This window comes from Melanotaenia boesemani, chromosome 12 (assembly GCF_017639745.1).
Source record: "Melanotaenia boesemani isolate fMelBoe1 chromosome 12, fMelBoe1.pri, whole genome shotgun sequence".
Classification (NCBI taxonomy): domain Eukaryota; kingdom Metazoa; phylum Chordata; class Actinopteri; order Atheriniformes; family Melanotaeniidae; genus Melanotaenia; species Melanotaenia boesemani.
Genome location: NC_055693.1, coordinates 33,189,213 through 33,261,301, shown reverse-complemented (window position 1 = coordinate 33,261,301; position 72,089 = coordinate 33,189,213). Strand labels below are relative to the sequence as shown.

The window sequence follows — 72,089 nt, the reverse complement described above, 5'->3', positions numbered from 1 at the left end:
GAAAACTGAAGGACACAATCAAACAATGACAGACAAATGCCCAAATTCAGGTCTAAACTTCCCAGTTGGTGAAAATCTTTGCGCTTGTAAAGTTGTTGACTCTGCTTGTGAACAGTCGGTGTAAACACACAGAAAACATCCATGATCCTAAAACTAGCCAGCATTATGTTAGAAATTTTAAATCTTTTTCCTTGTCATAAATCGGTATCTGCATATCCATAAAGAGCTAAAATAGCCTTTTAGTGATACGCTAACATGACCTACTATGACCAGAGTCTAGATCATACACATTCAGAAGCACAAAGCTACGGTGATGTCACCTCAAGTTAGTTTGAATGAAATAAGTTTCATGCGAACTCCACAGTACTGGATCCAATAAACCAGCAGGAGAGCATTCAGTTAAGCGTTGAGTAGCTCAGCCAGTGGCACATCACTGGCCTCATGTCCCTGGTGGGTTTCATCTACATTATAAGTGCTTGACAAGAACGGTCTAAATCAGTGGTTCCCAACCTGGGGTCCCCTAAAGAGCACAAGGGGTCCCTGCTGCTTTGAACATTAAGAGCTATTGTGATTAATGACGACACATTGCTCTTAGTTTAAGAAAAAAAGTAAGTTATTTGTTAATTTATTAACTTAATTTAACTTTGGCTTTATTGAAGGACAGGACTCAGCTAGAATACATTCCTTATGGTGAGAATTTCACGTTTTGAAAACATAAAACATGGTTTCAGGACGAAGTGAGGCCGCAGGTTCATGGTTTTTTAGTATATCCATAAAGGGGAGTCCCCAAGGAAAATATGTTGGGAACCACTGGTATAAACTTTGCCACTGAACATCCTTGTGGGATTTATATGTGTTTTGTTCCAGTTGTGAAACTTGTGAATCAGCTCTGAGGAGCATCGTCATCCACTGTGTCATCACTGCTGTTACACACCATCATATGACCAGTTCCGTCACTATGTGTTGTTTTGTTGATGGCAGATCTTTTAAAAGAATTGATCATACTTTCTTACACATAGCTTATAAAAATGTAAACACAAGCAGTGTGAAGGTATTTAGAAACTGAAAAGAGGGGAAAAAACAGTGTTTGTGCAGCATGCCTGAACCTAAACACCTTGTATGGTTTAATAAATTGTTTTAAACTGTTTTTAGTCTTTTTATATCTGTATTGTTCAATTCTTAACATCACACAATGTCCTCCCATATTAAAATAAAAGTTCTGTCTTCATAAAAGCAAATCCTCTATTTCTGCTGCAGTTCAACCTCTGCACGTGCATTGTTAAAGGGGAACCATAGAAGTTTATTCTCATGATTTAATGCAGGGTGTGAACTAATATCTTTGAGTTGATTAACATGTTTAGCTTATGCTAAATGTTAATCATGTTGCAGCATAGGTCATTATCAGAAGGAAGCTCACTGTTATGTCTGCCTTGACAACAGTCTGCTGGTGAAAATACCAGGACATCAGCAGCAACTGTCTGATGAGCTCACAAGAACTGGAAACCAAGGTTTATTCCTCATTGTCACCACTAATCAAATTAACAGTCTACAAGGCACCTATTGGCTAAATAAGTAGTGCAGAAGCAGCTACTCTTGGTCTCTATAAACATCAAAATCTGCCTGAAACCATTCATCCTAATGAAACAAAAATGCACTAATGTGCAGCTCAGGGAAGGTGATTCACATCAGCAAGTCAGCTAGCTACCACTTCCTTTGGTCAGATGGAACAAGACGAACAAAAATGCAAAAATAAACCAAATGAAATAGAAGAAGAATGTTAAAATAATAAGATTTGGGCGACATGATGACAGGAATAAACAGATAACTGAAGGGAGAGGAGGACTGAGAGGGGACAGAAGTCGGAGGGTAAAATAAACATTACAAAGAGAAACCAAAGGCTAAGCAAAGGTCTGATTTATTGGTAAGAGAATGCTCAAATATACGTCTCCTAGACAGGGAGATGGAAAGAGTAGAGCAGGGCATAAAGAAAAACGATTTGTACACGTTTTTCTGTGGTTTATATACAGGAACAGTTGAGAGGAAGAGAAGCAGTCTCAGAGCAACACTGGCAAAACAATCTAATTTCCCAATATGTAACCAGTCAGAATCATTAAGCTTTTATATGTTTTCAACTTCTGATTTATTTGTAACTATTATAAATTGATTTTGAGCTGTGGACAATAGACACAGCTAGCATAGCACTGGGTAAAATGTCTTCTACTGGGAATCATTGCTCAGCTTGAATTTATAATCTATGAGTTGCATCTTTGCAGGTCTTCCAGAAAAATGCTGGCTGGAGGATGTTGACTGAGCAAACAATATTAGCTCAGTCAACATCCTCCAGTTTGGATGGGGTTGAAAAAGGCCACGATGGAGGAGAGTTAAACAGGGTTTGAAGGGGAGGTGCTGGGTCATTAGGGACCTGCGATGGGTTGCTTTACTTAGACGATTTGCATGCATAGCAATCATAATTATTTAATGTCTTTTCAAGGGCTAACGACACATCAGATCGTATATGTTATTACTAGCACCCCCACCTCCAACATAAAAATACAAGCAGCAGTAAAACCTGGAGAGGTGACTGGAAGTGATGAAACAGGAGACAATAAAGATGAATTATTTAAGTTGAAAGTGGACATATGAGGTGGAAACTGAAGTATATATCTCATTGTGAGAAGGAAAAGGACAGATGGAGTAACTGTTGGCCTTTGGTTGGATAAACATTGTGGTCGTGGACTTTAGGAGGACCAGGTCAACAGTAATTAGTCTATCACAGTTGTAAGTCTATCAACATGTGACATGATGGTCAGGATGCTTTATTAATCTGATGGCCATACATCTTCTCTGCTGTTGCATGCTGGGAAAGCATAGTGGGGGTAGAGGATGTCACCTGATTGAATGAACTGATCTGTAAGAGAGGGGCTGGAAGTAGACTGATGAAGGTGTGAGGGGAAGATGTTGTGCAAGAACATCTCCCACCTGCTCCATGCTGATCAGCCACCTGTCATCCACGTAGGACATGATTCCTCCCAGAGGACATCAGGCTACAGATCCTCCATCGCTCATTCATTATTTCAGTAATGATAATAATAATAATCATTTTTACTTCAATAATTCAACTGGGAAATAGTCTCTACATTTTACCCATCTATAGATTTATTACAGCATTGTGCTGCCATGTTTCACCACCCAGTTGAGGGTCTTGCTCAGGGAGCCACTGTTCAACCCATCTATCCATCCGTCCATCCATCCATCCATCCGTCCGTCCGTCCATCTGTCCATCCATCCATCCATCCATTAGTCCGTCCGTCCATCCATCCATCCGTCTGTCCATCTGTCCATCCATCCATCCATCCATTAGTCCATCCATCCATCCATCCGTCCGTCCATCCATCCGTCCATCCATTAGTCCGTCCATCCATCCATCCGTCCGTCCGTCCATCTGTCCATCCATCCATCCATCCATTAGTCCATCCATCCGTTAGTCCATCCGTCCATCCATCCGTCCGTCCGTCCATCCGTCCATCCATCCATCCATTAGTCCGTCCGTCCATCCATCCGTCCGTCCATCCATCCATCCGTCCATCCATCTGTCCGTCCGTCCATCTGTCCATCCATCCGTCTGTCCATCCATCCTTCCATCCATCCATCCATTCATCCATCCATCCATCCATCCGTCCATCCATCCGTTAGTCCATCCGTCCATCCATCCGTTCGTCCATCCATCCGTCCGTACATCCATCCGTTAGTCCGTCCATCCATCCATCCATCCATCCGTTCATCCATCCATCCGTCCGTCCGTTCGTCCGTCCATCCATCCATCCATCCATCCATCCATCTGTTCGTCCATTGGTCCTTCCGTCCATCAACAGTTCAATAATTAAATAAAATAGTAAATAGTACTTACTAAAATCCAGTTATAGTTGGTACGTCACATCCATTGGTGTATGCTGAGGAAACATTTCCCATCAAACAGTTAGACCACAAGCAGCTGCCTGAAGTCATGAGACATATACATAATATGCAGCTTCCCAGAAATGGTGAGTCATTATGATGATGTTGCCTAACATGATGTTGGTCCTTCATGTGACAGCAGAACAGCTTCAGCCTGCTGAGGTTGACACTGCTAACCCTCCCATGATCTCCTCTGAGGAGTGGATCCATTAAACTGGAACTTACAAGTTGGGGCAGTTGAGCATCAGACTTGTTTCACTTCCCTCTAACACCTTGTTTCCCGATCATGATTAATTCCTGACTGCAGACTCCCACCACTGCTGCAGAGCATCAAAGACCTCCAAAAGAAATTAACCTAAGAGGAGATCTTGCTTCTTTCAACATGCGGTCTGGTTGTCTGAGCTCCTTTCCCTTTTTAATGGTTTTTGTATGTGAATGTTGCCTGATTGTAAACCTTTGATAAACATGAAGAAGTCTGCTCATACTTTCATTTCTTCCTACAGATACTGAAAATGTATAACTTTATTTTGTTATTGTTTTAATCATATTCTGCTCCAAACGAGTTCAGCTAGCTTTGTCTACAACTGTCTGTCTGTGTCTCTGAGCCAGTCTGAGTTAAGTCACTGTTTTCCCACATCATGATTAACACTCACAGCAGATTAACACTCATAAGATAGCAGTAATCAGAAACATCAGAAACATTTTTCTTTACAGAACTCCCACACGACCTGTCCTTAAGACATTCTCCCACACAATGAAGAAGAAAGCCTGTGTTCACATGCACAAATATGGATGTCTGTACGTGCACTGAACAACGACTTCTTTCTAACTTCACTCCACAAAACACAGAAACATGGCTCCGGCCTGGATTTTTGTCCTTGACAAGGAATTCACCAGGCAATCCAAAACAAAAGAATATAAGTTTGCATGTGAGCATGCTCAGGGGTGTGTTTGTAGAGCTGTATAACACACACACACACGGATCAGGTTTGTGGGGACATGTCATGAACAGCTGATCATTTTTCAGTCTGAAGGAGCCTGTAGGAGACAATGTTTTGGGAAAGCACCCTCTTAGGAGAATAATAGGGATTCTGGAAGTGTCCTAATGCTGTGAGTATTTATAGTGAGCTGTTAGTTGTAGTTGGTGAAAATCGTCTGAGATGAGGGGAAAATGCTGAGAGAAACAACCATCTAATGGCTTCAATTCATAATGCACGCACATACATACACAAAAATACATACACAAATAATGAAATAGAGGACCACACACACACACACACACACACACACAGCTGATCATAGAGCATTTTGTGTATGACAGAGCAGCACACAGGTGTGCTCACAGACTGCACTCAGCAAAATAAAAATCTCATTATGCTCATGAACCTGAAGGTATGAGAGCAGTCTCTCATCTCAACTCATGGCCCAGAATATTAAAAGGATTTCTGCTTCTCCTCCATTCCCCTCCCTCTCCCCCTCTGCATACATATGACTGCATCTCTTCATTTCCACTCTGGCTTGCCTTTGGGATCAAACACACTCATGGTACCCCAGGGGCCCTCGCTGGAAATGAATTGCAATCGCTGCCCTTTTTTTCCCACAGTCTTTTCTTATTATTTCACTCATGCCTTTTTCTTTTTACTCTGCTTTCTACTGCTGCTGGAGGTTTGAGTTTTAATGTGTGTGTGCACAAATTTAAGCTGAGTGAAATGTGTGTTAGCCAACAAACTATACCAAGTCAGTGAGTGTGTATTGACCAGGTCAGCATGTAGTAGCTGACACTGTGGGAGGCTGCAGTATATTTATAATCTTTTTTTTTTAAACTCTCCACACTTCAGTCCTCAGATATTTCTATAAGACAGAATACCACTAAGAGTTTAGACATGGGTGCATTTCTTCTTTCTCAGCAGATATCCCTGGCTTAGAATGATGCTGTTTGTTGACCCCTCTTTCCTGTCCTCTCCACCCCCAACCAGTCCAGAAAGATGGTCGTCCTTCCTGGTTCTGGTTCTGATGGAGGTTTTCCTTCCTGGTTCTGGTTCTGGTGGAGGTTTTCCTCTTGGTTCTGATGGAGGTTTTCCTTCCTAGTTCTGGTTCTGGTGGATGTTTTCCTCTTGGTTCTGGTTCTGATGGAGGTTTTCCCTCCTGGTTCTGGTTCTGGTGGAGGTTTTCCTCTTGGTTCTGGTTCTGATGGAGGTTATCCCTCCTGGTTCTGATGGAGGTTTTCCTTCCTGGCTCTGGTTCTGATGGAGGTTTTCCTCTTGGTTCTGATGGAGGTTATCCCTCCTGGTTCTGATGGAGGTTTTCCTTCCTGGTTCTGGTTCTGGTGGAGGTTTTCCTCTTGGTTCTGGTTCTGATGGAGGTTATCCCTCCTGGTTCTGATGGAGGTTTTCCTTCCTGGTTCTGGTTCTGGTGGAGGTTTTCCTCTTGGTTCTGATGGAGGTTTTCCTTCCTGGTTCTGGTGGAGGTTATCCCTCCTGGTTCTGATGGAGGTTTTCCTTCCTGGTTCTGGTTCTGGTGGAGGTTTTCCTTCCTGGTTCTGGTTCTGGTGGAGGTTTTCCTCTTGGTTCTGATGGAGGTTTTCCTTCCTGGTTCTGGTTCTGATGGAGGTTTTCCCTCCTGGTTCTGGTTCTGGTGGAGGTTTTCCTCTTGGTTCTGGTTCTGATGGAGGTTTTCCCTCCTGGTTCTGGTGGAGGTTTTCCTCTCCACTGTTTCTTCGTGCAGCTCAGGATGTTGGATTGAATCAAAGAGAAGCCTATTTTTGCTTTTTGTTAAAAAAAACATTTGTTACTGCACTTTAAAATCTAACCAGTTAATTTTACTAAATAAAAAAACAAACTCCATGCCTCAAAAAAAGAAGTTGAGCGAGTGATTTATTGAACTGAAATGATGTGAGTTTGTAGAAGTTAAATTAATCTGATAAATCTGAGTTTGCTGTATGTTCATGAGGTTATAGAAGAAAACTGATAAGATAAATTCCACAGAAATTAGAAGGGTATAGTTTGATGGTTGGAAAATGGACATTATATAGAGTTTATTTCTCATTTTTTACCTGTTATTAATCATTAGAAACCTTGTCGAGTAATTTGAATTACTCATCAACCAAATAAATAACATAGAATACTGTGTAATTGAAACTATTGGTAAGCAACTATTTATTTAAAATAAAAGTTAAAAGCTTCATACAATTACCTCCAATTTGCTGTTAATAGAATCATGGTGGGAAACCCTGTGGTACTTATCTTATTTACATCAATTCACCTGAAGTAAATCTTTTTCACTCTAAATTTCATCTGACAACTAGATTAAAATTAAGTTATATCCACTAAATATAATCAGTTAATCAGTTTCAAAAAGGTCTCAAGAACTCTGGAGCCAGATCTGTTACAGATTGTTAACCTATTTTTTACTTCGGGTGTCTTCCCAGAACTTCTAAAAACAGCTGTAATCAAACCTCTGCTAAAAAAGAGACAATCTAGACAAGTCACAAATGAGCAACTACAGACCGATCTCAAATCTTCCTTTTCTAAGTAAGATAATAGAAAAAGTCGTTTTTCATCAACTGAACGACTTTTTAACACAAACAACTGCTATGATGTCTTCCAGTCAGGTTTTAGACAGCACCTCAGCACCGAGATGCTCTGACCAAAGTCATTAATGACATATGTTTGAATACAGACGATGGAAAAATGTCAGCCTTAGTCTTACTGGACCTCAGTGCTGCATTTGATAAAGTCGACCACAATATATTATTATTACATGTCTGAACTTTCTCCAGTTAAACAAAAACCAAACTGAGGTGATTGTATTTGGAGCCAAAGAGAAAGGATTAAAGGTCACCACAGAGCTTCAGTCTATACAACTAAAAACCACCAACCAGGCCAGAAATCTGGGTGTATTGATGGACTCAGACCTTAACTTTGAGAAACACATGAAAGGAATTACAAAGTCAGCTTACTATCACCTTAAGAACATATCAAGGGTAAAAGATGTGATGTCTCAGCAGGACCTGGAAAAACTAGTCCATGTGTTCATCTTTAGTCGGCTTGATTATTTTAACAGTGTTTTTACAGGTTCTACCTAAAAAATCAATTAGACACCTGCAGCTGATCCAGAACTCTGCTGCTCCAGTCCTCACTAAGACCAAGAAAGTGGATCACATCAGTCCAGCTCTGAGGTCTTTACACTGGCTGCCTGTTGGCCAGAGGATAGACTTTAAAGTTCTGCTGCTGGTCTATAAAGCTCTGAATGGTTTAGGACCAAAATACATCAGTGACCTCTTGACCCAGTATGAACCTACCAGAACCCTCAGGTCATCTGGATCCAGTTTCTTATCAGTTCCCAGAGTCAGAACCAGACATGGAGAAGCTGCATTCAGCCTCTATGCTCCACATGTCTGGAACAAACTCCCAGAAAGCCTCAGATCAGCTGAAACACTCAGTTTATTTAAATCCAGGTTGAAGACCCACCTGTTCTCTGCTGCTTGGAATTAGTTTTTATTTCGAAGTCCAGATCTGCATCTGGTTCTTTTAAGCTGAAATCTTAACTTTATTTCTTTATCGGAGCTTTTTCTTGCTGTTTTTATGTAATCATTTTTATCTTTTTTAATCTTTGTTTTTTCTAATGCACTTGTATTTTTTTTCTTCCCCTAAACCTTGCTGTAATGTTTTTATGTTTTATGTAAAGCACTTTGAATTGTCTTTATACAAATAAATTTGCCTTGCCTTGCTTTAAAACCAGTGTTACATTTTACAGTTCACACTTCCTGTCCAAAGATCAATCATCTGGATTTAACTAAGTAAACAAGTACACTATATTGCCATAAGCATTGGCTCACCTGCTTTGACTGTCGTATGAACATCCTATTCTTAATCAAATGGGTTCAATACGACATTGGCCCTTTGCAGCTATAACAGCTTCAATGCTTCTGGGAAGGCTTTTCACAAGGTTAAGGAGTGTGTTTATAGGAATTTTGACCATTCCTTCAGAAACGCATTTGTGAGGTCAAACATTAATGTTGGACGAGAAAGCCTGGCTCTCAGTCTCCGTTCTAATTCAAATTCTATTTCCCAAAGGTGTTCTAACAGGTTGCGGTCAGGACTCTGTGCAGGGCAATCAAGTTCATCCACACCAAACTCCTCATCCATGTGTTTATGGACCTTGCTTTGTGCACTGGTGCACAATCATGTTGGAACAGAAAAGGGCCATTCCCAAACTGTTCCCACAAAGTGAATTGTCCATTGTCTTGGTGTGCTGAAGCATTCAGATTTTCTTTCACTGGAACTAAGTGGCCATGACCAGCTCCTGAAAAACAACCCCAAACCATTATCCCCCCTCCACCAAACTTTACACTTGGCATAATGTAGTCAGACAAGCACCGTTCTCCTGGCAGGCACTATACCTAGATCAGGGGTAGCCAACGTTGGTCCTCGAGGGCACCAATCCGGCAGGTTTTCCAGATTTCCCTGCTCCAGCACACCTGACTCAAATTAAATGGATCCAACAGCCTATAAGGATCTCCACAATGACTCGTTAGTTTAAGTCAGGTGTGTTGGGGCACGGAAATCTGGAAAACCTGCCGGATTGGTGCCCTCGAGGACCAACGTTGGCTACCCCTGACCTAGATGCTTCCGATCAGATCTCCACATGGCGAAATGTGATTTGTCACTCCAGAGAATGCGTCTCCACTGATCCAGTTGCATTGCAGCTGCCTGACCGTGGAAACCCAATTCACAAAGCTGTCAAGGTGCAGCAGAGGTGAGGATCCAAATGGAGGACTGAGAGGTAGGAGGTAGACGAAATTCAAGAATAAATGTTTTAATCCAAACACAAGAAACGCAGGAACCTCATGACAGGAAAATACAACAAGGATCTGACAAACACTGACTTAAACCAAGGGGTATATACCAGGAACACAATTATCGAGATGCAGTTACCAATTTGTCATGTGGTCTGATGAGTCCACATTTAGCCTGTTCCAGAGTGATTGGAGCAACAGAAGAGAGTCAGATGAAGTGATGCAGCCATTTTCCCTCATGTCTACTGTACAAGCCTGTCGAGGCAGTCTACGATCTGGGGTTGCTGCAGTTGGTCAGGTCTAGGTTCAGGTCCAGGTTCAGCAACATTATGTGTTCAAAGAATGAGGTCAGCTAACTACATAATATACTAATTGAGCTAGTTATTCCATCTTCCCTTCTGGCATAGCCATACTCTAAGACGACAGCACCAGGATTCATGGGGCTCAGATTGTGAAAGAGTGGTTCAGGGAACAGGAGACATAAATTTAGCACGACAAAATGGATTGGCCACCATAGAGTCCTGACCAGAACCCCATTTAGAATCTTTGGGATGTGCTGGATCATGGAGAAAAATAATGCAACTCTGGACAGAAATAAATGTGATATTGCTGAAGCTAACAGAAACTCCACTAGAATCAAAACTGAAGGACCAACCAAATATTAGAGTGTGAGACATTATTTTGGACAGGGAGAGTGTGATTACAGGTATTATAAATTGGACTAATGTTTATGGATTTGGTTTAATTTGATTATAATTGGAATACAGTGAATTGGAATAAACTGCCAGGTAACACCAGATCAAAAAGTCAGATTTAGTCACTTTTGCCTGCAGTGTGAACGGAGCTTTTATCCTACACAGTGTGTGAAGTGTTTGGTAAATAGGGTGTTGGTAAACGCCAACTTTGTGTGAATTATGTTTCTGAACAGCTGTGGAAAAAAAACAAGCCTGCTCAGTGAACAATGTTAGTACCTTTAGCTGCTCTTACACCAAATTCAGGGTGAAGTGGTTAGCACAGGTTACAGGGAGATGTTGACTGGAGCTTCTCCATGTTGTGGTGGTGGTCAGTTCACTGCTGCCGTTGGTCTCTTATGCTGGAATTATACCGGGTGCATGTGTAACCCCTGTGAAATTTAGGTTGTCTTTAATGATATATTTTTGTTTCTTTTCTTGAGGAAAGGAATTGTATAATGTGTATGTTCTACTATTCTGTCCTGTTTAAGATGGTTGACAGTTATAAACTGTTTTAGGTTATTACATGTTATTCTATACAATGTAAAAACATTTTTCTTTTTTTTTTATTGCAGTGTATCAGTACTGCTCAATTTACAGCATGTGACTGGGTGTTGAACTGTTGTGTCAGTAAGACTGTTTCTAATTGACTGGTGCAGTAGTTGGAGGCAAAAATAAAAAAAAAAAAGAGAGGGAGAAGGAGAGAGGTGGAGACCAGCATGTGTGTCTTGGACTGCTGCAGCACAGCAGGAGGAGAAAAGAGGAAAAGAGCCGATTGGACATGAGTACAGGGAACTGACAAGTCGTTAAGTTCTACAGATTACTGTGTCATGACTTGCCGTTACAAACGTCAAAGAAGGACTTTGTCATCTTGCTAGTTAGCAGGCTAAGCTAACGGGATCGGCTAGCCACAGAGGACATTCTGCAGCAGCCCAGATAGCACTCCAGGTGACCAGGAAAAGCCTGGAAGCTCCTCTGGCAACGAGGGAAGACAGCAACGTTTTCACAGCGACCAGACGTCGAAAATCACCAAGTTCTTCACAGGTGAAACAGTACACGCTGACATTGACTCATCTAAGAGCGCAAGTACTCCAACTTCTTTTTTTTCTCTCTCTCTCGCTCTCTTTAAATTTTGAGTAAAAGGGCGTAGAACAGGGCTTCAACTCGTTTTACTTTAGCGAATCATCCGCTGGTCAGTAAATGAATACATGGGCCCACATTTTGAGATTTAAGAAGAAGTGAATAATTGCTGGGTTACATTTGAGTTGAATTCATAAAGACTGGACAAGCTGAACAATTTATTATTTACTTTATTGTTATTTTCAACTAAACTGCCTTTTTGTTTGTGTTAAACAAATTTAAGACTATTTGAGTACAACACCTTTGTGATTTATGCTAACAAGGGGTGAATATATTTTAAAACAAAAGGAAAAAAACTTGAACTTGGGGCGCTAACCTGGCAAACGGTTAACAGAAGTGCTACAGATGTGCGTCACATTACAGCTGCGCCACTGTTTTGTTTTGACATGTGTGTTACACCAGGAGCGTGTCAGGTGTGGAGCGCCCACGAGTGTAGTCCACCGCAAGATCACAAAATGACAGGAGAAGTGAAGAATCTTGTGATTTTCCACTTCCAGGATAAACATCTTGTTGTCTATGATGACAAAAAAATTAATTAATTAATTAATAAATAAAAAAACACACTGAGACCCCCTGACCGGTTAAACACGTAATGTTTTCACGGTTCAGCAGCACAAATCTGCACAGGGGCTTTTATTTTGAAAAATACCATCAGCTTTTACACTGCTTCTGTGTCTGATTTCCTGTCTGCCCCTATCTGAACTGTGGAATTGACACATGCTGGGTGCATGAAGCGTCAAAAATAGACTCAGTGTGAATTTAGCGGAGCACTGCGACAACGTGCTTCTGGGACCCTTCTGATACGTGCTGTGGCACACCCAGTATAAAGCAAACCATTGACTAAAATGGCCGCGAATAGCAGCAGAGGTCGCGGTGCAGCTGTAAAGTGCCACACACGCACCCGGTTTAATTCCGCCTTTATCCTTGAATGGTGGCTAATGACTAGTACCTGCTAGCGCCTGGGAAACAACTACAGTCTACCTGGAACAGGAAATGGTCTGAACACCTCTGGCTGCTGTTGCTTGCTTGCATGGCCCTGATGGTGGCTCACGAGTAGTGCCTTTTTGCTCGACCTGAGAAGTCTGGCCATACTGCTGTCCCCTAGTGGCTTCTTCTTGTGCCTTATACTACCTTCTCAATTCATCCATTCCTCACATGCTAATTAGCTGCTCTGCAACAGGCAGCAGTTGTTCATGCACACTGTACCTGGGGCTCAGTGCCTGCAGAATTTCACCAGACATTTGGAATCATGGCTGGATAGCGGCCAGGCATCTGAAAAAAAGTCATGTCAGCAAGAATTTGATAAATAGGTTTCTTGCTGCATAGAAATACTAAAACATGCATAAACATTAAAGTTTAAGGTGAAAATAAATTGTTTTAACATTGCAGATAAGCCCAAAAAATTGGAAAACTAAGACATTAGCCCTTAAACATTCCTCCCTCCATACTCTGAGTCCTTCTGTTCTTCCTTTCTTCTTTTTCTTCTTTCTTCTTGTTGATCTCTCTATTTTTGTTTTGCTCTCACACAAAGTCACACTTCTGTTTTGCTAGAGGATGCTTGATGGCAAAGTTTGAAGTAGGATCAGAGCAGTAGGTGGAGGCAGAACACCCCTCAGCTCTACAGTGTTTCCACAGCCATCACAACCCATTTACTGGACACACACACACACATATGCAGAATGCAGACACACACATTCATGCACACGCATAAAAGTACATGCACACAAGAAAAAAAAAAACTGAACTTATTACATATTATTACTTTATTCTAAACTTGGAGCATTTGTGGAGGTCTGACTGCATCATCACATGTAGATCACATGTTGTGTTTGTGCATATTCTGTTATTGCTACCAGTTTACAGAGTATATGTAGAAGATGGTCTGGGTGTTCATGCCGGACTTATGATGAATGAATGAATGAATGCATTTGGCAGTTTAAATGAGGAAAGACCCAGGACACGCTGGAGGAAGTACATCTCTCAGCTGTCATGGGAACATCTCGGGATCCTCCCAGACGAGCTGGTGACTGTGGCCGGAGAGAGGGAAGTCTGGGCTTCCCTGCTTAGGCAGCTGCTCCCGCAACCCGACCCGGAGAAGCGGTAGAAAATGGATGGATGGAACACTACCAAAAACCAGACAATGGGAGGGCCAGAGAGAACAAAACCTCAAAAGACCTAAATTAAGACATAAAAAAGGTGAAACTTCACATGGTCAAAAAACTAATGTTGTTTGTAAGAATCAGGACTGCCATGAGTAATCACCTCTGGATTACATCGGTATAATAGAATAAAAGTAAAAACTTTATTACTCCCTCAGTGGGGAAATTGCTTTGTTGCAACAGTACAGGTGCTGGAAGCAGAAGCACACAGGTGTCATAAAAAAGAACACACACACATAATAAATAATAATATGTACAGTTAATGGTCTGACAGGGTGAGTATGTACAGTATATAAATATGTACATAAACATGTATATAAACATGTAAACACAGTCTCCATGTGTTCATTGTAAAGTGTGACAGCAGCAGGAGGAAAGACCTGCGGTATCTCTCCTTCACACAGCGATGATGGATCAGTCTGTCCCTGAAGCTGCTCAGATACAGGGCGTCCTGCAGGGGTGGGACTCATGGTCCAGCATGGATATCAGTTTTCCCTTTTCTTCACCTATCTCCAGCACTGAGTCCAGAGAACAGCCCGGGACAGAGCTGGACTTTCTCATGACTTTGTCCAGCTTCTTCTTCTTCCTCTCTGTGATGCTGCTGCTCCAGCAGACCACACTGTACAGGATGACTGATGCCACCACAGTCATGGAAGGCTCATCTGTATATATGACAACACCTGTTCATGTGAAGTATTACATCCTGTTTTATGTTTTTGTTTCCTGTTAACGTCAGCCCAATCAGCTGATTGGCTATCATCTGCAGTTCATGGTTAGTCTTGGTTAACCTTTTTCTTGGTAAATCTGTGTACTTTTTCTTCTGTTAATAAACATTTAAATTATTGTTGTAAACCTTAGTGTGGTGTGGTGTGGTGTGGTGTGGTGTTTGAATCAGCCTACAAAAGTGACCAAAATCTGAGGATTATGAGGTTAAACAGTGGTGTGTGGTTAGCCCTCGGGATGGAGAGATTCACCAATTTGATCTGAGACAGACCGTCGCAATCCAGCAACCAAGGTCCAGGACTGTTTAAGATTCCTGCATCAGACCAGAATGGGACAACGTTCCTCTCATAAAAATCCTAAAAAATGCACTCTGAGTTGTCTTGTAGATGACGTGTGCTATACAAATAACTTTGTTGTGAACTGATGCTGTATAAATAAAGCTACATTGAACTGAAACTGCTTGTTAAATATGAACTAGTTCCTCTCCTCATTCTCTGTTAACACCTAGGTCCTGGTTTTTAATTTACAGTGATTCTGTAGTTCTTCCAAGATCTAGAGCCACTATTTTGGACTGAGTTCAGGACTTGCTTCTTTATCATGGGACAGGCCTGCTGTGCTGCTGTGGGTGAAAGCTGGCAGGCCATTTTTCAGTGGCTGAGAACAGTCTTGGCTCACAAAGGGTGTCTTTGTCTGAAGAGACCCTTATCTGTCCACCAGCATCAACTTACTCCTGGAGCTCTGAACCACTCAAATAAAAGCCGTTTTTACACCTTAACAAACACACATCTGCTTCATGTTGCCGTGGGGACTCTCACCTTAACCATCATAAGTGACCCCAGCACTGCCACCAAACCTAACCATTTCCTGATTTTAACCTCGACCTAAAAACCAAGTCTGACCACTGAAAATCAATTTAACTCTTTAAACGCCTGTTTTATTGTTTGTTTTGTTTTTTATGTAAAAATACACGTACTGTATAGGTTTAACTCTTTTAATTCCAGTTAACATCCAGGCATTATTTTTTTAAGAACAAACTGATTATGAAGTCTGGTTCTGTGCCAGTTATTTTATTTTACCTTTATTTTACCAGCCAAAACATTAAGAACAATTTCTTTTTTACAACATAAGTCTGGTAAATATCAGAAAACACTTGTGAGGGAGGGAGCTAAGAAGTCGCTGGAGCTGATTGTCCAGTTAATGGTGTAACTGGCACCATTCAAGAGTTTATATATTCCAAACCATGTACATCATAAATATTGTGTGTATATATATATATATATATATATAGATATATATAGATATATACATATATATGGTAAACTCTTCTTGATTATTGCACTGTGGCTTATTATTTTTATGTTTATTATGTCAATGACTGCATTTCACTGCCATCTTGTATGTGCATGTTACAAATAAACAACTTGAAACTTGAACCTCAGGCAGACTTAAAAGTATTTTCATACACCCACACAACCTCAACTCTTCAGTACAGGCATATCATTTCAGATTAATTTACATTTCTCCTCTTTGCTGTACAGATTAATTATCTGACTTTTAAAAACATTGTTCCTGTCAGAAATGTTCTAAAATAAACTAGAAAAGTTGTTTTTTATTATTTTATTCAGCAACAGCAGTCATGCAGTCTCAGTCCACTTTGAAATTTGCTGTGTTTTTAGTCCTTCTCTGGCAAACAAAAGCTGATTAGTTGTGGAAGGAGTGTTTTCAGCTCTTCATAACCAGTTTATGAATCTCATAGTTTAACAGTTTCATTCTTTTCTTTACAACTATGAGTTCACAAAAGGTTTGGTTTTTCTGTTTTCTGTTTTCCCAAAAGGGCCGTAGTTAGCCACCTCTGAAATTCACTCTGCCATTGTAGTTTTTTTGTGTGCAAACAGATGCGAGGTTCATTCAGAGGCTGCAGCACAAGAAGAAAGGGAAGGTTTAAACTTACTATCTAAAGTGAGAATAGATGTTTGTTAGTCATTTTTGTTGTGATCCGTCTGCTGGAGATGTTAGCAAACCCAGTTCTGGTCAAATATTCAGAGCAATAAAAACCAGTGTGCATTTATTAAAGGAAGAAGAGGGATGCTGATTGTATGTTTGTCCAGACATGAGGGATGCAGTCTGAGCAGCTTTTCTCAGTTCCCTGCAGCACCAGAGCTTTGTTCCAGTAAAATCTACCCTCCCACGCAACAGCTGAGAGGGTCTCACACTAAAACTCAGGCAGAGTTAACCTCACATGAACCTCTACAACTACTCCTCATCCTCAGTGGCTCCTCAGACTGAAAACACTGTGGTCAGAACATGACTGATCAGTTTATTCCCTCAACAGGAGAACGAAGGAGTCATTTCAGTCCTTAGCTGGGGAAAAACTTCTCTTTCAGTTCATTATGATGCCACACAAGACAAATGTTTTTCTTTCTTTTAAACTCACTGCAGTTTGTCTTATTTATGTTGAACTATTTTCATTAACAAATCATTTATCAGTACTGATGTCAACATGGACTAAATATTATGTGAAGTTGTATGTAGAAACATCCCAGTCTGACTGGTTTACTGGTTTAATCAAGTTTGATTAATTTTAGAATTTAACCCTAACAATGGTCCTAAAATACACACAAAATGCTAAACTTCTTTTCCATCCTCCTCGCACTCAAAAAGTCCAAATATTCATATTGAAACAAACATAATAATTAGGATGAATTGCAATATTTATTTGAAGACGGCAAAGCAGTACTTAAGTTCATAACTGAACAACTGATTTGACTGATTTAATTATTTATAAATTAAATATTTGAGTAAAGTTTAAATGTAAAACAAAGACATCAGAATCCAGCATTCAGATCAAATTCTTCTGACAACTCATTTTGTTGAAACTGCAGTCCCGTCCCTTTAATGTCCATCATCTTCGTCATGATGATTTTGAGCAGATTCTGGATTATTTCCAGATGAAGAAGTGTTTTATTATCCAGAAGCTCCTGGTTTAAATGTTGCTTTAACGTACTGTTTTATCTTCAAATAAAAACTGAACCAAGAAATTTCATTGTTTGAGGATTTGACCTTCTTTAGCGGCGTATTAACACATTTTTGACGTATAAGCCATACTTTACCAACAGCCCTAGCTCTGTGATCACCCTCCCCTTCAAACAACCTGTTCCTCAGTTATATATATATATATATATATATATATATATATATATATACCATGGTCTGGGTGAATACTCGATTCTGATTGGCAATGGGGTGTCCATTAAAAGGTGATAATGGACACCTATAAAAGAAGTTCCGGTCAAATAGACTTATTGTTGTAAATTATTGCGCTGACTAAACGCTATTTGGTAACCGTGGCAACAGAGAACTCAGACGCCGGGCTGCAGACAGGCCAGATAATGTCTGTGACCAAGCATTGATGTGAAAGCAGGTGCAGGCTTTTTGGGCTCTGTCAGTCCAGGAGAGACGAGAATGGAGCCACATTTCATTGTCCAGCAACATCCCAACCAGCAGCGGTCAGGGTCCACAAACGTTAAATCTCCGTCCTTCAAACGCCACTATGGACATGACAGTATCTATGAGATGTCACAATGAATGGCAATGAACGGTTGCAGTTAATTTTAATCAGGTCGTGGCCTGTCTTTCTTTCTTGATTACCTTATGTGGTGGGGTGGTGTTGGTAAGGCGAAAAAAGCAATTATTTCTATACAAAAAAGAAGAGGGTGACAACCCAACTGGGGAGTTAAAACCCCCAGTACACCTAAAAAGGGTAGGTTCAAATAAAATGCACATTGGCAGGTGCATTCTAATAAAAATTACATTTTTATTTAAACAATTTCTTTTAAAATAATAATTAAACATAAAAACTGACAACAACCCTTTACGCCGGGGTTTAGATCGTACGGAGGGCCGATTAACTGGAGGAGCTGGCGGAAATCCAACAAATCTCTCCTCACGCACAGTAGCGTAGGGCACACTACCTCACACTAAAAGAAGAGGAAAACACACCAATCATATGATGCAGATTAATGTCCCGCTCCGTCTGACGAGCGAAAGCAGTCTTACCAGTACATCCCAAAATGGGGAGTGAGAGAGAAGAGACCAGTTCCGGTTAAATGGACATAAATAGTAAATTATTGCCCTGACTAAAAGGTAGTTGGTAACCGTGGCAACCGAAGCTCAGACGCTGGGCTGTTGACCCTTATCCATCCCTTTAGTGCTGCTGCTATGGGTCGAGGCTGCTGGGAGGCGTGGTTCTTTACACTGGTTCTTTTACTCATCATCTGTGTAAATTCCACTCTGTTGTCATTAACTCTGTCTGCTTGGTTCTTCTTTTCTTAATTCCACAACAGGACCCTTTGACCAAGTGATTTTCTGTCTTTGTCCCGTCCACTCATCCATTAACCGGTCCAGCGTAATCTGTTCAGTTCTTCTTTTATCTTTCTGTAACACAGAAGTTCTCTTCACAGTTACTGTCTGGTGTAAACGTGATCAGGAAAGTGAAACTGAATCAAAATGCAGGTGATTTTTCATCTTACTGAACAACTGAAAAAGGGATCAAAACTGACTATAAACAGGAAGTTATTGAATTAAAACAAGGAAGTGAAATAACAGTCCGGTCATCTGTAGGTTAGAATGAGTCTCATGTCTCTCCTGTGATTACTACCATCCTCCACCCCTGGTATGTCATGAGGACTTTGTCATGTGTACTTAGAAAAAAGAAAAGATTTCACAACATGTGCAGCAGTTCCTGTCAGCTTACATCAAAGTACAGTTTATGTTCATGTCAGACAAGCAGAGGTTCAGCATACACCCTGATGGGAATGGAAGTGTGTTGTCTAAAATTCAGTTATATCACTGTGCTACATCTTCCTGAAAGTTACAAGGTTAGCTAACATCAGCTAACATTAAAGCTAATCCGCTGCAGTCTCAGATTATCCAGATTGGGGCCAAACAGAGAAACATTAGACATGAAGTGATCATTAATGAGGTCTGCTCATCTTCATCAGCAGTGTCCAGGATCTTGTCACCCTCTGTGTCTCTGTCCTGTCCCTCTGTAGAAGTGTGGATTTATGCGTGTGTGTTTAGTCCCTCTCTGGCCGGGCTTCTGAGGTCTGAAGGAGACAGACGGGGTCTTTGACTGGAGCAGCGATGCTATCACAGCGAGTGGCACAGGCCTGGCTTTGTCTTCTTCCTCCTCTCTCCTCTGCTTTGGCTGCACTCGCTCGCCAGGTTTCCTGTTGCTCAGGGAATTTCTGAAACAGTGAGAGGTGTAAATCCAGACAGAAAAATCAGCAGTTTTCAGAAACCCCTCGGGGGAACTCAGAGAATGTAAAGAAGATTTACAAAGAGGCCTTTTTTCTGGAAGAAGCCATTCTTAACCTGCCCACACATGACTCGAAGGAGCTTCTTTTCCAAACTTATGGAAAAGTCAAGGATAACTTCCAGAGTGGAAAACATCACATTAACTTCTTCCCCTCCATTTCTGCTGTCACTTCCAACAAACACCATCTTCGTCGCTGCAGAGCTTCTCTGTCATCTGAAGCCTCTCTTATCTAAACATCAGGGTCTCATTGGGCTACGCTAACTGCACCAGAAGAATCAGAACAAAGATGCTCCAGATATAGCTGCTGCACATACACGCTGAACATAAAAACATCTTCAGTTTATAACACATCAAAACAAGAAGCAGAAAAAGGACAATCTGTCACATCTCTGGATGCATAGACAGAGATGTGTCAGCCAGAAAACAGAGAATACAGAGAATAGACCAGATTTTTTTTCTTCTTCAGGAAGATCAACCACAACACTTCCAGAACGTCATTGCTCTTTCGTCATGATTTTGTATATTTGTAACAACAACATGTCAACAATTTTCTCTTTAAAGGTGTTGTTGTTAGGGCATTAAATTCCTCAACTGCAGCTATTAAATGTTCTTTGAAGACTTTCACTTCTACTGACTTCTACTTCATTATTTACTATTTTAATTTAATTTACCAGGGGTAACATGTCTAAATAAATACAGAAGATTAAACTATATGCTGAAACCTGCATTATCAGCCTTTAAGATAACATTTTCAGCTAGCATAGCAAACATAAGTAGTTTTCAGAAGCATAAAGGCTACTGGACATGAAAAAAAAGAAAATACACTGTTTGCACAACATAACTTTCATCCATGCACTTTTAATAGTACATTTCTGATTTCTTGCCTATATATTCTCTAATTAAACATTCTTAGCTTTACACTTAAGCCAAACTAGACAGCTTTAAAATATTATCCAAGTTATCTGTTTATTTTCAGCCGTCTGACACCCAGGTAGCCATCAGGAGCAATACTTACCACTGTCTTGCTCTCTTCTTCACTCCAACTGTTTTTTATATCTTTGTTTTGTCACTGCCAGATAGAAAAAAAAACTTTCATTTTTATGAACCTCTTTTCTCCTGTTTGCTTACACTGGACACACTGCAAGACCTAGAGGTGGAGGGTGGGGCCCCTTAGTTCTGTAGTGGTTGGTCACTGTTATACTCTCTCCACTCTGTCACTGCTCTATTTTGATTCAAATTTGGCCCTCGGAGGTCCCCTTCTGGCTCGGGGCCCCTACCAGTTGCCTGGTTTGCCTGTTGTCAAGTGGTGCTTCTGCCACTAGATACGTTTGATTTGTGAAATGGTTATACAGAACTTTCTAACAAAGCAAACTAAATGGTTTGTGCATTAACATATGACCAAAAATAAAAGTAACGAGCAGAATGTATACTATTGTAACGTACTAGAAGTAGCGTTTCTTCTTCATAAATACACTCTAGTAAAGTATGTTATTTAAAATTACTCTAAAAAGTACAATTTAAGTAAAAGATTTACTTAAGTAAATGTAACACGTTACGCCAGATGTGCCAGACAGTTATTGCTCTGAAATATTCCATTAAAGCTGACCCAACGTCAGTTCCTTCAGCATTGGCTGTATTCACCATGAGCTCCTAGATGGCAGGATTCACATTTATTAATGAGTGTCTTCTTTAGAACGGATGGCTGTTGTCCGATCACAGTATATACGAAGAACTCCGGGGACACACAAAAGTTTGCTCAAACTGCTACATGGTAAAATCCGAACAATGGAATTCCACCAGAATCTTGACTGTGGATGTGTCCAGGCAACAGGCCGCCTCCACATCAAAATCCACCCTAACACCATCTAATAATTGAAAAGATATTTAATAAACTCTTATCCCAAAGGTAAATTGCAAAACGTACATAAATGTCATTAGGTTTGTACCATGTAATCAATGTTAGTACAGCTGGTGCTGAGTTGAGCTACGTGTTGAATAATAATCTCTCTCCTAAAACATAGTTGCCATTCTCTGCATTTGATAAACGTTCACCAACAGCCATGAACAGATGACTGGTCCATCTGTAGGAGTCTAGGCAAGGTTGAAAGGACAAGAGCAGCGTACAGTAAACACCATGTTAACAATCTTTGCCTGAGTGCATCTTCCTTTCTTCTCCTCAAAGCAGATGTATTCAGTTGTATTTTAGATGACATAATGATGCAGCACTGACTCCACCTATGTAAAACCGAACTGGTTATTTGGAAGCACCAGCTAAGCACTGGGTCTAGCATCAGCACCGAACCGGTACTGGTTTGTCTTTGGTGGAAAAGGGGCTACAGTGGATCACACTATTTTCCTGTCACGCCTCAAGCACTGTGGCTACTTTGGACTGGTTTTATTCTTATCTCGCAGATAGATCCTTCTGTGTGCAGTTGGGGCAGTTTTCCTCCTCTGTGGCCCCTCTAACCTGTGGGGTTCCCCATGGGTCAGTTCTGGGCCCTCTACTGTTCTCCTTTTATATAAAACCTCTGGGGTCGATATTTAGGAAGCATGTGTGGCGAGGTGCTAAGGCGATTAGAGATTTTTATATTAAAAAGGGGTGACAGTGCCAACTGGGGGAGTCAAATCCCCAAATAAATGCAGCTTGGCAGACAGAGCCTCATACAAGAGCAGTATTTTATTTAACAATTAAATTTTAAAAAAACAGTTAAAGATATAAAACTTGACAATTCCCAAAATAAACCTATGCAGGAGTTTAAATCATATATTTTGCAGGAAAACTGCGAAAGGTTTTGATGAGCTGCCCTGGCACCAGACTCAATCACAACCAAGCAGTGCACCGCAGAGGTGAAACTGCCCGGTAGGAGGTTTTCCACACAGCTGCAACGACCAAAACGGATGCACAAACTGTCAGCACACAGCGCACACTTACTTGCATTATTAAGACATGGATGGACTTAAATTTTTAAGAATAAATGAAAAAAAACTGATTGTCCTGTTTGGTTGCCCTGGCTAGGTCCAGAATCCACCAGATCATCTCCTAACCGGGACAAAGAAACACGAGCACATAACACCGGTGCTTTCCTCACTTCACTGGCTTCTGGTTAGGTACAGGATTGATTTTAAAATTCTTTTTTTGTTTTTAAGCGTTGTCTTATTCTTGGGCCAGTCTGGGGCATGGACTTGCCCCAAAATAACTCTTTGAATAGAGTAGCCTCAGAATATTTATGCACCTTAACTGGCCCTTGTTAAGGTGCATCAACCCTTCAAAAAAAAAACTACGCAATACTTGGAATAAAACAGCCATTGTGACCTTTTATCTCTGGAACCGTCCCTCTTGCACTCAAAATCGCTACAGTTACACCTATCTTGAAAAAACCTGGCTTGGACCCCACTAATTTCAATAACCTTCGTCCAATTTCCAATTTACCCTTCATTTCCAAAATCCTCAAAAAGTCTGTTGCTTCTCAACTTCATAGCTATCTTATTACTAACAATATTTATGAGCAGTTTCAATCCGGTTTCCATCCCCTTCACAGTTCTGAAACAACACTCCTCAAAATCTCCAACAACCTTCTCATAGCTTTAGTTCAAGTTTACTATCCATTCTCATGCTTCTTGACCTCACATTCAACACCATCTCTCACAACATTGTCCTTGATAGACTATCATTCATTGGCATCACTCGCATCCCCCTCACCTGGTTCACTTCTTACCTTTCTGGCCGCACACAATTCATTCGACTGAAATCCCATGTATCAAACTCTTTCTCTGTCTCTGCTGGTGTGCTCCAGGGTTCAGTCCTGGGGCCCCTCCTTTTCATTATCTACATTCTTTCACTTGGTTACATCTTTCGCAGACACAGTATTAATTTTCATTGCTACACGGATGACACCCAGCTCTACCTCTCTACCAAACCATCCTTTTCACTTCCACCAAACTCCCTTACCACCTGTCTACAAGAAATTCATTCTTGGTTCTCATCCAACTTCCTCAAACTCAGTTGGTTACGAACAGTTGGTTACCCTATCCCTTGGGTTCCCAACCTAATTGGTTACCTGAACCTTTGGGTACCTGAACTGTTGGGATTCTGATGCATTGCAGGACTCTGCATGAGACTGATGTGGAAACAAAACATTGACTTCAATGTCTACATCCTAAAGGTCAATCAGTCTGGTTCCATTGAAGAACTGAATTTGTTTTGTTAGGTCTGAGATATACTTGCTGCCAGTGACGCGTCCGCATGTGTATCATGGCTGCCATGTGTTTCTAGCATTTGTTTGGCACGTAGGCCACTCACGTTGAGTAACGTGTCACATGAGCCAGCTGCAGCATTGACTTGAACACTATAGGTGTTCATACGAACAACAGCATGAACACGACAGGTCCAATGTAAACAAAATGGCGAATAGTTTAGTTTAGTTTAGTAGTTGCGTACCTTGTCCACTACTACCAGCATCTGTGTGATTTTTCCTGCACAGTAATAAACACACGTGCCTTAATAGTTGGCTACAAATTTGAAGCATTTTAGTGGTTGATGCCCCGGAAACCAGTGACCTGTAGATTGACCTTGTCACTATTTCAAAGTGTAAGTGCTGTGCACTCCCCTTGCAGTGACCTCTAGTATTGAGCATTTTTGCCACGTCATGCTTCTGTCGTTTGCAGCAAGTATATACACAAACTAGCAGAATGTTTACATGTATGCTTGCGTTCACAGTAAGTATATTAAATTTAGCTAGCTAGCTAGTTAGTTAGTTAGTTAGTTAGTTAGTTAGTTGTAAAGTTGAGTCTTTCTTTGTCTCTGAAGATGCTAAGATCATGTTTAATTTTGGGGTATTTGAATACTCCGATGCTCAGCCCTCCCTTCATTCTGTAGTAAAATACAGCAGGATCAAAATGTTTAAACATGAAAATGTTGAAGAATCAGAAATCTCCAACACCATTTTTTCCACACAAATGCATCAAAAACCCAAACTACTACTACTTTCTTCCACTACTACTATTAAAATAAAGTATTTTTCATTTTATTTCACATGGTAAGACCTACAGGACAGTGGCACTCAAGAACTAGAATTGCCCATCTCTCTGGCAAGAGAAGATAAGATAATACATACTTAATTCATCCTCAGCTGGAGAGATTCCGATGTCCAGAAGCAGACAATGTTTGTTATGAAGAAATAAAATAAGTTAAAATCTACTATCAATAGTAATAAAGTGCACATTAACATGATTTATTGTGGAGTCTTATAGCGGCCAGGATAAATGACCTCCCGAGCCTCTTGGTCTTGCAGCGTATGGAGAGGAGTTGGTTCCTGAAGCTGCTTCTCTGGGTGACCACAGTGTCACACAGAGGATGACTACCGTTGCCTTGCATCTTGCTCCTGATGCGCTTCTCCACAAGTTCTCCAACAGAATCCGGCCCCCTCCCCAGCACTGACACACACTTCCTGACCAGTTTGTAGAGCCGTTTCCCCTCTCTGGCTATCATGCAGTTCCCCCAGCACACAACTGCAAAAAATATAGCACTGGAAACAGCTGACTGATAAAAGAGATACAGCATTTAGTTGCAGACATCAATGGATTTCAGCTTCCTGAGAAAGAAGAGTCTGCTCTGTCCTTTTTTGTATGCTGCATCTGCATGCACCTACGAGTCCAGATATTTATAAGTCTGGAGAACCTCATTGTCCTCCCCCTCAATTACCACAAGTGGGTGATGTGGCTGCCACCTCCCAAAAACTACCATCATCTCATTGGTTTTAAATGTATTGAGGATTAGTCCACTGCACCTGCACCAGTGCGTAAAGTCCAAGATGACCCTCCTGTATTCCTCGTTGGAACAGCCGCTGGGTGGAGCAGGACAGAGAACAACAGCAGAACAGCTAAGGTAAGGTAGAGTGTGTAGTGTGTATTGTTATTGTCAGGGCTTACCTAAAACATACAAATTCAGAAAACAGGTGCTCGTGTATTTCAACTGTTGGTAAACTGCTTGGTTTCTAGGTATCTGTGGAAAAAAAAACTTTTAAACGGTTTTCTTGCAACATTCAAGGGGAAATGTAAGTATATAGATAAATAAAAAAGTAAACTAACTGATTTGACAGAGCAGATATTTAAATTGGCAAATAAAAACTAAAATTTGTTTCATACGTTCTGTTGCAGGATGGCTATTTTTTCCAGAAATATCATATCAGGAGATAAGGACCTCATTCCTGAAAACAGATAACTAAATTCTCCCTATCAGCAGCAATGTTTTTCTCATTTATTTGTGTTTGCAGAAGTAATAGCCTCACAGCTGGTACAGCAGAGCAAAGAGAACTTCAGAGCAGGGTTCAGGCTCCTCAGGAGTCCATTATGCCCAGCAGAGACATGTTGTAATGATGCTTGAGTGAGACTGGCAACAAAAGTAGTGGCCAGTTGCAGGGAAGCATCGTCCCATGACAGCTCAGAGACAGGATGACTGATGACTTCTGGGTGGCTGAGGACAGAGGGAGGGGCCGCTGATACAACCTTTGGTTTGTTTTCTCTAAACTTGACTGACAAGTGATGGTGACATCAGTGTGGCTCATTTAAAAGTTCTCAGCTAGTAGAAGCAAAGGTTTACATTAGATTATTACACACAGATTCACACAGTTTTCAGTTCACCAGGTCCACTTCCCAACATTTTTCCAGTCTAGCTGCACAAAAGAACATTTCCAGCTTCCTATAAACCACAGATATGTGTTTCTGAATGAAACAATCAACAAAAGGTTCCTCATACTGAAGTTTTACCTGGAACAAACAAGGTTCCAGACATCAGTCTGAAACAGGACTCACTGCATACTCCCATCACACTGGATCTTCTGTGATGCTTTCTCTTACTCCTCATCACCAATGGTAATTTAAAGGTTGGCCTGGGGCAGTCAGACCCATCCCTACAATGTCTTTGGCCAGCTCAATCTGATAAATAAAGTTGAGTTGAACACTGTCATAACATGTAAGTCTGTACTGTCTGTATGACAACAGATGTATGTGTTCAATAGAGTGTAATACACGTGGACAAAAAGTGTGAAGAATATGGGAGGACAGGGATGGTGGGGTTTAAGGACTTGGTGGGTAAACTTCTGTTAGACTTTTAAAAAAATCCAAACTTAAGCTGCTACAAAAACAGCTGAACTTGTGTTGACTGGTTCATTATTAGTCTTTTTACATGTTTTCTCTGTAATAAAAGTGATGCTTACATCCTTTCTGTCCTCTGGGACTTTCTGAGTTTGTAATACCAATTTGTTCCTTTTCAAAGTTAACCCTCTAAACGGCAAAGTAAAAAATTTGCGACAAGCACCAAGCTCTCTCCAGAAAGAGAACTTAAACCTGTTACCACTTTTCACTGCTAAATGGCAGACATGTGAATCAGCCGTTTAAGTATGCCTTAAAAAGTAGATTACTCTGGCACCTAAAGGGTTAATATGTCATATAATATTCTTTAACATCTCTACGGTCTGCTTGTGACTTTGGAAAGAGCTCAAAGCTTTAATCTAAGAGTTTCCAGACCAAGAATCCCACTATTTCACACACTGATTCTGACCAAAGTTAACAATAAACCTGATGGATGGTGCGATTAGTGATAATGATCAGCCATCCCACACTAAGTCCTATATTGTCTTGTCCCCCTTCCCCATGAAAAATTCCTGGATATGCAACTACTCATCACTCTGTTTTTTTTTTTTTTTTTTGGTATAATATTTTTTACTGAAGAAATGTATAAACATCCTGTCAGGGCTCTGTCATCAGACAACATTAAAGTGGATGCTTACATGATAGATATTCCATCTCAAACTGGGTAAGAAGGGAGAAAAAAAAATATATTTTTAGTTCTACATTTGGAGCAACTTTAGGACTACAAAAAGGTTCCTTTATGTAAAATTCTTACTATGGTGAAAATCTGTTTATATCTTACCCTGCATGAATCTGCTTATCTTCTAAACGTAAAAAGCATCCTGGTTGTTGTTTGTTTATATGTAGCACAAACATGGATTAAATTACACACAAGACAAAACCACATGACCATTTAAATAATTAACTCAAATGAGGTTTTCCTGTCCATTAAAAAGAAAACTTAAAACCCAGTTTTCAGCTCAGATCACAGGAACTTTAATAAAGAAAGGAATATTTAATTTTCCTTTTTCATGTTGTGTATTATGATGACACATGTAGATGTGCTTTGAGAACCACCTCCATCAGGACTTCTTCCTACTCGGACGTCAGAGTTTCAGCTCCTGTCTTCATGGTTCTGACACAGGGGCCATTGGGTCCGCTGGTTCTGACGCATGTTAAATCACAAACATTAAGAGGAATGACTAAAGTAATCCTAAGCATGAGTAAAGTAGTCCTAAGAATGAGTAAAGTAATCGTAGGAATGAGTAAAGTAGACCTAGGAATGAGTACAGTCGTCCTATGAATCAGTAATCGTAGGAATGAGTAAAGTAGACCTAGGAATGAGTACATATGTCCTATGAATGAGTACAGATGTCCTATGAATGAGTAAAGTTGACCTAGGAATGAGTACAGTCGTCCTATGAATCAGTAATCGTAGGAATGAGTAAAGTAGACCTAGGAATGAGTACAGATGTCCTATGAATGAGTAATCGTAGGAATGAGTACAGTTGTCCTAGGAATGAGTACAGATGTCCGATGAATGAGTAAAGTAATCTTAAGAATGAGTAAAGTAGACCTAGGAATGAGTACAGTTGTCCTATGAATCAGTAATCGTAGGAATGATTAAAGTAGACCTAGGAATGAGTACAGATGTCCTATGAATGAGTAAAGTAATCTTAGGGAATGAGTAAAGTAGACCTAGGAATGAGTACAGATGTCCTGTGAATGAGTAAAGTAATCTTAGGAATGAGTAAAGTAGACCTAGGAATGAGTAAAGTAGACCTATGAATGAGTACAGTTGTCCTGTGAATGAGTAATCGTAGGAATGAGTACAGTTGTCCTATGAATCAGTAATCGTAGGAATGAGTAAAGTAGACCTAGGAATGAGTAAAGTAGACCTAGGAATGAGTACAGATGTCCGATGAATGAGTAAAGTAATCTTAGGGAATGAGTAAAGTAGACCTAGGAATGAATAAAGTAGACCTAGGAACGAGTAAAGTAGACCTAGGAATGCGTACAGTTGTCCTATGAATGAGTAAAGTAAACTTAGGGAATGAGTAAAGTAGACCTAGGAATGAATAAAGTAGACCTAGGAATGCGTACAGTTGTCCTGTGAATGAGTAAAGTAGACCTAGGAATAAGTAAAGTAGACATAGGAATGAGTAAAGTAGACCTAGAAATGAGTACAGTTGTCTTATGAATGAGTAATGGTAGGAATGAGTAAAGTAGACCTAGGAATGAGTACAGTTGTCCTATAAATGAGTAAAGTAGGAATGAATAATCCTACCATTGAGTGGTGATGAGGAACTGTGCTACAGTAGAAGGTAAACAGTGAACCTGAGCAAACCTGTTTTGTACTGTAGTTTCTCATGCTGCCCCCTATAAACGGGGACCTGTGGTGAAGAGGTTAAAACACTTTTAGTAAACACAGAGTAAAAGTGTAAATGGTGTTTTGAAGAGACTCTGAGATGATGAATAATTTCTGGGTGTGAAAGCATGACAGGAAACAGGAAGTTGCACGGCAGACAGGAAGTCCATAGGAAAAACATTTTATTGAAAAACATCTTCAGTTTGTAACAGACTGGTGGAATGTGTGTCATTAACCCTCACATTTAACTTAACTTTAATGTCTGAATTTTGAAACTATTTTCTCACAGCCTGGCCTTCTTATACTGCGAGGACTGGGGAAAGGAGGGCGAGGTCTGCCCAGTGATCATATAATGACTAAAGAAAACTAGGGTAAGAAAACCAGGACAAACGATGCAAATATAATACTGTTACTTACAAACTGGACTGAAATAAAGTCATTAACAGAGCATAAAAGAAAAAAAAAACTAATTTAATAAATATTTATGGTACACACTTATGGCACAAATATGCAGCAGTCGGTTTGGCAACTTTTTTCTTTTTTTTCTTTTAAACCCAAATTACCATGGAAACAGTGCAAAATGGGAGGGACTGGGGGGGCATGGACTTTTTGTTGAGCGCTAGCTAAAATACATAGCAAAAAATTCAAATTTCATACAAAACATCTTTGAGAGTTTATAAAAAACATTTTTTATTGTGTTCTGGGCAATATGTACATAAGCTATTTACCAAAAAAGGAGTATGCTCTGCTTTACTGAAGTGTGTTCCATATTATCAGCAAGGGCTTGTTTTTTTGTTTTTTTATTTTCTTTCCCATTTACTTTCCTACAAAGGTGAATAAGGCTATTGTAACAACCCAGGATCCATATACAATACAAACATGAATGTATTTACAGTTTCTTACCTACAGAAGTACGGTGCAAAATTACTGAGTCAAGTGACCAAGGGCTGACCATACGAGCAAGGCATTTTACAGTAGCCTGAGGTGCTTCTCCTAGCCTGTGTGCTAAGACTCTCACAGCATCGCTACAACATTTCAGAGCAGGTCAGTCCAAACCGGCTCAGCGTTGAGAGAGCTTTAACCAAGCAGCAGCTAAGAAAAGGACGCCAGATTCAAAGAAACTAATCAGATTGTCATATTCTGCCGCAGTCAGACAGCAACTAAAATAACATTGTCTTTTTCATTTTCCTGTTGAGCTGTGTTACATTTGCTTTTTTTCACAGTTTACCCCTTTACTACGGCACAGTCAAAACAGAAAGGTTCAGATATTAGCAGAAATAATGCAGGAATAAAAGCTATCAGCAGACTGGTGTGAAATACTTTGCTAGGTTTGTGGTTGGTTTGTTGTTACATCTTTCAGTGGTTAAGAACACTTTCCATAGGTTTTTTTTTCTTCTCATAATTGATTAAAAAAATAAATAAGAATTGCATATTTGCAGATTTTGTAGCCTCTCAGAGGCACAAACCTCAGATCATACAAGGCTTGGCTTTTCGGTGAAATTTGATGTTCTGTATGAATCAATGACAATGTCAACAATGGGCTGATAGATGCTTTGGGTGAGGCCTAAGTCACAAGTCCTAAGCCAATGGTGAAGGTGAAGTCACGTAAACGTGCACACACACACACTCACACACACACACTAACACACGTGCACATAAAACATGGATGGTATTTTTAAGAAAACTGTGTTTTCATGTGACTTTTCCTTTGGGAGATGCTCTGCTGGGGGGGGTCACACAGGCAGTCTGAACTGGTATACACCTATGAAAACTGGGTCACAAAGCTCTGCTGCAGCCAGAGTTCGGGTCCGAACCCGTCCCCCATCCCGGGACCAGAAAGCTCTGCTGCAGCCAGAGTTCTGGTCTGGACCCGTCCTCCATCCCGGGACCAGAAAGCTCTGCTGCAGCCAGAGTTCGGGTCCAGACCCGTCCTCCATCCCAGGCTTTTAATCTGACACAGCTTGTAAAACAACCAGACTAAACCAGTCCAGAGATATTAGATAATCAGGTATATAGATTGCATAATGTGCACTTTTACTATTATATATTAACATTACTCCTCGTCATCCTCCTCCTCCATACTGTCTGAAAACACCTGTGCTCTATGTGTCTATCATAAATAGATTTTTGCTTATCTTATTTTTTTCTTTTTATCTTTTAATGTCCTTTTTAAATTTACATCTATTTAGTAAAAAGTAAAAAAAAAAAAAAAAGAAAAAGAAACAGGAAGGAAATGCTGATGGAGACTAGGAAACGGTGACAACGAAAGGAGGCGTCCCTGTGCTTTTAAAAAAAACAAAAAAACAAAAAAAACAAAACAAAACAACAAAAGAAACAGGATAGGAGAGCACCGGTCATGCTGATTTTTGGCCCTTAGGGTACCCTAATCATCACTCATCCCTGGACCCCTGTGGGTTAACATTACAGTACCTAGATCAGTTTCAACCAGCTCTGCTATCAACAACTTCATCCTGGGCTTCTTCTTCACCTGATGTGAAAAAAATCAGCGATAAGGCGAACTGAGTGTCTCATGGCCCCTAATCTGGGCTCTAGAGGCAGGCCCTCACCGCTCTGACAGGAAACGGCTTCTCCCCATCTTCAGAGATCACTTTGTCTCTCTGTGGACTGCTGAGAAGAATGGAGATACCACACAACAAAAGTAAAAGGGGGGTTGGGTAAAAGTGCTGCACTATGTACTGTGAGAAAGAACACCACCCACTCTCCTAAGTCCACCTGGACATACCTGCTCTTTCTGAGGAGACAGCGTTGGAGTTATTAAACAATCCATCTGAACCTGAACTAGACCAGAAGATATGAATAGAAATATGAAGTATGGACAGGAAATGATTCTCTAAAAACTTTAAAGTAACATCTGAGAGAAGTGATGATGCATCTGAGGATGAAGAGAAATGATCTGATCAACACTTAGAAGCCCAAACACTTCCTGTTGCCCAGGGTGACTCTTTGTGTGTGTGATGGTGAACATATGGGTGGAAAGGTGATGGTGGTCTTTGTTAGTCCTCAGGAAAAGTCCCAGAGACGATCAGTGCAACAATCTCTCTGCTTCTTCCGCCTTTAGCTGGTAAATCCACCGTCTCACTCAGCAGTCGGTAGAGGGCGGCCATGTTGTCACGAACTGCCCAGATCCAGCTTCCACCGGCTTCATTGTTCCTTTAGTGTCTCTCTTCCTTCTTAATTTCAAGCAGTAGTCTCTCTTAAGGTGAAGCCAGCAAGAAGCTTTCTGCTCTGTCTGAATCCTTCAAATTCATTAATCTGTTCATCCCAAAGGAAAAGTCCCCCCTTTGTCACACAACGCTGGCTGCAGTGCACAAAATAAACCAGGGAGCAACAGCGGGGAAAGAAGAGGCTGTCCTCTCTACTTCCCAGAGAGCAGCAGCGGTGACAGCTGCAGCCTTTTCTCTAGCCCTCTGCTCATCCAGTCTGCGTGGACAGAAACCGAACCACAACTACAAGGTATCAGCAAACCTTCGAGAGCGGCAAGAATATAGTGACTAAACATCAGAGGAAAGAAGGGAGTGGGGGGGAGGTGTCAACAGAGCGAGACAGAGAGAGAAAGAGCGAGCGAGTAAGCTGCTGGGGACACGTTCCCAAGCTAAACTCCACTCTGCTCGAGGATGGATCCAGTTCCTGCATGTCAGCGCTCCGTCTCAGACTTTGTAGTAGATGTTGGCCGGGCTCTGAGGAGGCATCTCCTGGACTATGTAGACCGGGTGTCCGTAGTCACCGCTCACCTTTTCGTAATGAGGGCAGAAGACGCTGTCAGCAGTCCTGAGTGGGATGATGATGTCACTGGGCTCCGAGCCATTGTTGTTGCCGCCGCCGCCGCTCCGTTTGGGTGTGGCCAGGGTGCTCAGAGACAACGTGGTTGCATGCTGTGGAGAGTGCTTACGATGCCGCCGTCTATACTTCAGCAGCAGCAGAACCAGCATGATGATGATGATGATAAAGATGACACTGCCTGAGGCAATGCCGACAAAGATGGCCACTTCAGAGCCGATGACGCTGGAGGACTTCCCGCCATTTCCGCCATTTTCACTGCTTTCTCGCGGAGCTAGACCTGGAAGAGAAAAACAAAGAAGTTGCCTATCAGTAAGACATGGACTGTCAGAGCAGAAACAACTGGACCTGTACCTGCCCATCAGACTGGTAGAGCTGGACCCATTACTAATGTGTCCAGCTCAGGACAGGATGGTTTGGTTCGGTAAACCCTGATCTCTGTTGTGTTTCCACAGCCAGCCATCCCTAGCAGTCAGGCTACCAGATGGATAGTGATAGATGCATCAGCTACATCAGTGGTCCCCAACCTGATTATCTTGACCCCCGCAAGGGGTCTCAAAGAGCACAGGGGGTCCATGAGGTTTGGACTGTACCGATCCTGTGTGAATGATAAAATGAAGTCCACACAGAGACAAGTTGAATTTGATTTTAAGTTGTTTTTTTTTTTTTTTGTTTATTTGTTTTTTAATCTTCTGGATGTTTTGACATGGAACCAGCGTTTTGGAGCCTGAAAACTTTAGAAACCAGGTCCCAAAGTAAATAAATGGGCATCATCAAAATCTTTTATAAAACAATATACTAAAACATAAATTGTTAAACAGAAAAAAAATGCTTATTAGGCCACACCTTGTGGATAAAATCAGTTCAGTCCCACCCCGTACCGTCCCATACTGACCCGTACCCTACCATCCCGTACTGTAATGACCTGTCCCATACCAGCCTGTCCCATACCAACTTGTACCAAATTTGTACCTTACAAACCAGCCTCGTACCATCTTGTCCCATACCGACCTATTCCATAACGACGCATCATGAACCAACCTGTACCTTACTGACTCGTACCAACCTATGCTGTACAAACCCATCCTGTGCCAACTTGTACCAACCTCTACCCTACTGACCCCTCCCCCACCTGTCCCTGTCCCTGTCCCTGTCCCAAACCCACCTGTCCGGTACCGCCTGGTACCGTACTGACCCACCTGGTACACTGGTGGAAAGTAGTACACATGATTTAAGGTAGTACAAAGGAAAGAATTCCAGTCTTTCGTTGCATTCCCTGTCTGTCATTGTCTTTTAGTTATGACTTAATAAAAGCTTATAACAGATCAGTAGACCAGCAGCTGAAGCCCGTCTGCAGGAAACAGTCCCACTGAATCTGAGGATTTTAACATTCAGTCAGTGAATCAACCTTGAATCGGGGGTGAGCACTGTCTGATGGGAGGTACAAGGGCTAAAGGGATGCAGGCAAATGGCACTTAGATAAATTACATTATGAAAGACATAAAAAGTAACTTAATTTTCTGGCTAACAGCCCCTGAGGGGAGAAAAAAAAAGAAATATTTGATATCATTGTGACACATCAATTATGGAAGCCAAGCTGTGCATTGACTCCCAGCAATGGACACTCTGGTTCTGATCCAACACTTCAGGGTGGGTGTGTTCTGTTCTTCCCAGGATGCGAATGTGTTCTCTGAGCAGCAAGGATTACTCCCTGTCTGCCGCTGCTTTCCCTGAGGGCCTAAAAGAGCTTTCGCTGTGGTAGGAAGAGGGCTGGATATGAAATGGCTGCCCAAAGCAAGGACCCTCTGTTGGTTTACAAGAGGATTATGCTGACACTCAGATGCTCCACTCATGGCACTCACAGGTCCATGTGCTTCGTTAGCAGCTGGGATGTAAGAACGAGACAAAAAAACCATCCTGAGAAAAAACAGGCGGGAAGAGCTACCAGCAGGGTGGGATGATGATAATGGGGGTTAACGCTGGACAAAAAATGTTAACAAGGTCACACTCTTGATGAACAGGGATACATGACAAGACCTGGAGAATGGTTTGTGTAGGTCATATTCTTTCTTTTTCTTTTTCTTTTTCTCTAAATATGACAAACATTTTAACTGCAGTCAGAGAGGTAAACAAACTAAGTTTGCTTCAGGAACAAATGTGTTTCTGTGTCAGGGAAAGCTTAAAAAGATGTCAGACAGAGACGGGATAGTTTTCCTAAAATGTCACTTAAGTGGTGGTTAAAACTGGACTGAGACCAGCCTGGAGACTCCTTAGAAGTCCTTGAAGAGCCAGAGATACTGATCAATTTTATGGACAACATTCAATTACTGGCTGATGAATCACTGACCTTTCTTTCCCTCACACACACACACACACACACAAAAAACCGATGTGCTTGTAACTGGCTGAAACGTTGTGAGACCAAATGCAAAATACTTGTTATAAATCTTCCTGTCCATTCACCCAGCCCCTGGAGGCTGTGAAGAGGTGATCTTACCTGGTTTCTGCAGCGAATCGTTGGGGTTGTAGCTATCCTTATCGGTGTGTTTGGGGGGGTAGGGTACTCTGGTGGGGTTGTCTTTGGGTGAAATCGGGTCTGAGGGACCTAAAAAACACAGATAGAGAGGGAAACAGGTAAAGGTTTGCTTTATGTGTTTAAATCATGACCATCTTTCAGGTTAAACTATTTATTTTTGTTTTTTCTATGAAATCTGGACCCAGTGAGGGTGGGGATGGGGTGGGGGAGCAGCTATGGTCAGCATAACCATGCTTGACTTTAAGGCAAATATTAACAAGAGAAAGATCCAATCAATACCTGTCGGTTACAAGAAGCAGTGAATCAGAGCCTATGTAGTAAAAACATTTGTAATGTGCATTTTACACAAACAGGCTCATTTTCAGGCACCACCCTTAGTACTGGTATACAACCCTAGTTTCTGTACATAGGGCTTTGGGTAGATTACCGTTCCATGGAAACACTGGACATGTTTGCTTCTAAGCATCCTATGATCTTATTTGGGAACACGTGCCATGATTTTCTCTATTATCTGTTCAGTCTGCTCACAACCATAACTCAGTGATCCAGTACTCACTTTGTCCCACTTTCATCGTGATCTTCATAAACTTGGTCTTGCAGACTCCTCCCTCCTGGTTGTCGATGCCCTCCATGGTGCCATTAGATGTAGCTGCAGAGCGAAACAGAGAAGCAGCAGGTCAGAATCAGACTTCACAGGAAATATGATCGAGCTGAAACATGTTCTCTGTTAACAAATAAACAAGGAAGGACATGACTCATTCCCTCTTTAATAAAAGGCCAATTTTCCTGTTCATCACCTCAAATGTTCCTCTCTGGTGAAATATTTCACATCCCTCAAGTCAATTAGCATGAGTAATTGTAAATGTAATACCTTTAACTGTGCTGATGGGCCTCATGAAGGAGGCAGTTAAGGGAAGTGATGAGCGAACTAAGAGAGGAGGATGGCCATGACAGCAACCATCCTGGGAAGTCACAGGACGTGCAGAGGTTTATTACATCTGAGCACTAACAACACCCCAGGGAGTACCGGCCCGTTATTAAAAGCATATTATAGGAGTTTAACATCCTAAACAAGTTAAATCTGAACTAAACTAGCTGCTTTGTACATGCTTAACGAAGAAGAGCTGAAAGAAAACAGGCTTAACAAAGACAGGCTTAAAGAAGACAGGCAGTAAACACAACCCTGCAGTGGTTAGGGTTAGGACTAACCCGAAGCCCCCAGCCACTCCCAAACAGAGCGGACATAATGAAATTGCTGCTCCACCTTTGTAATTTTTTCATCCAAGCTACCTCTAGTGGTGACCGGACACAAGTGCATTTAACCTGAATGACGGGACAAGGAGCAGGCCTGCAGGGGGGATGGGAGGGTTCTGGGTGGGGGCAGTAGGACTTGTGGTCTATCAGGTCAGTAACACAGAGGCTAACAAGCTGCCAGGGCTTAGCGGCTTGGCCTCCTGCCAGCGCTCAGGCGCCCGCATTCATATCAACCCCCGTCCATCCATCCATCCACCCCCACCCTCTGCTTCTTTATCTCCTCGTTCCACCATCATCATCCAGTTCCCACCTCTTCTGGCCTTCACCTTATTCCCTGCCATGCACCCAAACTCGCCTTCCTTCAGATGCAGAAGAATCTAAAAACAGGAGTTTCAGTAGCATCCAGACTGAAGCAGAATAAATGTGCTCCATGTAGGACTCCACTTTCTCCTCCTCCCTGTTGCTCCTTTTCTCCCTCTTCCTTTCCCTCCCTCCCAAACACCAATCATTTTGATCTGAATCCTCTTGTTTCAATAAGACAGTGATGGGAGCGGACACAAAGCACATGTTAACAAGGACTCACTCCTCCCCCATCTCCCCCTCATTCTCCCCCGTCTCCTTCTCCAGCTGAACTATGTGAAGACCAAAAGCACATTACAGACAAAGCAGCTTAAAAGCTTGTGTTCCTGTTCCCCTATGTGTTTATGTGTGTGCACACCTGTGCTTGCACTAATTTAATATCCTGTTATCAGAAGAATGGTCTATTTAACCCTAAAAACTATGCTAGATCTCCGGCACCCCTGAGCTCTTATGTCATCAACTGTTTTTTAGGAGTGGTGGTGTGTAGCTCTGTGGGGTAAATGTGATGGATAGTTACCCTTTAGCTGATCTACAGACGTTTTCCAGGCATTTCTATCCCGTCCAGGAGGTTTACAATCCAGCCTCTAAATGTAGTTTTATTCAGAGAATCTGGTAAATCCACAATGATCCATGATAACACCATTATTTATCACATTTCATCATAAAAACATCACTATCCCTACTATGTTGCTAAGAGACCTCTATTTAGACCTGGACATGATGATGAAGCCACTTCCTGTCAGACTTTCCATGAATCAGATAACTTAAACTCAGACCTAATGTCCAACCAGGAGCAGCCAAAGTTCAAAAGGTGAGCTAAATACAACAAAAATAATGGCTGCAGTAAAGCCAAGAAGACGTATTAGATGCACAGTGGCACCAAAACCAGCTGAGTTGGGAGTTGCTTTGTGAACATAGAAGGTAAATAAAAGTGGTTGGCTTATATGGTGCTATATCTGTTGATGCATTAATTTTACCGTCCTGAAAAAAAATAGTCTGGATGTTGACGGGGATTAAAAAGGTTCAGCTTCTACATGCAGTTTTATGTTTAAAAATATAGTTTTTATATCAAGTTTTAAAGGTTAAAATATCTTGCTGAGGTTTATTTGGTTGTAGTTCAAGGAATTAATTTATTCTTCTAACCTCAGAATATGTCTTTATCTGTCAAACATTTTACCTGATCTCCTCTCTGCCACCGTTTAACATCAGAAAACAAAAGCTTTGTTTCCTCCGACCATCAAACACAAATCATTTCTTAACAGGCTGCAACATTTCTCCCACAACAGAAGTCAGTTCTGGAGGACAATCAAACCTTTTTTTAAACTTTAAACTCCTTTTCCTCCCCCCTTTTAAAGACAGAGTAAAACACACCGTGTGTACCAGGCTGCAGTCCACGAAGGCCTGACTGGGATTTAAACAGAATGTGATTGTTGAATCAGCTCAGGCTGAATGTTTGGCCCTCCTCAGCCCAGTCAGAGCAGGCCAAGCTGAACTGGTGACAGACTAGCTGGCTACAGTTAACCAGTTAATCCAAACGGCTGGGGGTGGGAGGCGGGAACATAGTTTACAGGAGGAGGGGGGTTGACGTGGTTCTTACAAGACCTTCACAAATGGATTTAGTTACAAAGAAGAAAAGAGCAGATAAACTCAGAGGACAGAGTCTGTTTTCTACTTTCTTACTGCTTTTAGCAACAAATAAGATCCCCCCCAACACACACACACACACACACACACCTCAGTCTGTTTTCGTTCATCAAATTTTCTTCTGTTTATAAAATAAACGGAGCAGAAGATGATCAGCTGCGACACCGACCACAAACTTGCGACTCTTGACCAGAAAGCCTCTTTTCATTGTCATGTCTCCATTCCCACTTCATGATCACTAGATGAATCTTTAGTTTACAGACTTGAGGATTTTCTTCCAGATTTTTTTCTGTGTTGGTTTTTATTTAAAAGCTCAACTGTGATCAGCTCAGAATGTGGAGCCTGAAAAACTCTCAAAGCTGCTTCTGCCACATTTTCCTGGTATAATTAAAAGATAATGCACTGCCTAAAGACAATGCTGGGCCACTCATAAATACTGGAACAGAGCAAAGGCAAAGCAAGAACAGCCTAAAGAGAGAGAGGGAAAAGACAGAAAGAGGATGTATTCAGGAAGAAGAGAGACAAAGCTAGCCATGATCTAAACACTGAGGATAATTGCCATCCGTCTGGTTGCTGTGGAGCATGAGGACATCATCACAGTGCAGGGGTTGCAGCCTGGTTAATACCCATCACAACCGTGTGCCCTAATCAGCCATGGCAGGCGGCGCCTTCAGCCCCTTTTTGGGACCCCTGTGACCTTTTGAAACAGGGCCAGAACAAAGCTGGGTCACTACCAATACCAAAGCTGCCTGGTCACCACCAGTGTGTAAAAAACAAACCATTTAACTCTGTTTTCTGAGTGAAGAGCAGCAGTTTAACAGCGATCTACCTGCTTTTAGCTTCTCAGACACACTAAAACCGACGGACCCAAGCAATCAGTCTGACAACACGGCAGGAACGTAACCATCTTCTGGAAGAAATAAACTGATAACTGATCAGACAAAACACTAAAAGAACCTTTTAAATTCCACAGCAAATAATAGGATGAGTTTTCAATTTCGTCCTGGATAAGGCTCAGCAGACATATGATAAAATTTCTCTCATCCTTCTCCCCTCACCGGTTCTCTTCTTCTATCTGCCCCCACTAATTTTTCTGCACACTTCCTTCCTAGTTAGCTCCCTTTCTTTATTCCCAAATCCTCTCACCCCATGCCACCCTTTCTCCCTGCACAGTCTCCCTCGTTAGCTCTCTTTCGTCACTCTTCTGCTCCCTTTCCCTCCTTATTCATCTCTCTCCCAGGATCTTCAACTCACGTAATCATCACACTGGCTGGATTCTCAGCTGCAGGCCACACTGTCGTGACCAATCACATCAACTCATTTCAGCTACAGCAGCACCGTGCACGACACGGTAGAAACAGGCAACAAGCCCACAGCTGCACCAACAGTAACACGTCTGCATGGACAGCAACACGTCTGCATGGACAGTAACACGTCTGCATGGACAGCAACACGTCTGCATGGACAGCAACACGTCTGCATGGACAGTAACAAGTCTGCATCGACAGTAACACGTCTGCATGGACAGCTACACGTCTGCATGGACAGTAACACGTCTGCATGGACAGTAACAAGTCTGCATGGACAGTAACACGTCTGCATGGACAGCAACACGTCTGCATGGACAGTAACACGTAACACGTCAGCCTGGACATTAACACACACGTGTGGACATTAACACTTCAGAGTGGACAGTAACACGTCAACCTGGACATTAACACGTCAGCCTGGACATTAACACGTCAGCCTGGACAGTAGCACATCACCGAGGACAGTAACACGTCAGCCTGGACATTAACACGTCAGTGTGGACATTAACACGTCACCGTGGACAGTAACACGTCACCGTGAACAGTAACACGTCAGCCTGGACAGTAACACGTTAGCGAGGACATTAAGACGTGTGCTTTGACAGTAACACGTCAGCGTGGACATTAGCACGTCTGCATGGACAGTAACAGGTCACCAAGGACAGTAACACGTCAGCCTAGACATTAACACGCCAGTGTGGACATTAACACGTCACCGTGGACAGTAACACGTCAGCATGGACAGTAAAACGTCTGCATGGACATTAAGACGTCTGCTTGGACATTAACACGTCACCGTGGACAGTAACACGTCAGCGTGGACAGTAACACATCAGTGTGGACATTAACACGTCACTGTGCACAGAAACACGTCACCGTGCACAGTAACACGTCACCGTGCACAGTAACACGTCACCGTGAACAGTAACACGTCACCGTGGACATTAACACGTCACCGTGGACAGTAACACGTCTGCTTGGACATTAAGACGTCTGCTTGGACATTAACACGTCACCGTGGACAGTAACACGTCAGCGTGGACAGTAACACGTCACCGTGGACAGTAACACGTCAGCGTGGACAGTAACACGTCTGCTTGGACATTAAGACGTCTGCTTGGACATTAACACGTCACCGTGGACAGTAACACGTCAGCGTGGACAGTAACACGTCACCGTGGACAGTAACACGTCAGCGTGGACAGTAACACGTCTGCTTGGACATTAAGACGTCTGCTTGGACATTAACACGTCACCGTGGACAGTAACACGTCAGCGTGGACAGTAACAGTGGAGATGCTTAATCCAGCCCTGAGACACACTCAAACACTGCAGAGCAAAAAACACCTGTACCTGCTCACCTGTGCTTTATTATTTATTTGTTGTTTTTGTTTTCTTTCTGTCTTTGTGCTTCACTTATGTTGTTTACTGGTATAAAGTCCACCAGTTGAGCCAATTAGGGCTGCAGAACTGGGACCAAAGCTGACCCAGAAAAACCCAATTATTAGCTCAAAGTGACATATGCAGTTTCCTCTCTTCAGGCTACACAGCAGTGAGATGGCAGCAGTAAGTGGGGGAAGAAGGGTGGCGGGATGATGTCTGTGAAGGGTAATCTGTAAAATATGAAAATTTTCCAGGTCTTCCTGACTGAGATCCAAATCAACGATGCCCCCCAATCTCCTGGTCTTTTGCTCCTGCTCATTTTCTCACCAGATGGATTAAGTTTTTTTTTTTTTTTTTTTTAATCAGAAGGCAGTCAGAAACTAAATCCAGAGCCAGATGTGTACAGGTGTATGCGGGGGTGTGTGTGTTACCAGTCCACCTCTCCACCTCTGTCCTCCTGCAACATCAACCCACTCATATCTGCGGACCACACACACCCAGAGATGTGCACATACTTGCCACATCAGCCAAGTTCTTTATTAACCTGAACCTGCTTCCTACACTCTCATCCTCCACCAGGTCATCCACACGCGTGCACCATGTAATGGTCTGTTCAGCTTCTACTGCTGGTGTTGATCAGAAATAAACCAAACCAGCTTATTTGGATTTGCGAACTGAAACAGTAGCTTGTTGAATCGTCTATGCAGGAGTTGGTTAAAATCGGTTGGAGCAGAAGCACCAGTCCTGCGTCTGACTCTGTCTTCTCCTTCTTCTACCCCGTCAGAAACATGGCTTCCCACTGTGACGGTTCACAGATGGTCGAGGCAGAGTTTCACAGATGGTCCTTTCAGCACCACACAGATGGTTCAGTCCACCTCCCATGTTTCAAACTGGGGGGCCGTCATAAAGCTCCATCAAAGCTTCCTCCAAGGAAGGCATTAGCACTCAGTTACACCTGCACCGTGGACTATCAGCTGATCCACCAGAAATTACGGAGGCTCAGCGTAACTTCCTGTCTGAGCTAGAGAGCAGTACACTGATAATCTGGTTTTTATTTGTACTTACAGATGATATAGTAATCCTTCCCCTTGAAGAACTCCAGTCCCCATAGGTTTGGACTGAACTCCTGAAACTTCAGCGTGAACTTGACGTCCTGGTCTGGCTTCACACAGTTGAGCAGCGGCGTGTCAGCCTTGGTGATGGTGCAGCTCTCCAGCTGCTCCTTGGGGACCATGTACACTTTGTAATACTCCACTCCGTCGCCCACACCACCATCCACACGAGGACACACAATGTCCAACTTATCCCCGATCTGGGGGTACAACACCACGCCCTGGCCTGGCACGAACCTGGAAGGAGATGCAGAAACAGAGAAGAAGAAGACATCATCACATCTGATGACGAGTCATTCATTAAGCAGCCTGGATCAGACCGTTTTCCTCTCCATGCTGCAAAATACAGAGATTCATTATTTATGTGGTAATTACTGACTGTGTACATTAATTTTAGATGATGAAATGACGGCAGAATGTGTCTGTCTGTGTGGAGCAAAGTGACCTCCTTATCTGAAAATGAAATTACGTAGCAATAGAGAGATCAGACAGTTAACCTAGTAAAGCTAAAATTGATGTATGAATAGATATAGCAGCATAAAGGCCGACCAGAAGAAGAAAGCAGAATTTATTACTAACAGAACTTTGTAGAAATAACACACAGATCAACAGTGACCAAACCTTTTCTCATCTCATCGTTCTCTCAAGTCTTGGCTTTCAGGAGAAAAAATATTGTTATTGAAACAAACACACAACAGAAACTATTTCCATGTTTCCACTTTTTCCTCATTTCCAGTTATTCCTGCTACTATTTACCTGCTATCCTCACTAAACCAACTCCAGCTCAGCTGCTTTGTGGCGCCACCGTGCATCAGAAACGTCTTCTTGGCTTTATTCCAGCCATAGAGGAGCATTATTTTTCTTCTTTTCACACACACATAGAACTTTCTGCTCACTGGTTGATCTTTGGCTGCTCCTGATTGGACGTTACCGTCAATCTAAGCTCTCTGATTGGTGGAAAGTCTGACAGGAAGTGGCTTCACCATCATGTCCAGGTCCAAATAGAGGTCTCTTAGCAACACAGTAGTGATGGTGATGTTTTTATGTTTTATGTTTTTATGATGAAATGTGATAAATAATGCTGTTATCATGGATTCTGAATAACAACTACAGTTTGTGGTGGTATTATAAACTTCCTGGATGGGATAGAAATGTCTGGAAAACTTCTGTAGATCACCTAAAGGGTAGCTATCCATCACAATTTTTACCCCACAGAGTTACACACTTCTGCTCCTGAGAAACTGGTGATGATGTAAAACATAGTGCCGGGGATACCAGAGATCTGAAAGAGTTTTAAGGGTTAATAAAGGCTAAATGTGCCCAGTTTATATCCACATACACAACCCAGATGTCCTGTTCTTAAATACAGATAAACTGATATTTGTCATCATGTTGAACTTCCCGCACAACTTCTAACACAAGACATTGCTCTCTGCTTCTCCAACAGTGAAAACACATAAAGAATAAACGCACACACACGTGCACACATGACAGCAGCTAACTAGGCCATAGCTATATTTTTACCCCCCTACCCAACCAAACCCCCCCAGGGAAACACTCAGTAGTAGTACAGTGTGTCCAGTGGCAGCCACATGGAGAGGCAGAGTCAAACTGTGTGTCTGAGCTGTACAGCGCCATCTGCCAGCATGGGGGTTGACTGAAGCACGGAAATGGAGAGAAACAAGGTCCTTGGAAAAGCCTCCAGGGTTCAACAACTTCTTTAGCAGGAGTGTGCATGCACCAACTTTGTGCACATACGCATGAATGTGTGTTAACACAGGGATTAGGGTGTGCATGAGGTTTTGTGAAGACATCCACATGTTTATATGTTCTGTGGCATATGGTTTGTGGACAGATTGATCGCCACGTTGGAGGTCCGTCTCTGATAACTCAGATATCCGGATTATATTTTTCCTTTCTCAAGCTTGGATCTACACGAAGCAGTTGCTGCTTTTCCTGGCTGTTTTACTGGATTTAGTCAGTAAATAATGAAGCAGATCTCCTGACAGCAACAACGTAAATTAAGCTGTACAAGACAAACTGAAAAAAACTGAAACTTTCAGTCTTATGCAGAGGCTACAAAACAGACAGCTGTTGCCATGGTGACGTAGGAAACCTCAATTCAGTTGTCACCATCTGGATCTGCTGAAACAAGAAATGATCAACATGACTGTTTTACTCCGGAAAACCATTAGAACCAGAATAGGAACCAGAATAGGAACCGGAACCAGAACCAGAACCAGAACCAGAATAGAAACCCGGAACCAGAACCAGAACCAGAATAGGGACTGGAACCAGAACCAGAACCAGAATCAGAATCTGAACCGGAACCAGAACCAGAACCAGAATAGGGACTGGAACCAGAACTAGAACCAGGATAGGAACCGGAACCAGAATCGTAACACACTAAATAAGAAGTAAAAGTACAGATTTACACCTGCTGACACGAGTGTGCTAAAAATCACTCCTGACCTTTTTAATTTCAGTTTCTATTAACTAATTAATTTATGGAGTATTTTTGTTTACTTCTGTATAAAAATACACATACATTCATTTTAATATTATTTATTTATTTATTGTTATGAATCTATGTAATGTCAAATTGTATTTAACTGTATTCCAGGCTTTTTCTTTCTTCTGCTCTTCCTTTTCCGTTTGACAAGAGCTTTGATTAAAGATATTATATTCAGAAAATGTGTATGGAATAACAAGAAACCTATGGTTAGCTGAAAGGATTCATATGTAGACGGAAAAAAGGGGGACTTGGTCTCCCTAACGTGTACAAATATTTAACGCAAGGTATCTTTTAATGAGCTTACGGTTTCCCATCAAGAGATACAAGATGGGAAAGTATGGAACAGGAGGTTTTAGATATGTCTGAAGATAAACTCTCTTTACAGGTTTGTGGTTTGGTATGCTTAATAATCCACTGATTACATTTTCTTGTTCCATAACTAACCTTTTTCAAAACCAAATAAATCTAAATGCTTTACATTCTTCTAGTGAACCACTAAGGGATAAGCCACTTAACAATAACACCTGAAAATCCAAAGGAATTATAAATGTGGAGGATATGAGAAATCCACACACCAGAAAATAAAGATCCTTTACAAGCGTAAGACCGAATATGACAACGAAGACAATCACAAATACACACACCTGAGTAAATGCTCAGGAGATTCTGCTGTTGTACCGAAACCTTCAGACAATGAGACAAAGTCAAACGCAGACTGAACCAAAACAGCATGAAAATGATATAAACTGATAAACATATCAGTAACTAACCGAAATACAGCTCAAAGCAACAAACTGATCTATTAAAATCCTTTTAAAAGGAAGAAAGGGATTATGTCTGCAGAACGCTTTACAAAACATCTAAATCAGTGAAGAACAGAATGATTAATTCATTTTATTCATAGAATCTACTTCGCATGCTTAAGGCCGGTATAAGTGATTCAGAGATTTGTTGGCACTGCATGAACAGGGACCTTCTATCACACGGTTCGGACGTGCTGTAAAATGAAAGCTTTTTGGAAAAAATGTTGTCCAGTCTTGGGCAAAATTGTTGTCTGTTCAGCGTTATGTCTACTGAACTGTAATCCTGAACCAGTTCTGTCAAAGTTCACAAACATTTTTTTAATAAATGGATTGTTAGAAAAGACGGACAGCGATGACAAATGCAGATCAACTGAAAGATTAACCGTAGCTTTGTTAGCTTGGAAAAGGTCTGAATCTCATTTAACTGAACTTTATAATGAAGAACAGAAGCTGTGCAAATCTATAAACCTTATTATTCAGAAAATTCCCACCTTCCTCTGAATTTTGTGACAGTAATCTGTGACTGTGTAACTTGTCCCAATTTTTTTTTTATTTATTTTTTATATTGTTTGTTTCAGTGAAGCTAAACAATTCCTGCAGATTTTATCCAGTTATTTGTAAAGCTTGATTTCTCATCCATTGATGCATCTAGAGTAGCACTGTTCTCACCTGCCCCCCACCCGTTTTTCCTTTTAGTACAGGTGTGTATGTTATTTTAGCTATTTGTCTTAAAACAATAAAAGTTCAAGTAAAAAAAGAAATGTAAATTTCATTGTATGAATGGATCCATATGAACATGAAGTCTATATTTGTGCACATTTACAGACCAGAATAAGGGTGAAATTGTACTCAGGAAATGTGACACTGCTCTGCAAACACTGTCATTTTGAAAAACAAACACTGGAGGCTCAGCTTCCTGTCCGGTTCTGCTGCGGCTCGCTGGAGTGAAGAGGTGACAAAGCGGAGTAAAGCTTCCTACATTCACCTTATTTAACATGAAACCTCTTGATGCCAAATGTGATTTATACAGATTTTCTCGGCCCCTCAATCAGCTGTTCATTAAGTGTAATAAGGAGACGAGTTCTCCCTCAGTTAAAAAAATCCCGGAGGAAACCCTGGTGTTACCCATTTTCATGTATTTGGTTCTGTCACAGTTCTACTGAAGTGCGGTAAATAAAAAACGTACTCTTCTGAGCTTTGTTGCTCGTTTGCAGTCATCTTGTGTGAAATGAATTCTGGGAGAAAAGACGCACATACGCAGCCGGTTGTTCCATGTGACATTGTCTAGTTGAATAACTTGTCTTTCCAGATCAAATGTTTGTTCTCGGTCTTGGATTTTGTGAAATAAATTTCTAAATAAATGCGACTTATAGTCCAGTGTAACTAATATATAACTAATATATGTTTTATTACTGATGCAACTTGTGCTCTGGAGCACAATTTTAATTAACATTAAAAAACATAAACAGAAAACCAACATAAAACCAAAAATTAAAACAAAGTGAAATATAGTGACATTAGGTAAAAAGAAAAAAAGAATGGGGTAAAAATAAGTATATACAGCCCAGTCAAAAGTTTGGACACACTTTGCTGATGAATCTAAAGGGAAAATGTTTTACTGGTACTGTGCATAAATAAATGACACAGTGACCACATACAAGATGGACTGAAAGGGACAACAGCAAGTGGTATGTGTCAAGATAAAGTGTCAAGCAGGTCTTATATCCTGTCCAAGCACCACCTGTGATGCCCCCCTCCCTCCACACCTCCCCAGATCCACTGTTAAACAGTCTGATGGTCCTGGGAAGGAAAGACTTCCTCAGTGTATCCGTAGAGCAGCTCAGAGACGTAATCCCTCCGCCATGACAGTCCATCTGAACCATCAGCACTGACTGTCTGTCCCAGAACCAAACCCCCACCACTGTCCCAGAACCAAACCCCCACCACCACTCTAACCTGAACCCTCACCAGTGTCCCAGAACCAAACCACCACCACCACTCTAACCTGAACCCCCACCACTGTCCCAGAATCAGACTTTACATTTCACCTTGACATCATCATTTCAACTCTCTGCCAGTGTACGTCAACCAGGGCAAAAAAAACTAACAAAACAATGAAAAAGATGGAGAATTAAAACCCTTATTTTATCGGTTTCAGAGGTGAGCTTGGGTCTAGAGAACCCGGGTTCGAGTTCCAGGCGCCAACAGGCGAACCACGGTGGGCGCTTGCTCATAAGAAAAAGTTTAAAGTAAAAAATAAAAGAAAAGATTTTGTTAAGACATTCATGACGGACTCCTATATCTCTGTGTCTCCTTATTCCCTTTTTAGGTCCATCCTTCCACATTCACAAAGGGCCCAGAGAGGTGCCCCCGCCACTGCCCGGTCACAATGGGCCTTTGGGGCTTCTCGGTAATCTCTTAATGAACTGCAGTGGAAGAGAAGCAGCGTTCCTTTTACATAAAGCATGTAAAGCACGGCTCTGCTTTGTTTCTTCCTCCCAACTACAAAATGGATTAGCAGACAGAGGAGGTGTGGTGGGGGGCAGGGTGAGGGAGGGGAGGGGGGGACTGAGGTCATTCTCTTTTTTTAAGAAGGCTCATGGATGTAGCTGTAAAGTAGTAAAGCACAAACAACAATAAAGTTTAATTGACACCCCTGTGGGTCCCACGCAGAGATTTTTTTCTTTTTCCACAGAGAGATGCACACACACACACACACTCACAAATTAAAGCACAATGGCAGAGCGTCCACATTTCTACCAGTGAACAGTCCCAGAGCTGAACGAAGACGGAGAAGTGGCTCTGATGGACGGAAACCTGCTGAATGGTCACGTTTCAGTTCTGTTAGAAAGTCCACACGAAGACTGAGAGCTGGCGGAGAAAGTTACCGGTCAGACTCGGAGGAAAACATTCAGCTACAGCAACTCTTCATCAACTCATCTTCATATCCAGCTGAAGCTGATGTTTCTGGGTGCTGTGCAGTAACTGAACTACTCTTTCTCCATTAGAATCAGAAAACAGACCCTGATGTGACTCTCTGGCCTGTTTTCTTTTCTCTAAACTCTTTACAGAGGCAGAACAAAAATGTACGCACACATTATTCCCCCGAAAAGCCTGCTGGGTTTTTGTGGCAGCCTGAGGCCTCCGAGGGTGGACACGCCGCCTAGTTCAAGAATTTCACATTTCAATGATGAGAAGAAATTACTTTTGAAAAGCAAATTTCCTGAGAAAACTCTGAATATGTAAGTACATGTATAAATATACATGTGTACAAAGTTAAAAAATATACATACATATATATATATATATATATATTTAATTATATATTATATATATAAATAATTATATCATATATATATTGAATTATATATATATATGTATATATATATATATATATATACATATATATATATATATATAAATTGTGTGTGTGTGTGTGTGCATTGCACGTTCAGTAAATAAAAAATAAAGGAAACGCCTCGCGCTCTCATGCTTCACAGCCTCACAGCAGAATAGCGTTGCATAAAAAACTCAATAGAAACTTTGACATTGTAGAACTTCAACATTTGTTTAGATGGAGTTAAAATAAAAAGGTTGGAGGGGGACGGAGGGATAATTTGGTGCGACACCGTCTGAATCCTCAAGCTGAGGCCTCCAAGGGCCACAGCAACCACGGCTGTAATGGCGAGGCTGCCGCGTGAAGGGGCCGCGAGCTCCCGCGGACACGCTGAACACCCAGAGAAACCCGAACCGTGCTGGTTGTCAGGGACCGGGTCTGGATCGGGTGTGTGCCGCTGAGCGGTTAACCTCTGCAGCAGATGCACGAAGCTGTGTGTTCAACAACAACCACCGTAACGTGTCTGCTGTGTCCGTGTCCCTCGCGGAGAGGAGGACTCTGGCTGCACGACCTCAAACCCGAGTCACTGAGAAACGGACACAAACACAGGAGCAGCTCGGTGGATTCCGAGAAGGGGGCACCGCGTAGGACTGCAGTTCCTGAGCAGCACCGGTTCTCTTGGTCAGCGGGAACATGACGGCTCCAGTCTGCACGAGCCAACACTGATGGTAATAAAAAAAAAGCAGTTCATGCGAAGAATTTATAAGGTCTGGGACCTGCTCGGTCCATTGATCTCCTGCAGATCTGAAGACTGAAGCTTCTGGAAACCATAGAGCTGCTGGTTTAAGTTTTATCTGAGAGGAATTGGAAGCTCTGAAATCCGGATAATTGTTCCAGAAACATTTCAGCTCAGATCACAGCAGAGAGGAGCCACGGGCCGTGGGCCATTTCCTCAGGATTCTTCTCATCGGCTCCAGCACAACAACAACACGTTTCTATTTATTTATTTTATTAATAGTCTTCAGTATTAGAGAGGAAAAAGTTGTGACGCTGTTTTTCCTTAATTCTCCACAAACTGAACCGGGCCTTCGGATCAGATCCGGATCTCTTAACAGCCTGAATAAATATTTGCAAACAAACACCGCCAACAACTTTTATCAGATAGATTTCCGTGAACAGCTAGCTTCATCTGAGGCGGGTTTGTGCTGCCACGCACAGTCGTGCGGCCCCGCAGCGCGCGCCGCGCCGATATGATTTCCAACGGCGAGTAAATGTGTCCTCAGAAGTTCACCTGCATTTTAGCCTGATGTGGACCTGGTCTGATGCAGGACGGACCGGGGCTGGTCTGGACTTATTTACCAACGTATTTATGTATATATTTATTTATTATAGGTCACAGTGTTTGATAAAAAAAAGCCAAATTCATTGTGAGAAAACCCGCCGAATATTCAAACGTAAAAATAATAAAATAACTAAATGAAAATCTTCATGATGTAAATCTCTTTGCTATTGATTGTAGCTCTAAACTAAGGTACAGATTAAAGGAGATCATTTTATGTGTGAAATTGTGTCCACAGAGGAGAGCGCGCGACGCTGCTGGGGCCACAACATGCACAGTTTATGCTGAACTCACCTGGTGTTCGTGGTGTTCCAGTATATGGACTCCAGGATGAGCGCGCGGCATAAGTCCACTCTGAAGGCGATAAACAAAACTCCAAAATAATATCTCCACATCGAGTCCCCCATGGCGAGCGCGCGGCGCACGATCCGTCTCAAAAAAAAAAAAAAAAAAAAAAAGAGAGAGAGAAAAGAAAGGAGGAGGGAAAGGGAAGAGAAGACCAGAGCTCCGACAGAGGGGTTCAGGGTCCTTCACCTTAAATCCTGACCCAGAGGGAACATGCGAGCCCCGATCAGAGCATCTCCAGATGAAAGACTTGTTCCAGAAACCAAAGGCGCGCGCAGCAGTTCACTCAGTGCCTTAATATTCTCCTCTGTTCAGGGAGTGAGACCGCAACCCACTGAAATCCATCCCTGGTGGTCTCCGTTGCTGGACCTGCTGGCACGCGGAAACAGACCACAAAATAAATCCCTCTGCGTCTCTGTCAAACAGCGCGAGCCCAAATCCAGCGCAAGACAGACGGAGATGCCTGCTGGTGGAATGGTGATTTTTTCCGTTTAGCGGGTGGAGGTGGAGGTGGTGGTGAGGGTGACAGCAGCAGAAAAATGTGCAAACAATGAGGTCGGATGGTCAAAATGAAGAAAATGGGAAAATGCGTGAATGAAAGAAACCAAAGGAGCTGGGATGGAAGTTCTCATACTACTGGTTCCGCTCCAAAAAGAGCCCGACTACTGCGGCCCAGTCCCGCAGCTCCGAACCCCGCAGAAAAACACCAAAAACCGGGAGCTGCTCGCCTCAGCACCCGCTCCGAAACCTGAATGGAAAGTAACTGAAGGGACAGAGACTGGGAATATTTGGTCGAGCTGGTTGGGTCCAGGACCCGCCCACCGTCGCCGCTGATTGGTCGCCCAGCGGGAAGTCAGCACAAGCTCTGCTGTCAATCAAGCAAGGAGCCCTGGTGACTGGATGAGAGTTGAATCTTATTTCAACAGGCGGCTCCACCACTTTAAATCACTTTTAAGTCTGTTTACAACACAAAATGTCCTCGGAGTTTATTAGTAAATTTATTTATTAGCTAATTATTTAAACCAACAAATGATGGACCGTTAGAGCCGTCCCGGTAGCTCTTCGTTTCCAGTTAAACGGACCAGACTTCATGGAAATTCCACCTGTTTTTTAGCCTACAAGAAAACACAACAATATAAAAATATTTATCTAAAAAGTCCCAAAATGACAAGACAAAATTATTTCTTCCCATCAGGCCGAGGAGCCATTAGCATCAACATAAAAAAATAGCAGGAACTGCAGGATTTTTAGAAGAGCACGAGCGCCCACAAGTGGACGAACAAAGAGAAAATACAGTGACCATCAGATCCACTAAATAACTCAACTGAATAAAGGAAAATTAAAACTTTTACCCTTTAAAAATATTAAATTCACTTTAAATCAAAATCGTATCGAAGTTAAAGATTTTACTGTGTGAAAAGTTGAAATTTCTTTCTTTTATTCACTAAGTCTGAAATGTGTCTGGCAGCTTTCACACCTGAAAACAAGCCCACTGGTAAACACACGCTAATTTAATGAGCGCCCGCAAACACACACATGCAGTCGCTTCTGTCAACAGTTTTAACTACTGAAGTGTGTGTGAACTTCTGACACTTGCGCTTCTTAATTTGATCAGGACTTTCTCTGTGCGCGCGCGTGTGTATTCTGCTTGTTTGTTTTGTCGATCATCTCGCTGATTGAACCTGGCTAGACCAGGGGTCCGGTCCGGTCGCAGACTGGATGTTTACTGATGGTCTGATGAAGTGACAAGACGGAAGAAAGATAGAAACAGTTCTCTCTCTCTCTCTCTCTCTCTCTCTCTCTCTCTCTCTCTCTCTCTCGCTCTCTCTCTCTCTTCTTTTTAAGAACAAAAAAAAGCCCCGGTATAGGTAGGTAGGTAGGTAGGTAGGTAGGTAGAATGAAGCAAACATATTTTTATTTCCTACCAACATGATGATTTCTCGTCCAGCAAGCAGCAGGAAGTTGGTGTGGACGGTTTTTTGTTTGTTTTGTTTTATAGCTAAAATAATGCTTCTGTGCTAGGAACACAGAGATAAGCAGGACCTGGAGAGCAGTCACATTATACCATTGATTATAACATTAATTATTAATCCTTCATCTTCATTATCATTCTAAACCATTTTTAACTCTAGAACACGCTGTTTATAGGCTGCACTGAAACTCTGATGAAAGGTGGATTATTGCTGATCAGCTCAATAAGGAGACCAGAAAATGTTTTCCTGAGAACTGGTTTCAACACAGCAGGAGATTCTGAAGCAAAGATCATCAATGATGTTCTTATTATTCATACATGATTTATTGTTCATCATCAAACAGGCAGAAACAAAAGGGAAAAAAGAAGCTGAACACGATAAACTTTGAGACATTATATGATTGGAAAATAGATATACTTTCTCTTTCTCTCCTTTGCCTCTCACTGAAATTAGAATAATTTTGTATTATTTTAATTGTTGATCAATCAAATAAAAACTCTTTTTTTACTTTCGAATTGTACTGGGTCTTTTTAACTATTAGGCTACTGGCTACTCACCTCCCAACGGTATCATACAGAGTTGCATATAATGAATTACCTCCAATTTACTGCTGACTAGAAGCACTCAGGGAGGCAAACCTCCACCAAGCCATTGTCATTTCTTTGGCCATTGATTGTGGGCACTAATTTGAGGTAGAAGCTCTGATGGTGAAATTATCCTTATTTTCCCATAAAAAAGAATCCCTTGAAATTCCTGGATTCGGGCGGTGATCTAGATCACCCCCAAAATGTAATCACTTGTTCCTTTATTCCATTTGTGAGATTTCCTGAAAATCTAATCAAAATCCATGCACAGCTTATGTTGCTAAAAGACAAACCGGCGCAGCTGAGTAACAAATACCAGTCGTGTTGAATAAAGTGAAAATAAAGATGTTAACAAATGTTATCTGACTTCTGTGGGTCTAAATCACATCTGATGAAGATAAACTGATTAATTTTTTGTTTCTTCTTCTTACTATAAAATTCTCCCGTCACACACACACACACACACACACACACATATATATTTATATATACACACATTTATATATATATATATATATATTCATTCATTCTCTGAACCGTTTAGACCATTAAGGGTCGCTGGTAGCGAGGGAGAATTTAGAGTCATCAATTAACCTAACATGCATGTCTTTGGACGGTGGTTGGAAGCCGGAGTACCCGGGGAGAACATGCACCTTCCCCCTCCCTAATATATATATATATATATATATATATATATATATATACATATATATACATATATATATAGTCCCCTTGCCCTCCATGGGCCGTCTCATCCATCCAAGCTCGGGTCCTCTACCAGAGGCCTGGGAGCTTAAGGGTTCTGTGCAGTATCTTTGCTGTTCCTAGGACTGCCCTCTTCTGGACCGAGATGTCTGAGGTTTGTCCTGGGATCTGCTGTAGCCACTCTTCCAGTTTGGGGGTTCCTGCCCCGAGTGCTCCGATGACCACGGGCACCACTGTTGCCTTCACTTTCCAGGCCTTCTCAAGTCATTCTTTCAGGCCTTGGTATTTCTCCAGTTTCTCATGTTCTTTTCTCCTGATGTTACAGTCGCTTGGTATTGTGATGTCAACCACAACGACTTTCCTCTGCTGTTTGTCCATCACCACAATGTCCGGCTGGTTTACCGTTAGCATTTTGTCGGTCTGGATCTGGAAGTCCCACAGGATCTTAGCTTGGTTATTCTCTACCACCTTCAGAGGTGTTTCCCACCTTGACCTCTGGGCTTCCAGACTGTACTCCACACAGATGTTCCTGTACACTATACCAGCCACTTGGTTATGACGCTCCTTGTAAGCTTTCCCTGCCAGCATCTTACACCCTGCAGTTATGTGCTGGATTTTCTCAGGGGCCTCTTTACACGGTCTACACCTGGGGTCTTGTCTTGTATGGTAGATCTGGGCCTCTATTGCTCTGGTGCTCAAGGCCTGCTCCTGTGCAGCCATGATCAGTGCCTCTGTTCCGTCTTTCAGTCCAGCCCTTTCTAGCCATTGGTAGGATTTCTTGATATCAGCCACTTCAGTTATCTGTCGGTGGTACATCCCATGGAGGGGCTTTTCCTCCCATGATTTTATATATATATATATATATATATATATATATATATATATATATATATATATATATAGTTTTTAAATATTTATTTTGAACCAAAAATCTTTTTATCTTCTCTTTTTTATGTATGTATGTAAAAATGTCAGGGAATGTCTCAGGATTCTCCCAGACGAATCGGAGTTAGTGCCCTTGGAGAGGGAAGCTTGGGCTTCCCTGCTTAGGCTGCTGAATTATAATACATTTAAACATAATTCTCACTAACACAGACACACGGCATGCTAAAAGCTCCTCCCAACCCAACCCGCTACAACGCTTTCTTTCCTCCACTGATTCAACCACATCACTTTCACATTGTGAAATTTCTGGTGTTTTTGTCGTTATTTGGACGAGCAGTGAAAGTATTGCTATGTATTTATACTCATTTGTATTTTTATCAATCAGAGGCAATAAAGCAGTCCAAGTGGCCGAGCAGCTGCTACCAATTCCAAGTCAGTTGGGATGAATCAAGGAAAGATGATCAGGAACAAGCGTACGGAAAGATTCATTCATCTGAACATGTCTGTGCAAACACCATTTTTCATTATGAAAGCCACATTACCATCCCTACAAGCCCCCTGATGACCATCTATAGACGCCCTGGTGACCCACGCGATGGATCACCTGATGACTCAGCTGCAGAGACTAACATCATGACACCGATTCAGGCATTCAATGGATTTATTGATCTGTTGACATTTGAGGACAAAAAAAAAAAAAAAAAAAAAAAAAAAAAAAAAAAGCACATGACGCATTCAAGATTCCACTAAATAAATGTATTATACCCACCTGAGGTCAGTCTGTCACATGCATACCAACACACACACACAAGCACACACACACACGCACATACTGACCCCAAACCTTGTCTTACCTGAACTTGTGCATCCTCTATGAATGGAGCCTTTACCAAGTGAATTTACAACATGACAGGGACAGATGAGGGACAGATGAGGGACAGGACATGGACGTGATGTCAAGAGTGGGAGACAAACAGCTCAAGTCACTACTCAGACTTCTCTATTGTGAATAATCAGAAGGAAATCTGAACTCTTAACATTTCATTATACAGAAACAGTCTTCTCTCCTCCATTACCCACAATCCCCTTCATCACACGTCCTGCTGTAGGTGTGGTTCAATCAGGCAGCCTGGGAGTCGAGGCCAAGTTCACCTGTTCCAGTGTGAGCCATTTCCTTTAAGGAAACATGAAACATTCTCACACATGACTGACAGTGGGAAGCAGCGGGAAGAGGAGTCGGAGACTTTTTGGGAAACACAGGATATGACTGGAGGATGTGAGGAATGTGGTTGACACAAACCTGTCAGCTGATTGGGACTTAACTGTGCTTTCCAAGGCTCTGCTGTTATTCATTCCCACTGTGGGCCGCTTTTAGAGAGCAGGAAAACCAGCGGCCGACTCCCAGGCTGCAGAGTCCTGTCTGCATAAGGACATCTGAAGACAGCAGGCGCGCTGCTGCTCAGTGTTACAGAGTTAAGACTTACGGCCAACAAACATGTTATCCTTTCTAAGTTCACTAAAATTAAAAAACAAAAACCAGAGTGTGGAAGGAGGATTGGTGGGAGCATTCAAGTTCCTCAAGGTTAAAAGTTCCTTCCTTTGTCAGACCAGACGGACCTCCACAGGGATGAGCAGGTTAACACAGGGAGTTCAGCCTTTTTCCCATGGTCTCCTTTAGCACTTCCAAAATGAAGCGATCACTCCAAAGAGAACAACAAGGACTTGGGTTATGAGGAGCGCTGGATGAAGGCAGGGCATGACATGAAGGGGGAGCAGTCTTATTCAGCAGCCTTTAGGGAAAAGGAGAGCTTGGGTCTGGACTTTCCCTTTCCCAGGATGATTTTCTGCTCCTCCTTCTGCTGCCTCTGACGGTCCTGCTCCAGCTTCATGCGCTCCTCATGGATCTTCCTCTGCTCTTCCACGATACGCAACTGCTCCTCAGCCTGTCAGACAGCAGAGAGATGGAGCTCAAAATGATGTTTCTCTCTTTGATCAGCGTGCAGGTGTTAAACATGACCTCAGCGTGTAAATTATAAGACGTCATACTTCAGAGACTAATACATCTGCATATCTAGTGGTATTAAAACCATACAAGGAGTGTGTTGGTCTTTAAAGTCTACACAAGTATCTTCATACATTTTTCAATAAAATCCTGTGAGTGTGATCAGCTTAAATAAATCTAAAGTCTATAACTCTTCCATAGTTACAGAAGATTATTTGTAAGTGTAAGAAGACAGGTTCTATTGGCATGTAGGTAAAACCATTTAGTACAACATCAAGATTCTCATCCTGCTTTCTGTCTGTTCACCTGATGCTGATATTCATCACATATTGTTCCTTCTGTGTTTAGAAGGAAGCAGCTTCACAGCTTTAAATTCATCCTGCTGACTTTTTACCTTTTAGTTAGTAAATCCTGAACATTTCATCCTTCTTTCTCATAAATATTCGGTTTTATAAATATACATGAAGAAATGTTTGAACTGTTGCTGTTTAAAGAGAAAACTGCTGCTAAACCTGTTTATGTGTTTAGTGCAGGGGTCTGCAGCCTTTCCAATCCAAAGAGACATTTTTCCCTCAGCCAGCTAAATAAAACAACTTTAGAGACGCAGATGTTACCAGACTTTTCAAAAAGGTAAGTTAATATATATTTTTAATGAAGAGCCACCATAGGATGTTTGTTACTTTTGAAGAACCACATTTTTATTTTTTAAAATAAAGAAAAACATAAAACCTTCATAAAAGATGATACTTTTTTTCTAAGGATAAGAAGATGTTTCTAAGATATTTGTGGAAAATGAATTAAAAAAAAAAAAAAAAAAAAAAAAGTTCCTGGTTTCCAACCTAATGACAAGAAAGATAGATTTAAAAACATATTCTAGCCACGTATTTAGAGGCATGTGGAAGGTCCAGAGAAACACTTGCAGCTCCAGAGTCGCAGGTTGGAGACCAAAATTTACTGCATTTTCTTTATATAACCGTAGGCCTTCTTTTAAAGGAAAGACATTTTTGCGTGTAACAATGCAATTAATTGCGATTAAAAGTTTTAATAACTGCCCTATATATATATATATATATATATATATATATATATATATATATATATATGTATATATATATATATATATATATATATATATATATATATGTATATATATATATATATATATATATATATATATATATATATATATATATATATGTATATATATATATATATATATATATATATATATGTATATATATATATATATATATATATATATATATATATATATATATATATATATATATATATATGTATATATATATATATATATATATATATATATATATATATATATATATATATATATATACATATATATAAATAAATAAAATGTCTGGCAACACTGCCCACATTGCCCTTTTTGCTGTACCCACAAGATGAAAAGAGTTAAGTCTGAAGTAGATTTATAAACTGTGGACACTGCCGGTTTAAAACCTGGAATCAGGCGCAGAGTAACATGTAAATTAATTGAGGTCTTTTTGATTTGCTAAACGTAATGTCTTAAATTTTTATTTTAATTTAAAAATGATGAATAATTCTGTGCTAATTTTGAGTTCCAACCTCTGTGTTCCTCAACAATGTTAACAAGCAGCAAACAGCAGGTTTTTTTTTATCATTTGCACATTCATTCTGAGTCCACGACCACATTTCGATGCATCTAAAAACTTGGCCCCGCCCCTAGCATCAAGGCAGCAAGCACCCCTACAAGTGATGTGTCAGGTTCTGAAGTGTGTGTGATGTGTGTGTAGAGCAGCCGTTTCTGTGTTGGGTCCTACCAGTTTGGCCTGAGCTTCAGCGATCTTGCGATTATTCTCCTCCAGGATTTTTTCCAGTTCCTCCCGTTTGGATTTTTCTTCCTCCTAGATGGGCGACATGGTGCCATGTTAGCGCGTGAACAGGCTACTGTCACACAGACACGCACACACTCACACACAGTAAAGCCTGTTTAACTCTCATACATGACCACACTCACATTCAGCCATTACATTTTTTACATAAAGGGGCAAAAAATAAAGTGTTTGGGAAACACACCCACTAAGTTGCCCCCCTCCCTCTGAAAATAAAAGGCTGAACCACTCCTGGGACCCTGACTGCACATTAAAAGGTGAACTCACTCATCCCACTCAGAGGACAAAAAAACAGTCTAAATAGAATAAATCTGCTGGTTTGGTTTTCATCATCATCAAGAGAAAAAGAAAACAAGAAGGAGGGAATAGTTTTGGCTCACCAATCAACGATACCTACGTATTTTCCTTGCCTGTGTACCTACAACTGGTGAAAGCATTAAACGGATGAATATTTACTGTCTCGTCCGGACTGTGGCCCCTGCAGAGACAGAGAGGCCCTCCTGTGATGGGTTGGTAGGTAGGTAGGTGGGTATGGGGGACGCCCGCGGCATTCCTCTGTATAACTCTGATCTCTGCACTGCTTTAGTTTGTTTAGTTTGTCCTTTACAGTAGTCCGTGTGGACAGTGGACATAAAGGACAGAGTGGTGTCTGTGCTGGAGGACGACCCCACCATGGAACACTTACAGAACAAGACAAGTCACAGCTGTGAGACTGCAGGCCAGCTCAGGTCAGTGCTGGTCAGGAAGGGGGGAATTTTGTTTACAACACAACAAAAACAAGACAATGTGAAAGAGAGCAGCAGCCCTGCAGGAGAAGCAGGTTAGAAGAACAAAACAACAACTTTTTCATCATCAGTCCACAGAATTTACTTCGTCATACAGGAAACAACATACAGCGCTCCATCATGGAAGGGTGGGGGCAGGTAAAGGTTCAGAGCAGTGTGGCGTCAAGTCAGTTTAACAGAGAGAAAACATGGAAAATCTGACACGGATGAGAGGAAGAGGAAGAAGCCGAGGCAGGAAATGACCTCAGAGTGACTCTCACCTGGTTTAGGTTTTATAGAAAGCCGGCTGGGTTTGTGAACACTGTTCAATACATGAACGCTCCGTTTGCAAACCCTGCTGCTGTCAAAGATCCTGCTCTGAACAGACGGAGAGGTTGTGTTCAGGTCCAGTGTTTACAGATGCCAGTCAACCCTGCAAGGCTCGCAAGCTGACCGCTGTGCCCAACCCTCAAAGCTCCAGCTCCTTTTTCACTTGTCAGATTGAGGCTAAACTTATACGAATCTATCAATAGATATAGCAGCATAAAGGCCAAGAATTTATTACTAACAGAACTTTGAAGGGCTGGACGATATGGTCCAAAAATAAAATCTCTGATTTTTCTAACCAAATCCGATTTCCCCATTTTAATCAATTTTGTTCCTTTTCTTTCTTACAAACATATTAAACTTATTAAAAACATATTTATTTCTTTATGTGTGTTCACACTGGTGAATGAAAACATCTGAATGAGACGTCATCTCAGCAAGAGAAGCTGATTGGACGGAGGCGACACAGGAAACCAGTTGTGTGTGTACATGCTAAGATCTCGCCGAGCCTCGGTAAGTCACACAAGGAGGGTCACGTTACCAGAAAAGAGGACATATTAAAAAAATAAATAAATAAAAAATAAAAAAAATTGTCTCCAAGTTTTATGAATTGATATTGCATTTTTTTTTTATTAACTGAAATTGATAAATTGATTTTTCCTTTTTAACCTAGCCCTAACAGACAGAACTTTCTGCTCACTTGTTGATCTTTGGCCGCTCCTGATTGGACATTACCGTCAGTTTGAGCTCTCTGATTGGTGGAAAGTTTGACATGAAGTGGCCTCATCATCATTTCCGGGTCAAAATAGAGGTCTCTTAGTAACTTGATTTAGACTTGAATTAGAAATTTTTTGTGAAGATGTGACAAATGATTGCGTTACCATGGATCACGAATTGTGGATTTAGCATAGAGAGCAGGGGTCGGCAGATGGATGGCTGGTCAACATGTGAGATGTTATTAGTGTAATGTGCGTCTTCCATACACAAGTGTTTTTTACTTTCGTATATATTTAACATTGTGTGGGCTCTAGTGTTCTTTATTGTTCAGCAAGTAGAGAAAGTAGGTCAGGGAGACGTTGGGATTGAACCTGCACTTATGGGGCGGCTTCTTGGCACCGTGCCCACAGCAACAACAAAAGATATTTTCCTTTTCTTTCTGTGACGGTTCTGCGTTGCTTTGGTCTGTTGCTTCCACTATCGGGGAAAACTCAGACAGTAACGGCTGCTAAACTTTCCTGGTTCCACCTCCAAACCAAGCTTGGGAGGCAGAGACAAGGTGATTACTCCTGGGTGAAGCTGCAGCTAGCTGCAGGCTTGGCTCCCTTCACGTTACCCAGCGGTGGTGAAGCAGACGCCGGACTGTGTGGTGTTTATTGCTAAAGCTGGTAGCAAAACATTCACCGTTAAACCGCAAGTTTCTCAGTGACTTCCTCTGTCATGATGTTAGGGGTGGGCCGATACAGATACTAGCATCGGAATACTCGCCGATCCTACCAAAAGTAAGGGGATCGGTATCGGTGAGTATTTCTGTCTAAACATCATCCGATACCATGGAAACGGAATAATAATGCTTTGTTTCCTGCCCAACAAACCACACACAGACACAGGAAGTTACACAGTCTTGTGTGACCGTTGTTTTGAGTTGGTAGGTGGAGAAGCAGCTGCACGTGAGTCACTGCTGTGCTAACATTTAGCATTAATGGTATGTTAGTAATTTGGCGTCATTACTGATTAGAAAATCCCACCAGCAAAACAGCGATATGAGGCATGAGGCATCTCGCATATGCATTTTGGTTGGAATCACGTGAAAGAACGAGTTTGTTGCCTAAAGGAAATGTGCAACAAACCACAGCAAACAAACGTTGGCAAATGTTTTAAAAAACATGAGGAATTTTCAGAAGAAAGCCAGAAAGCCACAGCAAATAGGAACATCTGGGAGTTTATTGTCCTGGATTAACAGCCCTTTTTGTGTAAAACCATTTCTACGTCCAATTTCAACATAGTTTCTAATAGAAATTCTTTGACCCAAACGTTTGTTTTTCATCTGAGAAAGAGGAAACTAGTGGTTCATCTTATATTTAACCCAAAGTATTGTTATTGGATGCACTGGCAATAGAAAAAAATTGATCGGTCTCGTGTCAGTCAGATCCATGTCGCTGTCACGTGAAGCTGAAGAATGAAACAGAATTTATAGACCTCTTAATAAAATAACACTGGTATTGGATCCGTACTCGGTATTGGCAGATACCTAAAGCCCAGGTATCGGAATCATATCGGACAGAAAAAGAACATCCCTACCTGACGTCCCCCCTCCCCTACCATCCCCCCCCTTACCTACCGCTCTCACTCCTGGGCTGGGTGTCTCCCCTCCTCTCAGCTCGACCATTCTGAAAGGGGCCACGCTGTTCTTTTAACACAGCGCTGCAAACAGCAGCATGTCTCTGCACAACCAGACAGAACTCTTGCAATCTGGTGGGACCGATTTTAGTGGCGGCGGCCCAGTTTTGGCCCACGGGCCGCCAGCTGCCAACCACTGATATAGTCTCTGAACAAACAGCACATTTTGCGGTTGGATCACAAACCTCCTGGATGGAATGTAAATCCCTGGAGAACATCCATAGATCACCTAAAGGGTTAGCTATACATCACCATTCACCACACAGAGTTAAACTACTGTTCCTGACACACTGGTGATGATATAAGAGGTCTCCTGTGCTCATGGGCACAAGAGATTTTTAACTGTTGATATGAAAAAGAGACTTATTCTGATCTGCAGGGATACACTCTGTCCATGTGATGCAGTTTTCTACAGAAGATTAATCAGTAAAAGAGGGAAGTTTGGGCATGTTTCACAGGCTTGAATCATCCGACTGAAGATCTCCAAACAAGAAGTGTTAGAGGAGCAGCTGCATAAACCCAGAGCAGGACAAACTGTGGATTCAATGAATGTTATTAACATTTCTGAACATAAAATGACTAAAATCTGATGACAGTCTGCTGCCATGATGGTCAGAGGAAAACCTGGACTTTTTCAAAGAACACATCAAAGTGACCTTCTGTGTACAGGAGTCGGGTTAATTCTGCCGGGCCTGAACATGAACCATGTTTAGGATTGAGAAAGGTTATTTGGAAGAAAACAGGACAATAACGAACGAACAAATCCAAACAGTTAAACATTCAGACTTCATTTATCTCCTGATCAGTACCAAACAGGGAGGTTCTGGTCCACTTCAGCGTCAGTGCTGCACTGGCCAGTTTTAAAATACTGTATTTACTGTTTTACAGTGTAAACACACACTCATTTTATAAATGATGCGGGGGGGAGGCAATAATGTCAGCCGCAATAATTTTATTTCTTTTTTTCCTCTATCTTACTTTACCGTAGACTGTGTATGACAACAGGTTTCTGTTTGGAGTATCTCGACTGAACGCTCTCGTTTCTTGTGGAGTGATCTTGTGTCATACTCAACAGCAGCATGTTGCAGCACGAGACCGTGGTGAAGCACTAACCTGTACGAGCCGGTACGTCACATTTGTTTTACAGGGCTGCCAACTCTCACGTATCGGCCGTGAGACTCACGCATTTAAGTGGCTTCTCCTGCTCTTGCGCTAAACCTCCGATTTCTCATGCTGAAATACACATCAAGAGCAATGCCGGCTAATCCAGAGGTTCGGGAGGATTCCCAGTGTGTCGCGTTACTTCTGTGCTGATGTCCCGCCGTACGTGGAAACGGCGTCGCAGCAGCGCAGCGTCGCGGTTCATTCACTGCTCATAGATCAGTCCGACACGCAGCTTCACAAACAGCAACGATGCACAGTATATTCTTTCTAGTTTTTTTAATACAATGGTACTAACTGGCAGTTTTACCGGTTTTCTCACATGTTTAATATTTTTTTTATATATTTTTTAAAGGGCAATTTTGTTTACAGAATAGTGACTTTATTATCTACCATAATTATTGTTTTTGGTTGAGTTTTGTTTTCATTCACTATTAATGAGACCGTGAGTCTATTCTGTTTATTGTTTTTTGTTTGTTATTTAAAATTTCTTCTAGTTCCAGTAAAGCGTTCTTTAGAGATTGAAGTTTATTGGTGACAATGACATAATGAAAGGGTGTACTTGCATTATTATGGCATTGTCATTATAATAGTTGAAAATTGATTCAAAATGACAACATTATCACTTTACAAAATGTTATCGTTTATTGACATAACTCTGGAGAAAATTAATCACACGGTAGATTTTGTTATCGTGACAGGCCTAGCTCCATCTGAACACATCACAAGCATCTTTCCAGGATCTGATGAAGACTTCTGACCTGATAAAAAAAAAAACTAAAAAGAATATTTGGCTTAAAAATGATGGAAGTGAAAGAGGAAGTGCTCATGGGCACCGGAGATTTTTAACCGGACTGTTGATGTGAAAAAGGGACTAATGGATGGAGGTGAAAGTTTATTCTTCATCAGTTACTTTAGATGAAACATCAGAGAACAGGAGAGACTTAACAGAAGAAACAACATTGTTAAGTTGAACATGGTGAAACTCTCAGACTGGAAGACTAAAACCCAGTGAGTAGGGTGGGGGTGGGGGTGGGGTTAGAGATGGACAGCGTTCCCAACGACCGAGCGTTACCTCTCTGGCCTTCTGCGCTGCCAGCTCCGCCTGCCGTTGCCTCTCCAGCTCCTCCAGCAGTTGCCGCTCCATGATGCGCTTCGCCTCCTCAACACGCCGCAGAACCTCACGCTCAATCTCATCCTTACGCTTCTCCAACTCCTCCTCCACCCGCTTGGCCACCAGCTCCTCCACCCGCCGAGCCGTCTCCTCCTCAATCAGCTTCTCCTCTATCTCCTGCTGCCGGCTGGAGGAGGGCAGGAAGACAGAGAGTTTAAAGTTAGGCTGCCCCAGACAAGATGTTAACTATTAATACGGAGCCCTGAAAGCTTTATTATTTACAAAAAGACGAAAGTTTAGAAACTTGCAGCCCGTTTGGACTTTCAATCCCAGACTATAAGATTTACATTTCAGTTCGGCTGCTATTTCATCACATTTAGATTGTGTTCATCTATGTATGTAGTATTCCAGCAAATGAACATAAACTGTAAAAAAAAAAATTAATAAATAAAAAATAGAAAAAACAACTTGCGATTTAGTCAGCTTGTGTCTCCATCCTTATTAGCACGACCAGAGACAAAACTGGACAGAGAAAATACTAGAAAAACTGAAGAAAAAGGAGGTTCCAGATATCACAGAGGGTAGATACTGACATCCAACTTCTTCATTAAAAATAAAATAAATGAGGACTCCCTTCAGCTTAGTCTCATTACCTCATTTTTTCATGTTGTTTAAGGCCAGTCTAGGATGTTTAATCCAAAGTAATGTGTGAAAAATGGCTGGTAATACAGGATTATTGGGTGGTTTATTCTGTTATTGTTTGTTAAACACTGGGCTTGATGTTCAACTATAGGATCATACTGGAAAACTATGATTTCATGTTACTGAAGCCTCTGCATTGGACACATTTAAAAAGTTAAATAGTGTATAAATTTAGGACAAGTTAAGCTAAGTGAACACAAATCCTGGGTGAGTTGAACGCAGTCTGTTGGGGTGTTTTATGGTTTTTAGCATGAACTCAAGAAAATGAGCCACCAAATCAATGATTAAGCTCATACACCTTAAGACTAAAGTCTTTTGTTTTTCACTGCTACACGAAATCTACAAAATTCTATGGTTACTTGTTAAGTTTTACAGCTGATGGTCAAGAAGACTATTAACATAATCAATGAACAATTAAAACTAGCAAGAACTCTTCATTCCCACTCGTCACTATTCATACATCTTACGTGTTCGTAGATTATAGATTTAATGTTATTGAAATTAAGAGTTAAACAATATCTTTATTAAATTACAACTTAAAGTGTCGTCCATGTGAAAAGGTTAGTCAATCCGCTGTGACAAAGTTGTGAGCACTGACAGGTATAATTGTGTCCTGTGTGATCAGGGCCCTGCATGTCTGGTGCTAACTGCTAGCTTGTTAGCGTTAGCATCCAGCACGTATGAGTGAATGCCGGCGGCCTTGTTTTGAGCTAAACTACAGCGCAGTCTAACAACCAGTGTTATGCAACATTAACTGTACAATTTCACAGTATATACACTTACATTTTCCTTTGTCTCTCCATCTCGGCCTTCCTCTCCTCCTCTTCCTTTCTCTGTTTCTCGTCCAAAGCATTTCTCTTGCTCAGTGTCCTGCCAAAGATGTCGATGCGCTCCGGCGGAGAGGCTGCTCTGTCCCTGCGAGACGAGGCTGTGGTTGATCGGGAACGCGAGCGGGAATCTCGGCGCCGACTTCTTTTCGCTTCCCGGGACTTGGAGCGCTTTTTGGACCTCTCACGGTCTCTTGAATGCGAGCGAGATCGGCTCCGTTTCTTACCGTGTTTGCTGCTTTTTGAGTGTTTGGACCTGGACGAGCTTCGGCTCCTTGAGCGGCCCATGATGACCACTAACACCAAACTCCTCTGTCTTCTAGCTGCTATTTGTCCAAAATTAGAGACTTTACAGCAACTGATCTTCTGTAAACGTTCTATTTGCACAACCTATACAGCAAACTTTCATAAACAGGTCTCTGTGGGTGAGGAAAAATAAGAGAAACCATCAAAATGCGGTTCATATTTTGCCCTACTAACTCGATACAAGCAAAGATGGCGACTTGTCAGTTTGTTGTTTCCCATCAAGCACCACGGCCTTCGACACTTTCCGACAGCCTTCGGAACCTTGCTGGCGCCTAGACAAAGGATAGCCGAAGATCAAATGTGAGTCAGTCCCATACACTCTATGCTCAGTCCCCAAAACTGTGGACAAAAAAAGTTATATTGAAAATTGCTGATTCTTAATGCTGCGCGCAAGCGCGCACACACACACACACGCACACACATATATATATATATAGAATAGAATAGAATATAAATACTTTATTAATCACTTCAGATATATATATATATATATATATATATATATATATATGTATATAGGACTCAATTATTTAATATTTACATTTACAAAATATTGAAATAATTACAGGCTTTGTAATTAATTAATATTGACAAATCACATTTTAATCACATAACAATAGTTTCTCCAAAAACATTTTTTTAATTTAAATGGATTTTAGTGGATGGCTGAATCAAATAATAGACAGACATAAATACTGTAAACTCAAGTTCTAGTAATGTCTGGAAAGTGCATTTAACTGCATTTTAATTCCAAACAGTAGAAAATGTAATAGAAAATATCCCTGGCCAAAATTAACAAACCTAAAGTTAAAATTCATTTCAAGTACTTTAACTAACAGCTCCACCTGTTATCTAATTAAGAGTCTACAACATGTTACATCACTTTAAACTTTTTAAAAGTTTCCGTTCACACTCTTCAATAATAGGCATTAATATCTGACGGTAAGCCAGGACACGACCAGCGGCAGCTTTGTGAGTTTCATTTTCAGTGTGGTCATGGAGCAGAAGGGATCTTCTGCAATGACTGCAGCTGTGGGCGCTAATGGACGGGGGAGGGGCATGTGGAAGCCAGCTCCATTGAAAAGAAGTAAACATGCTTTCAAGTCAGTGTTCAAAAGTCTCCAGTAACACCAGAGAGATTGGTCTGAAATCTTGCTAAATAAAGTACCAAAGTAGTTAAATTGGCCAAGCTCTGACATGTGTCTCAATTTTATTGGTGTACTGGAATCCATGCACCGACAAATGTTCCACATTGTTTGGAACAAAAAATGTGATTAGTGCACCCCAAAAATGTGTCTTTTGGGTTGTAAACAACACAGAATTACTTAGTTGTGATATTAATTTTTTGTTTGTTTTTTTTAAACAGGATTTTGTGGGTAAAAATGGTTCATAATAGAATAGAATAGAATAGAATAGAATGCCTTTTATTGTCATTATACAAATATACAATGAGATTAAGCCATCCCCAATGTCAGTGCAAAGAGAGCAGTATAGAAGATAAATAAATAAATAAAAGATCTAAGGTATAAAATATATATATATATAATATATAATATATAAAATATAACACCCTCTACAAGGTAAAACCAAGGCTGTGTCCGAATGTCCAACCTTCTCCCTAATCCCTCGTTCACTACATAGGGCTGCACTACATAACACACTACATAGTGACTCATTCTCTTGGCGATTTGGACGCGAAGCTGCCTATTTTTCCTTGCTGCAAACCGAGTGACATCACCACGGCAACCACAACCCGTGTCAAGATGTCATTACAAATCCAATTCGAAGTTGTGTGTAAATATTTTTATTTTTATTCCCTATGTTGTTTTTTTGCTTATAGGTCATTTTGCGCAGCTCAATTTTTTCGCCTCCTTGCGCCATGTTGAGCTTCTGCACGCAATGCCATCGATGCTCACTACTTTTCAAGATGCATTGTGGGTAATTTTGAGTGCCCTACTTTTTTCTCTCTGGACATTCGGACACTCCGACAAAATGGCGGGACCCCTATATAGGGCACTATGTAGGGAGTAGGGGGGACATTCAGACACAGCTCAGGTTATGTTTTTTGTGACATAGAGAGGTTATCTACATCACGAGAAAATAAAATAAAATAAAAAAAAACACACAGCGCCTCCCTCCAGATACAAACAGACGGGACCTCGCCTTGCAGGCATAGAAAATCACACCCACTAATGCACATGAAGGGATGTGAGCTTATATGGTGTAGATTTGCCAGCTTCAGACTTCTTTTCTTTCACAGATTTTGATTAAATATTCCTGCAATGGGATGGATTTGTGCTTTTGAAGGGTGTAAAAGTAACACCGGACTTTATTCTTTATCTGCTGAGCCTCATCAGACAGCAGCTCAAATCTTAGCAGCAGCAACTTCCAGCAGCTCTTCCTGCAGCTGCCACAACCTGCCGTGAGTCTCCACAGCTTTCCAGAGCTGCTGGAGCTGCTGACAGGCAGCTAACAGCGCTAACGGCTCAGACTGATACGTTCAGGACCACCTGGTTCATGTGTAGCTGAGGAGATTCAGGAGGGAAAAGTCTTCCATCTCAAAGACGCTCTGTGGTATAGCTGCTTTGTGAATCTCGCTTTGCATCTAGCCATTGAGGCGAGCTGCTGTCTGTCAATCATTTCTACCTGTGATCCTATCCTGACCCGCCCACTCTCTGTATGTACCCGGAACACCTGACAAGGGAGGCGTCCAGGAAGCATCCTGACCAGATGTCTGTTGATGCGAGGAGCAGCAGCTCTACTCTGAACCCAGCATGGTGAAGGCATCACGCATTGGGGATGAAGATGTTTTTAATACCCACACTTTTCCCAGTGAGAAGGTTCAGCACCTGCACTTTTTTTTTTTTTTTTTGTAAACTTAGTTTTGCATAAATGTTAATGTTCCGATCATCTCTGTGTTTGCCCAGCATAGTGTGGCGTTATGAGGGGACGGGCACACCGTGGAGAAAGAAAATGTTTATTGCAACGCCACCCAGGGGAATTCCACCCCTGGGAAATTTCTAACCCAAATGCAATGGTCAGGCACACAGGTTTTTTTTTACACCACAGGGCGGAGACAGTTCAAGTTTATCAAAACAATTTTATTTAATGAAATAATGAAAAGAAAAAACTACATCACCACCTGAGCGCCCCGCGCCCCAGTCACTCCCCCCACACGAGTGATCAACCGTGAGGAAAACAAATAAGCAGCCCGCATGTTGTGTTCCCGAGTGGAAGAGGAGATGGCAGCGTGTCTTACCCATTTTAAAACGCACATGACAAAAAAGGCTACGCCGACCCTCGAGCCACACAGTCACGCTGCTGCTGCCACCGGGAAGGCAGGAAAAGAGGGATCAAGGTGTGACCCACCTGGGTTTAAATACCCACTTGGTGCCACCGCTCCATCAGTGTACCGTAGACCCGGCAACACAGTGCCATGTAGTGGCGTGGAGGAAAAAGACCTCAGGCCACTCTCCTCCTCCCTCTCAGGTTGTGAATTGTGACGACTGTCTGTGATCAGCTGATCGGTTTTTCTGTTGTTGGTATCGTCTCTCTTGTTGCATTTGTTTATAGTTCAGATGAAAAGTAGCAAACTAATGGTTCATGGTTCATATCGGCACATTTACCCAGAAGTATTGTTCATGGACGCGCTAGCAAGAGTACCAAGCCAGTGGTTAGGAGGTCCCCAGGAACACATATTTTCCATGGGGACCTCCTTCATGCAAAAACTAAAAATCCATGGACCCCCTGCCCCACCCTGTGCTGAAACCATGCTTGTTTTTATGCTTTCAAAAGTGAGATTCTCACCATTCTGGCTGAGTCCTGTCATTTAAAAATCCAGTTAAATTAATAACATTTAGTCTTACTTTTTGTTCTTAAAATTGCCCTTATTTATCAAACGAACATGGAAATGAGCGCAATTTTGATTGCAGGAATGATCTGGATTGGATATGATGTGATATGATGATTTGATTGGATCCACGTGTGACTTCTGAAACGTTTGTATCTGACAATCCCAGTGTAGGGATGATTGGCCACTGATAAATGCAGTGGCTCCATCGTCATTTACATGTTACGTCCTTAATTATTCGCGGTCCAGAGGTCTCGCCCAGGGAGGTCAAACCGTGCAGAGGAGACGTTCAGCCAAAAAAAAAAAACAAAACAAAACGAAAAAAAAAGAAAAAGAAACTTTTCAGAGGTCAAAACTGAAAGCCTCGCTTGTGAGGTGGAAAAGAATAAAGAGGTGCTGTTTGGCAGCCTAAAAACCGGAGCCAAAGGCGAGCACAACAATGCTATGGAAGAGGATCACGAAGGCAGTTAATATCCTTGACTTTGTCGATCCGACTCCAGTTGAGGTATGAATAAAATTTTCAATAAATAGCATATATATGCCCAGGATTAATGTTTTATTTGTTTTTAATTTGGATAATAGCACATGCCTGGTAACTGAAAGTGACAGTTCTTAACTTTGTGCACTTGAAAATATAAACGAAGCTAAAAGATCAATGAAAACATTAAAAAACTGTAAATAAAACTTTTTCAAACTGCTAAACGTCTGTTTACCTGCATTAGCTAAGCTGTGTTCAAGGTTTTGTATATGAAGCCACTTTTTCTAGCCTCCAAAGAGAAAATTGGTCGCCTCTAGCATTTCCACCTGTTTACTATTATTTGATTTCCTGCTGCTGCAAGGCCTTCTAAATCAGAGTATTTTATTAGTATAGATAACATCCGTTGTACAAAAAGAGGTGAACCGGGACAGCCTTGTCTTATCCCCTTCTGATATTAAATCTTGAGCATGTACCATGACGTAAAGACACTGAAGTATTAATGTCATTATATAAAATTCCAATCATTTCCAAAAAAATTTGTCTGAAACCAAAATGACTTTGTGTTTCTATAATAAAAGAATGTTGAAAACAACCAAAGGTCTTGTTTTGTTTTTTTTTTTAACTTGTCCTGTCCAGCATCATAGCAGCAAAATGATAATCTGGTTGCTGTATCGTGCTGAACAAATTTGCTCTGCCAAGGGGAGGCCTATGGGTAAGGATCCTCTTCATAATCTGATTCATTTATTTACTTTGAATCACGGAATCTATGTAATCTTGCTGGACCTGACCGGAGGGGACAGAAAAAGATGGAAAATAACACAATCACTCACCACCACACAGTCACGCCACACACAACCCACCCACCATGCCCCATGGGGGACACCCCAGGCGGACCAGAGGACAGGGTCTTGTAAAAGATAGAATATATCCACCTTCATTAAATAAATTATTATTCTCTAGCAAATCTAAGACATGTCGTATGTTATTATAGATTAATTAACCTTTCCAAAACCCTGATTGCATCATTTCAGTAGTTTCAGTTTATATTATTTATTGTTTATCGATTTAT

At 41.5% G+C, this 72,089-nt stretch overlaps 2 protein-coding genes across 2 annotated transcripts; both read right to left on the bottom strand.

Moving 5' to 3' along the window:
- Positions 1–30,107: 30,107 nt before the first annotated feature.
- efnb2a (ephrin-B2a) lies at positions 30,108–51,798 on the bottom strand. The gene is made up of 5 exons (XM_042000916.1): positions 51,003–51,798; positions 42,668–42,951; positions 36,208–36,300; positions 35,613–35,720; positions 30,108–33,395 (listed from the first exon to the last, which is right to left on the bottom strand). Exons 1-5 carry the CDS (start codon positions 51,113–51,115, stop codon positions 32,986–32,988), a joined length of 1,008 nt encoding a protein of 335 aa, XP_041856850.1. The 5' UTR covers positions 51,116–51,798; the 3' UTR covers positions 30,108–32,985.
- A 4,045-nt stretch (positions 51,799–55,843) lies between these two features.
- On the bottom strand, positions 55,844–66,906 carry arglu1a (arginine and glutamate rich 1a). The gene is made up of 4 exons (XM_042000917.1): positions 66,343–66,906; positions 64,819–65,044; positions 59,023–59,106; positions 55,844–57,143 (listed from the first exon to the last, which is right to left on the bottom strand). The coding sequence occupies exons 1-4, from the start codon at positions 66,672–66,674 to the stop codon at positions 56,979–56,981; spliced, it is 807 nt and encodes a 268-aa protein (XP_041856851.1). The 5' UTR covers positions 66,675–66,906; the 3' UTR covers positions 55,844–56,978.
- Positions 66,907–72,089: the final 5,183 nt, after the last annotated feature.

Coding starts and splice junctions, on each gene's coding strand:
- efnb2a (XM_042000916.1), bottom strand. CDS start 51,115: ATGGGGGACTCGATGTGGAGATATTATTTTGGAGTTTTGTTTATCGCC. Junction 35,721..36,207: donor CACGATGAAAGTGGGACAAA/GTGAGTACTGGA, acceptor TGTGTTTTTTAG/GTCCCTCAGACCCGATTTCA. Junction 33,396..35,612: donor CGATTCGCTGCAGAAACCAG/GTAAGATCACCT, acceptor TTTCTCTTCCAG/GTCTAGCTCCGCGAGAAAGC.
- arglu1a (XM_042000917.1), bottom strand. CDS start 66,674: ATGGGCCGCTCAAGGAGCCGAAGCTCGTCCAGGTCCAAACACTCAAAA. Junction 65,045..66,342: donor ATGGAGAGACAAAGGAAAAT/GTAAGTGTATAT, acceptor GCCCTCCTCCAG/CCGGCAGCAGGAGATAGAGG. Junction 59,107..64,818: donor CAGCGCAGAAGGCCAGAGAG/GTAACGCTCGGT, acceptor TCGCCCATCTAG/GAGGAAGAAAAATCCAAACG.